The following is a 60,948-nucleotide window of genomic DNA, read 5'->3' on the forward strand; positions in this document are numbered from 1 at the left end:
AACGTGTGAGCCTACATGTCGATCATTTTGACCTTGCAGGATGGATTTCCTTTGCTGTTTATCCAAAGCCCAAACTGAGCAACAGGGTGAAGATTAGAAAGATAGCAGTCCTGTTCTGGACTTATAAGTCGGCTGAAAAGCTGAAACGGCTGATTTATTGTGAGAGAAAAATACTGTTCGATGGCCGATAAGTCGGTTGATAAGCTGAAGCGAACGGGCTGAGCAACGAGGAGCCATTGGTGGCATATTTTTTTGTTGCCTTGTTGGCCTATATCCGTATCAGCGGCAAACTACTGCAGCAGATGCGCTGCGCTGAGCTCAAACAAATATCACCACCTGTCGCCTTCACCTCTTCGATTTTCTTAAACGCCGTTCCATCAACTCCATATATCGCTTTCTTTTTCTTACATATAATCGCAGGCTGTTCCGTTTTCTTCTCCAGGAGAACCGTCCTAAAGAGAATATACCTTTTCCTTTTACCACTTCGCAGTTTACACTTTACAGTAAAGAATTCTGCCGTTGACATGTAGGGCAGCCTGCCTGTGGTCCCACATGTCATTGAAGTCCCACCAGTACGCAGTATGCACACTTCATTGCGCTTTGACGGTTTGCGTTGCATCTAGACAGTGCCACAGGAGGAGACTACTGACGCTTCATCCGATTGGTGTGTCCATTTATCTTCCACTCTTTCCCCACGAGCTGTCCAGTCTCCACTAGCTTTCCCCTTCTCTGCGGTTGGGGAAGCACACGGCGGAAGCAAGGTACGGGCCGTGCCCTAGGTAGCTGCTTCTTCACTTTCCTCAGCCTGCTGTTCTGATATTTTAGTTGCCATCCGTTCCGGTGTTCGCAATCAAGTTCCTGTTACGGATTAGTAGGCACCCACTGTATATTCTCTGTTGCGATTTCTTCCTCCTTTTCCTGTTTGGTGCCTTTCTTGATGTACTGGGATACTGCTCTGCTAACGATCCTTGCAACTTCGATTTCATGATCCCGTAGTTACCAGATAACAGAATAACAGGATTCATGTGATTATGTGAACCGGTAGTTATGTTTTCCCCGGATTTCGACAGAGCGTTCTAGGTTCTTTTTGGAACCAAAGGAATTGCATAGTTCTTTTTCAGGATTTGAAGAAAACCGTGCAGTTCTCGCATGAGTAGAAAAGAAAGGGGGTTAACCGGTTAATAGCTTAAGTATGTTCGATTTCATTTTCCTGTCATAATCTAGTCAATCTTTTGATTTTTAAATTTAAACAGTATTATTTCCACAAATCACAACTCCAACTTTCAGCCCCACTCACCCCCACAAAAGGACCTACTACATGGAACAAATTGGTATTAGATCCATACCAATCATTTTGCTGATTGGAGCTAATTTTCTCAGGGAGTTCAGGGACCATGGGGCAGAAGCATCTTGTGTTGCTCACTTGTTTTTGGATCCTGTCATGTGCCTTGCTGCTTCATGCTTCCTCCGATGGACTGCTAAGAATCAACATCAATAAGAAGAGTCTGGACAAGGAAGCTTTGACTGCTGCTAAATTGGCTAGGCAGGAGAGTCACCTTCGAAGGTTCGGTGGCTCTCGCCAATCTCTCGGTTCCTCAAACGATGATATAGTTCCCTTGGACAACTACCTGGACACTCAGTACTTTGGAGAGATCGGCATCGGCACGCCACCACAGAACTTCACGGTGATATTTGACACTGGAAGCTCCAACTTGTGGGTTCCCTCGTCGAGGTGCTATTTTTCAGTACGTTCACCGTCTGAGATTTTGGTGTATGTTTTAACGCAAAGTGTGATGCAGTAAATTTGATATTTATGTGTCCACGTTCCAGATAGCATGCTACTTACACCACAGATACAGATCAGCCAAGTCAAGGACTTACAAAAGGAATGGTATGAAAGAATCTGTTGCTTCTGTAATTGATTTTCCTTTCGTGAGTTAGAAAGGCTGGTAATTTGGTAAACACTCACATATCATTCAAACTATACAGGGGAAACTTGCACAATAACATATGGTTCTGGGCAAATTGCTGGCTTCTTCAGTGAAGACAATGTGTTAGTCGGCAACCTCGTTGTCAAAAATCAGGTGAAATGTAAAGCAGTAAAAGTTATGCCTCCACAGAAAGTTCATGCATAATTACTAATAGTATAGTACCATTATACTTTCAGAAGTTCATTGAGACGACCCGTGAAACCAGCCCTACTTTTATCATTGGAAAGTTTGATGGAATTCTTGGCCTTGGATTTCCTGAAATTTCTGTGGGAGGAGCCCCTCCGATTTGGTACCTATTCAATCCATTCTTAAATCAAGTCACACAACTCGAAACCTGTTTAACAATTTCTCTGCTGTATGCAACAAACAGGCAGAGCATGAAAGAGCAAAAGCTGATCGCAAAGGATGTTTTCTCGTTCTGGCTTAACCGTGATCCTGATGCATCTGTGGGAGGTGAACTTGTCTTTGGCGGTTTTGACCCAAAGCACTACAAGGGAAGGCACACATATGTCCCTGTTACTCGCAAAGGCTACTGGCAGTTTGACATGGGGGATCTTCTGATTGGTGGCCACTCGACAGGTTACTGTGCTGGTGGTTGTGCTGCTATTGTTGACTCAGGGACTTCACTGCTTGCTGGTCCAACTGTATGTGTTCTTGAATCCCTTAATGTAAGATGCACATTTAAAATGTTTTGGAATAGTGGTGTTACTTTGCCTTTTGTTCTGCTTCCAGACCATAGTGGCTCAAATCAATCATGCAATTGGGGCTGAGGGGATCATCAGCACAGAATGCAAAGAAGTGGTGAGAGAGTATGGAGAGATGATCCTTGAGTTGCTCATAGCGCAGGTTTAGTGGTTGCTGCTTTCCCCTCTGCTATATGAAGTTTCATTGTGATGCATGTTTTTTGTACATTGATCTTGCAACTTGCATTGTCTGATTACAAAACATTTTGTGATTGAACAGACTAGTCCACAAAAGGTGTGCACTCAGATCGGTCTCTGTGTGTTCGATGGTACCCATTCTGTCAGGTCAGCTGAGCTATATATCCTTAAATTGTAATTCCGGCTGTAGTATCTATGCATCGTTTTTGTTTTCATAACAGGCTTGTTGTTTTCATGAATCATTGCACAGCAACCCAATTGAATCAGTTGTCGAGAAACAAAAGAGTTCTGATCTTTTCTGTACTGCTTGTGAGATGGCTGTTATCTGGATACAGAATCAACTCCGAGAAAACAAAACTAAAGAGCTCATTTTGAACTATGCTAATCAGGTTAGGCTACTAACTTCATCAGGTTACATCAACACCCTTTTGTGATTGAAAAGTGGTGCAAGAAAACGTGACAACTTTTCCAATTCCAATGTGCATTGCAGCTCTGTGAGCGCCTCCCTAGCCCCAATGGTGAATCAACAGTCGACTGCCATCAGATCTCAAAGATGCCAAATCTTGCATTCACCATAGCGAACAAGACTTTCACCTTAACACCAGAGCAGGTAGCTTCCTAGTTACATTTTCTTCAGGCTTGGAATTAACAGCGGAACTTTAGTTGGGGAAAATGCAGTAATCTGATTCCCATAGTTTAAGTTCTGAAGCCTACTTCCATTAGCAAATTTTGTTTGGGGGCCTTTTTTGCAATGCTTTATTTCCAATAATTGGGCAAATTTGATTCCAATAAAGTCAAACAATCATAGGATACCTTCAGTTGGGTAGTATTGAGGAACCAAGTAGCCAACCATATGGCAGTGCAGTTCACTCCATCCTAGAGCTTTGGAGGTTTAGCATGATTGTCATTCATTTTTTTTTATATAAAAAAAGTCTCACCAGATATCAACTTCAAGCAAGTAGTCATTGTTGCCTTTTTCATATGCCTTGTTACCATACGAGTGCTACCTATAACCTTACCACGACTGTGCTGCAGTACATTGTGAAGCTGGAGCAAGCAGGCCAAACCATCTGTATCAGTGGGTTCATGGCATTCGACATACCGCCTCCTCGTGGCCCGCTCTGGTACGCTGGTTGCTGAACAATAGTATTTGCATAACTGGCACCGATCCACATTCTTCAGTAACTGCATTGCCCTAGATAGCAGCAAACCTGCAAATCTAACATTGCCTCATAAAACATTCAGGATACTTGGGGACGTGTTCATGGGCGCGTACCACACCGTTTTCGACTTCGGCGAGAACAGGATCGGGTTCGCCAAGTCTGCCTGAGGGCTGGAGTCCAGTTTACTATTCCAGTATTGTACATATGTTGCAGACCGGTATAAGCTGCAAAGCTTAGTAGTATGCGTGCGCGCGGAGACCTGTAGGGGATATCCGATACGTGTTTGCGAATGGAGCTACGCTAGTTATGAAGCTCCGGTACATGGAATTCGATGTAATGAGCACGGGAGCACGATGAAGATTGGGGCTTTTCACCTGATCTCATCATGTGTACTGGCCTAGACTAGTCACTGGGCTCATATCGACACTAGCCATTTCGGACTCGTTAAATAATGCATCTTTGTATGATCGTTATGACGTTATGGCAATGTAATAATCTAGTGCTTTTCTAGGATAATCCAGCCCGGTATTGACTCTGATGTAGATGATGTGACGATGTTGAAATTTCTTGCCAACAGCACTTGCCCACCTACCTTGCTCAGTCGGTAGTCGGTATAGGGGACGCCATCGCCGGAACAAGCTTGCCAACCGCGCGAGGAAGAGCCCGCCCGTTCGCTGGCCATGGCCCATGGCCCATGGAGACGTCAGCTCGATCAGGCGCGTGGGCCGGCGGGTGGAGGAGGGTCGTCGGGAAGCAGCTGATGCCACGTAGCTTAAGTCTCCTTGGAACTTCATCAATACAAGCGAGAGCACGAATTCTCTAGCGCTTTACAAGGATGGTCACATGTACTACCATAAATCTCGAACAATGGAGATGACGTCAACTGAAATAGCCTATATAAAGTGAAATGAGCTTGAAGCTTGGAATCTCTGGTGCGTATCGGATTTCCATCGGTGTAACTATAATTCAACACATCCAAGACTTGACCATAATCGCATGAAAGCTCATCGCCACCAAGGTTTGACTAAAGACATCCTAAAAAAAGAGTAACGTGATGAAATTTAAAAGATGTAATATAATTAAAGATAAAAGAATGATTAGATATGTTCCATACCATGTCACGTCGATTCAGCTAACAAAGTCTCTCAGTAGTCCTAGTCATATTGCTTTCTCCCTCCTCGAGCGCCTTTATTTAAAAATATGAGAAATCTGGCACAAAGTACCCATGATCCTTAAGCTGTTATAGGTAGACCTCCACGGCGGTGCTTTCAAAATTTACCTTACTTAGTGCTAATTGACCCCATACGACAATTGAAACTATCGAGATGGGTTGTCCTGGTACTCTCATCCAATCGACACGTGTTCTCGAATAGGTACTTGAAAAGAGATTTTTACTCTTTCAAAATTTCATGGACCAACTATCTTGGATTACACTAAAGGAGAAGTACCACCTAGAGCTTCGACACATATTTCAACCATCTAATATTGTCGAAAAATAAATTTAGGAATTATTCATGTGTAGAAAAAAAACCAATTATAAGAAGGAAAGAATATTACTATGTTAGGAATTGTTCCTTTGCTTCGATTGACTTTTGGCAAGTCAATGACGCGATTAGGGAAGTGAATTCCTGGAGGACGAGCCAACGGTGGCTCCTCGAAAATGTAGTATCCACGGCCGCCACCACCATGACGGACACCTCCACGGCCGCCACCACCATGGCGAGAAGAACTTTCACTTGCCATAGTTAGCCCAAACCGTCCAAGTAAAATTGTGGTAAGATAATTTACCACCTTTTTCTTAACTAGTCAATTTTGCCACCAATAATACATTTTCATATACGCACATTATATATATTGAAATAAATCTAGACCATCATTTCATAACCATCCATAATTCTATCACAATGCTACCCGTGAATATCTACATGTCCTCTAAAAGATATAGCCTTATACCATAATTGTATCACAAAAAATAATTACTTAGCATCCAATACAAATTGGTATCCAAATCAAGCAAAATCATAGCCATTTTAATCCAATACGGGTAGTAAAATCATTTTAATGCATCAAAATCAAAATTAGAATAAAAAAAGAAAACCTAATCGGGGAGGGTGCGGGGAAGGAAGATGTGCGGCAATGAGGACGGTGGCGGGGGATGGGGTGGTAGTAGTCGGGGACGGGGCGATGGTGATGGGTGACGGAGCTGGGGATGGGGCGACGGGTGATGGCAATAGTGATGGAGATGGGGACAGGACGGGGCGACAACAATGGAGACAGGGATGGGGACAGGACTGGCATGGTGGTGGTGGGCGACGGCGATGGCGACAGCGACGGGAACGGGTTGGCGGCGGTGGGCGAGGGTGACGGGGATGGGGCCGACGCGGCGCAGAGGGAGGAACTGCTAATTTTTGAAAACTTCTAAGTGTTTGGAGAAGACGAAGTATTTGTAGGTGGGATACTTTAGAACCGGTGCTAGCCTTTGCCCGGTACTAGATTCCTCCATTTAGTACCGGGCAGGGCTCCCAACTGGTACTGAAGTTGCTAAATGATGGGATCTGAAATTAGGAGCATTTAGTATAGGTTTCGGCCTTTGCCTGGTACTAAATTCCTCCATTTAGTTCCAGGCATGCTTCCGACCGGTACTAAAGTTGCCAAATTGGCGGGAGCTGAAACTATCCGCCTCCAACAGTTTTCTTTCCCGCGCACACTATTTTAGTTCTAATAAAATGTTTCAATCATTACAACAAGGTTGTCACATGTATATATGTATATATATGAAATAGTAGAGATAAAAATTCATCACAAATATTAACTAGAGTACATTACATATAAAATTCACCGTACATATTAAATCTTACATAAATGAGATACTTGGAACCTAGGGTCATCCACATCGTGACCGTTAATCACCGGAACATAGAAACTACAATTTATATCGATAATGTCGATTCCTAAGAACCTATCAACATAATCTAGCACATTTATTAAGTCTTACATAAATGAGATGTTTAGAACATAAGATCGTCCACATCACGACCATTAATTTGTGAGATAAAAAGATACACCAATCTAAAATAATGGTACAATGAGATCTACGAGTCCACCTACTCTGACTGAATATCATAAAGGAATTTTAAAATAATTGTCCAAACGTCTTTTGAAGCAAGTGCCGCATTTTCATAATAGAAGTATGGTGGTCCAATAGCCTGTCTAGGCAAAAGACCATTTTGGCAATTCAAAACCAACCATAAGTCGATGGGTCAGCCTGAACTGGCTATTGACCACCATACTTCTATTATGAAAATTTAGCTCCAAAAGGTGTTTGGAAAACTATTTCAAGATTCTTTTATGATGTTTAGCCAGAGTTTGTGGACTCGAAGTTGTTCTGTTCTATGGTATTGGAGGGCGGAGGTGTTACATCCATTGTTGGTCCATCTGCATCGTATTACGTGAAAAATGGACATAGAGCTTCGTCTTAGATAAAGAACTTGATCAATATTAGGTAGGAGAAAGATAGAGTAAATGTATTTATAATATTTAGTCCTCACTCTAAAAAACTCTCCATTTCCCCGTTCTAAAAGATCAACAAGTACTCGATTTGTAACATAAAACTCATTCTAAAAAACTCTCTATTCTCCTCACTCTAAAAAACTCTCCATTCTCCTTGTTCTAAAAGATCAACAAGCTAGTACTCCATTTGTAATATAAAACTTATTCCAGAAAATTCCCCATTCACCTCACTCTAAAAAACTCTCCATCCTCCTCGTTCTAAAAGATCAACAAGTACTCCATTTGTAACATAGAACTCATTCTAAAAACTCTCCATCCTCCTTGCTCTAATAAAGCAATAAGTACTCCATTTGTAACATAAAACTAGCTCATTAAAAAAACTAGAATACTATAACTAGAGGAGAGAGAATGAAGTTGCTAACCGGTCTAGTGAAGAAGCTAGTCGAGTGAAGAAAAACGAAACCCGAGCAAGCTTGCTTGAGGAGGAAGCTAAGAAAGCATCTCATTTATATATAGAGCAAATGGTTGACATTAGTACCGGCTGGTAGCTTCAACCAGTACTAAATGTTTGATTTAGTACCGGTTGAAACTACTAGCCGGTACTAAATGACATTCTCACCATTTAGTACCAGATGAAACCACCAGCCGATACTAAATGGTTTCCTGGGAAATCTAGTTATCGGTCACGTGGTCCATGTGCTACCATTTAGTACCAGTTGAGGTTCCAAACCGGTACTACAACGGCTCCGGTGGCCGGTGCATGACGTCCGGTACATGCTTAGTTTTCCGGTAGCACTAGGTTCCACCGCAGCTCTCTGTGCGTCCCCACCGCACTGTGCGCGCGGCCGCTTAGCGCCTCGTGCAGCTTCGATGAATGCCGAGGTCGCTTCTTGCACGGTTTCCTCTACGCAAGGGAGACTAGATCGACTTGATCTTTCCGGTACGAGATGGCGCGGCGGGGAAGGACACGGGAGCGTCTCGCCAGTCACCGAGCGTCGCCGGCGGCCAGGTTGGGCATGCGGCGCAGGGAAGCAGCAAGCTTCTGCCGTTTGAATTCAGGGCGCTCGGGTGTGCCTCGACGTTGCGTTCAAGTCCCAGATTTCGTGAAGTCGGCCCATGAAGAGGTGGGTGCTTAACTGCTGTCTCCAGATTTTCTTCGCAGGCTCTACAATGGTGCATCTTGCAAACACCAATAATAACTATGTTATTATTAATCACCAAAATCATGGCATAGCACTATTTTCCTTACATATGCTATACTCGATAATATGTGTGCGGCATTTCACATTCAACGTATCAGTTACATGAGAATATTCATACATGAATTACTATCCTTCTTAATCCTGTAGTGCTGTCAATTAGTCAAGATGAGATTCACATTCAAGGTCCGATTTAACAAACACAAATACCATACTTCTCATGTACATGTGACCACATGGTCTATATGAACCGTCCATCTTAAAATCAATGATGAGATGAATCATTGGTAGACGAAAGAATCATGAGTAGGTGAGAAATTCAATGGTTGGATGGATATTTTGTGAGAGAAATGAACGGCTGAGATAACTCATGCGACTACATGTACATGTGGAATTTACTTTTTCCTACCATACAAGACTAGAGTCGTTGTGACAAATTAGTCCAAATTCTACATTTAAAATAACCTTCTTTGAAAAATAGAATGAAAATATACAGGCTTCTTCTATAACACCGATGAGATTGCTTCTGGCTTAGTCTCTGAATGTGGGGTTGCCAAAGCCAGATCAGGCGTAATCAGTTTCTCTTGGCGCTGCTTCTCGGCCCTGGCCATTTTAGCAATATCGTCACTGGGTTCGGAACTATCTTCTGACTGGTGGTCTAGTTAATTTAGGTTCATGTTGTATGGCTGCTAGCTTTGACCTTGGGCATTTTTGAAAGGCAAAATAGTTAAGTTCGTCTCTAAATTTTTACTTTGGATCAATTTTGTCCCTCAACTTCTGCAAGGTTCAATTTAATCTCTAAACTTCATTTTTCGGTTCAAATCCCTCCCTCATCCCCGCTGGACAGCCACATAAGCCTTCCACGTCATCAACCCAGCCACATGTTCCACGTCACCCGGTATCAAATGTCAAGAATACCCTCGTTTGTTTTGGCCTTAAGCGCTCGCGAGGCCGAGCAGAGATGTGGTCGTCGCCGCCACTCCTGTACACGCGGTCGTGGCGGTGCTGACGGCGGCGTGCGCTGGCCGTCCTGGCCTTCTCCGAGTTCGGCCGCCGAGCCAGGAAGGGCGGCGCCGGCGCTGCGCTCCTCCTGCCGAGCTGCGTCGGGATGCTCGTCATCTACGCCCCAACGCTCGTCGAAGGCGCCCGCGCGCGGCTCCTCGCCGTCGCCGTCCACTGCTCGAGGTAGTGATCAAATCCACTCTCCTACTCTTAAAACACAAAACTACGCTAAACACTGGACAGTTAGGATAGATTTCACACAAAACGTAATATTTCTCGTAGAAATCTTATGAAATTCACACGAATAGTCATCTTTTATTTGCTCAACGTATATATGTTCTCTTTCAGGTTCTGTTCGTGCACCGGTACAGCGGGAGCATGCCACTGAGCACGACCCTGCTAATCCCCTCCTGCTACCTGTTCAACGGCGTGGCCATGATCTACGTGCAGCGCCAGCGCCTGAGCCGCGGCCTCTCGGAGCCCGCCGTCGACCTGCTCTACCCCGGCGCACTCGTCTTCGCCGTCGACACCGCCGGTAACTTCTACCACCACCACCTCCTCTCGAGGCTTCGAGCCGCCGGCGGCGGCGACAAGGGGTACAAGATCCCCCGGGGCGGCCTGTTCGAGCTCGTCGCCTGCCCGCAGTACCTCTTCGAGATCATCGGGTTCGCAATGATCTCGGCAGACGATGTATGCGCTCGTCGTGGCCGTCGGCACGGCGGCGTACCTCACGACGCGCGTACAGGAACGGCGACGACGGCCACATCTCTGCTCGGCTTCGCGAGCGCTCAAGGCCAAATCAAATGAGGGCATACTTGACATTTGATACCCGGTGATGTGGAACATGTGGCAGGGTTGATGATGTGGAAGGCATATGTGGCTGTCCAGCGGGGATAAGGGATGGATTTGAACCGAAAAATGAAGTTTAGGGGCTAAATTGGACCTCGCAGAAGTTAAGGGACGAAATTGACCCAGGGTAGAAGTTCGGGGATGAACTTGGCTATTTTGCCTTTCAAAACTCATGTACAGATCGAGCTTGCTTTGAAATAATAGAAAAGTTCTTAAATCAGTGCCGGAAAGTGCTTGATTATTTAAAAGCAAATATACATTGAGAAGATTGCTATGCTAATGGGAAGATCATATACGAAGGACCCTGCAAAGCTGATCAGGAGAAGAACTCTAAGAAAGAATAAAGAAAATCCTATCCAAGAAGTTCAACATGTCACATTTGATGGAAGAATACCAGTACATCAACAAAGGGTTCAACATGATTTATCAGCCATTGCCGATTTTAGGTACCAATTTGTGCTGTCTGATTGTAACATCAAATTTCTTCAGTCTTCAGGTGAAGTTAGCTAATACATGATGAAAATCATATTCCATACGGGTTAAAGGTCTACTGGTTTCTGGCAGCTCTAGTTTGGTTGTTTGTCGCCACAACAGATAATTGCACAGTTTCTATCCGTAATGATTATACTTGTAAGCATATCCAAAGATCTAGAGCTTCAGCAGCCTGCCTGTTATATCGCTTAATGTATCAGACACCTGCAAAGTCAATTTCAAGTGAGAACAGGATCATGGCATCCAAAAGGAAAGAACTATTAACTGTGGTTCCACTTAGCATGGCCATTGATGTTCTATTTTTCATTATCAGTAATATAATTAATTACCAAACAGAATGTAACTCTCCAGTACACGTTTCTATTAAGTAGCAAGGGACTGGGGGTCATCACAATTTGGCAAGGGAAAAACTAGTGCTAGTCATTGACTCTGATACTGACAAATGAAGTTTTAGACTATTTGCATTAGTTGTTTATTCGAGGCATTGTGTGCCCTAGAAAAGTATCCGATTTTCCTCATACCACCTATTGCTCTTGCTCATTCGCTTCTTGAACCCAAATATTTATGTTCAATAAAATGTAGCTAATCAGTATAATACTCCCTCCGTCCTAAATTACAATTCGTTTTTGCTTTTCTAGATGCACATCTTTTGATATGCACCTAGATACATACTTATGTCTAATACATACTTATGTCTAGATACATAAAAAAATAGTGTATCTAGAAAAGCCAAAACGAATAGTAATTTGAGACGGAGGAAGTATATGAGTGCAGTGCAGGGTAGTTGGGAGCATGTATAGCTTTCGTAGACAAGTTGCTAGTGAGAAAGCATGCTCTGCTCGTAGTAGGTGTAGGTAGCATGCATGCTGAGTGTCAATTTATTTATTTTGTTTGAACTCCTGCATCCCGGGAACTTTGTTACGTCTGTGTCAATTTATTTTTCTAAATAATTGAAGTAGCAGTGTGTTGAGTATTACCTGCAAGAGGCAACTAGGAACTGCAATACAGCTTTGAAAAATGATGTTGACCTTTTCCATGAGCTTGTGAGAAACTGGTGTGATCAAATGAATGCAGTCTTCTGAAATATGTACAGCTTTGATAAAACCTGAACACCAACTCAACATAAGAAAAGTAACAAGAAATTAATCTCTGTTCATCAAAACGCCACCAAAGATAAACAGCTAAATTAAACTAAAACTATACACAATAGCTGGAGCAGCCACAGGCCCTCGCGTCGCTCTCAGGAGCGGCTCGGGGGCAATACACCCAGCCCTCCGCCACACCCTCCTAACCCTAGGCTGGCGGCCGCCGCCGCCGCCGACAGCTGGCTAGCTGGCCAGCGCGGCCCGAAGCTGGTGCCGCTTGCCTTCCCTCTTCCCTTCTTTCCCTCCCTCCCTCTCTCCTCTCGCAACCACACACCCAGGTCGCCCCCCTCTCCTCCATCACCGGCAGGGCTGCTCCGACCCTCCGATCACCGGATCCGCACCTCCCGGTGCCTAATCCATCCTCTTTGGGCCCGGATCTGAGGTCTCCTGGGTCGGAGCAGCCAGTCGCCGGTGCGTCTGCAGGGAAGGGGAAGGAGGCGGCAGCTCGAGGTTCTGCAGCCTTCTAGGTCGTCTCCCGCGGCAAGGCCTTGGCGGCCGGTGGTGCGCCTCTCGTTAGCAGGGCATAGCGGCTGGCGGTGCGGCGAATCACAGCGGGGGCCTGGCGGCCAGCAGCTCGATGCCCGGCACGCCTCTCCGTGGCGGAGCACGTAGCTGGCGGCGCGGCACCCCACCGCCGCAAGATCCTACCTTTCGCACTCCCGGCGGCTCCAGATCTGCGTGCTCCTAGGCGCTGGCACCAGGCTTCGCTGGGCCATCACCGCGGGGTGCGCTCGGGGGCTCTTGCTCTGGTGTTGCCGCCACCGCCACCTGCCTCCCGTGGTCCCTGGTCGCTCGGGGGCTGGGGCCGGCTCGGAGGCTTCCGCCCCGTGTCGATGTGGATCCGCCCCCCAACGGCACGGATCCGCCCTTCCTAGTACATCTGCTCCTGCTGTTCGTGGCGGTCTTCGTTCGCTGGTGAAGGTGTGGGTCGGCCGACGCTGAACCCACCCTCCCCCGACCCCGGCCCTGGCCCAGATTCGCGCGCGCCATTGCTGATCATCATCGTCGAGCCTGGGAGCCCGTCATCGTCACCGCCATCGCCACTTGTTGCGCTACCCATGTAGGCGCTGGGTGCCCTTGAGCCTCCTGTTTCATCGACTATCCTTGGTTGTGTAGGTGCTCGTTTTTGAGCCTTTGGTCATGGGGCCTTGTCCCCTTTTGGGAGTTCTAGGGCATGTGCTGCCGCTCGTATCTACTGGCGCGCCTCTCCTGTGATACTGCACTAGCTATTTTGGTCGTCAGGCAGCAGTGGCATGCTCCTTCATTTCTCGTCGGCGCGTTTTTGATCGTCTTTGGGCCGTCACGGTCGCCTCTTGGTCGCCCATGGTCGTTTGGGGCCTTCCTTCTTCTCAATGGTGCCTGCAGATGTTCCTCATTGTTGTCGCCTTGGATTACTTGCTGCTATCCCATCACATTGGCTCTCATCCAGGACTCGACGGTCCTCTGTTGCGTGGAGTTGGTTTTGGGGGGGCCTTTGGCGAAAGCTTTGCCTGGCATTCGCCGGTGCCGAAAACGGTTGCGTCCTTTAACGTAGCTTACCTCGTTGGGGGCGTTGTTATGGCCACCAAACCCATTTGGTTTCGCCAGGTGAAGACTTGGACTGCTCCTCTGTGGACAGTTGGATGATGACGGTGTTGGTGTCGCTTCCTCCAATCCTCCCTGGAGGCATCGTCTTGCATGACCTTCTCGCTCTGCCTCCGCTAGCTTCAGATTGTTAGGCAATCGGTGATGTGCGTGTGTTCTTGGTGCCCTTCTATCCTGCAGGTATCGGTCGTCTTAGGTCGTGTTTGGTGCGGTGGTGTTGCAAGTTTCTTTTATTTTCTATTGTGTTTGTTGCTTGTCGCTATTATAACTCTGCGCTTTGAGGTCTCTCCTGAAGTGGCTTCATTGTAACTCTCTTCTTCTTAATGAAACACATGCTATGCATGTCTTAAAAAAAAACTAAAACTATACATACCCAGTCCAATGCAGCAAGGAGTGGAACACTCGATTGACAAAAGAGGAGAGGCACTTGTTGCCATACCAATAATTGTACCACTCAAGAAGCGATGTGCATCAGTACCAGAAACCTGAAGAACATCCATGGACTTAATCAACAACTAAATATAGAATCCTAAAATTAGGAGTTTCCTAGAGAGATGGTCCATATCAGGACATCTGTATGTCAGCAGGACACCAGAGATATAACCATGTTTTCTATACTTTTGATATTTTCCAATGCTGTAAGTACATTTGGCATACACTTACATTTGACAGGTTACAGAATTTTATGATACTGGACTTAGCATGTTTTAGGCTCTAGATCTTTAAAATTGTATTGTTTTTAGCTACCATACTCTTGATGGCATACGATTTATTATTGCAGAATAAATTTAAATTATATTATCCAAAATCAAAAGGATCGCATAATATGTTCTCTCTGTCCATGACATTTGATGCCACGCAGTTCATGTCTGTACCTAGCTCTTTAGAATTCTTGTGCGTGTGGCACTAATGAAAAAACAAGAATGAGGTCAGCTTTGCCAAATGTTCTACATATTGTCGGTACGTGATACAGTAAAGTGCCGAATCTAGCTAGCAGAGGGTTAGCTTATGAATCACTACATCATACAGAACCAAAGCTTGACAATAATCTGAATGGAGGTAGAAAGGTAGAAAATGTCACCTGGCGGTGTAGATCAATAACATGTATTTTTGACAGACGAAGCTGAAATGGATGTATGGAAACAAAGCCTCGAATTAAATCATCAAAACAGGATATATTAAAGTCTCTTGGTAAGCACTGCCTGAAGTAAGCCATCAGCCTGAGGTCGCGAGTAATCTTTGCCTCTTTCTTTACTAATAAACTGTGTTTAGAAGCTACCATTAGTAGAATAAAAAAAGTCAAAGAACATATTGATTATATTACTGAAGACTTACTGACGAGGAGAATTATGTGCTGCACCAATTTCAACTAAATTAATTGGTGGATCTGCATCATATTGGTTCATCCAAAACGTTCCACCTGGTAAATTTTTATGCTCTACTGTGGTAGATACCCGAATAACGTGAGTTGGGGATACATATTTCAACATCTCTGTTAGCACATAAAACCCAGTACCTAAACAGTACATAGATAGGGTCAATGAGTTTAGAAGAACAAACTAGAGATTCAATAATAATATCTAATCATTAAGCAACATTACACGCTGGTATCAACAACAAGAAGGATGTAAGGAAGGTGTAGTGAAACCTCACCTTTTACCCATCCTGAAGTATTGATAACAAGTGGAATGGCTGATTTCTCAGGATTATCAACCTCACGAAAGCAGTAAAACTCTTTAAGGAAATAGTCATAGAGGTCAAATATGTAGGTCAAGAGAAGTTTTGGGTTTCTTTTTGCACAGACATCGCCGAAAAAGAAGCACCTAGAATATTTGCAACATGTTTAATTATACAGCTTCCAGAAGAACACTGATTCACTTGCTGCTACATGATAGAAAAGGGCACTATTGTGCAGGCACAAAAATATGATGAAGTATTTAGAGTGTGTAAAACCTTAATCCCTGGATAAGAAGGAAATCTGCACTTCTGCAGTACCATTGCTCACCTTAAGACTCTGAACAGGTTCATGTTCAATATGTGAAATTAGCAGCAAACAGGAGCTCTTATATTTTCAGTATCCACAATTTTTTCAGAAATAGAAAATGAACGATTGAATTGTAGGATGGTGAAGAAGTAATTCTAAAAATGAATGCAGGAATTATTTCAACAAATGAATTAACTTAATCACATGTGAGAATCCATCTTCAGTTAACTATAGATAGCATCAAATAGCACAGATTGAGAAATCATAATAATGATCATGTCATAAACCTTACCTCTTTGGATTGCGCAAATACAGAATTGTCAAATCTGCAACAATAAAAAAAGTAACAATATGTCTAATCAATTGCAACAAATCAAGAGGGGAACATTGTAGGGGGTAAGTTTGAATATGACCTTTAGCTTGTTCCTCAAGTACGTGGAGTGACACAAACCCTGGAGGGGTGAACTCAGGCTGACCAACATCAATATCCAGGTATCCAACCTTTCTGTACCTGGATATGTGGAGTAATCACAAGAATGGAAATTAAGAATCTAGTAATAAATTAAATAACGTACATGCCATATTCTTGAGTGGCATTAACTAGTTTAACAATCTGACAATTGACGGTGAAAGCAGATTACCATCATGTTACTAATTTACTACTAGTAAACTGAGCAAATGACAAAAGGGAAAAAACATTCACTCCTTGGAAGTATAAATAGACCAACCTAGTTATGGCCATAAAAAACACTTCGCTCAGGCCAACTTAAACAAACATCACAACAAAAAGACTGAAATCAAACAACACCCAAGTTGCGATAGACTTTCCGGAAACCAACAACAAAACAACATCGCCTTAGAACCCTTGGATATTCATGAGATATAACCAAAACTGAAGTAAACCAAACAAATAACACTGTCATGATTTTTGTAGTGGAAAGCAGCACTAAACAATTAAAAAGTTACATGAGCACTTTATGACAAGTCTAATAGATCAGGTTTGGGATTCAGAGCCATCTCAAAATTTCTGCTGTATTGCTGTTTTCCAACTCACATTCTTTTTTCAAGATTAGTATAATCAATGAATATCACCTAAACTGCATTTGGAACATGTACTTCAGTAGGACAAATCATATCTAAGAAATTTCTGGCATAAGAACTAACTAAAGTCAATGTGATTCTGCCTTCAGCTATAATAGCATCCCAACTAAATTATGCTAACATTTCATTCAGCTGCACACACCAATGTTTCTAGTTTGTTTTCCTTCAGAGAAGGATGTTTCAGATAAGTAAGCATGCAGCAGGGGCGGAGCTGCAGCACCCCCTCAGCCCATGTTTGTCCATGTAAATTTAGTCTTCTAGCTCTCAAGTTCACCTATAAAACATGCAAGGTAGCTTAGCTACAAGAGGCTCAGCACCCCCTCTCATCTAATTCTACATCCGCCCCTGAGTATGCTTACATTTTTCCTCCTATCATTTTTTCTGAAAAGATAGCGTAAAGATTAAGAACTAAATTGAAAAATTTGCATTCAAAACATATAATATATTAGTGTAATGAGTAAAATCAAAAGGAAACTAACTCAACGAAATACTAAGTATTTATTTTATTTTTCAGTGCTTTTAATATGAACACGGAGGTTGTGTGTTCAAGAATATGAGGCCGAACATTCAGGAGGTCCTTAGTTCTGTGAACACGGAGGGTGGCCTGGCCTCTGGTGCATGGCTGGGGCTTCCAAGCTTTTACAGCTTCTGTAGATTGCTACCCTCTAGAGCTTAAACTCTGGTGTCTGTTGGCCGTTTATTTTTTTAGTCTATGGCGCAAGTGTAAGCTGTTTCGTGTATCGTGAGTGTGGTGTCCTGGTGCTGGGTTGGTCTTTGACTCGTGTACTTTTTATTCTACCCTAATGAAATGACGTGCAGTTCTCTTGCGTGGGTCGAGAAAAAAAGTCCTTTTATACAATATATAAACACTGTTCTCAATTTTATTTGGTCAATTTTCTAAATGTAGGTTCAATTAATCAGCATCCGAGCTAGGTTATGACAAAAAAGTATTCTATTCGACCACCATATATAGTACGGAATATGATTTTGACCTAGAAGATATATATTGTAGCAGATAGTAAAACTTGAAATTTGAACGCAGAGGCCGCACACTAATCGTACGTATCTTATTGGTCCTAAATTAACCGAGCTTTGATACAAGGACACGTGTACACAACAGTCTCGTTCTCAGTTCATCAATTTGCTAATAACCCGAAAGCAGATGGACTTTTAAAACTCAAGCAGAGCAGTTGCAAAGAAGAGGATATCATTGTTCACTATTCAGTAGCAGTACATCTCCAGCAGAGGAAATTCAGAAAAGAACGTGCAGATGCGCTAGTGAAGAACCTTGCAAGTAAGATAATGATGGCACGAAACATAAATTCATACAAGGAACATCAGAGATCATTCGTAACATCTCAGAAGTTGGACGGGAGCACGAAGCAGCACCCACCCGGTTCCGAACAAAACTAACTGCAACGCGTTCTTACCACAGGGGAGCAGAGCAGGGGCGCTTAGCTTACCTTGCGATGAGGGTGTTGAGCAGGAGGCGGCAGAAGGCGGACTTGCCGCTGTTCCCCGGGCCGCACACCGCGACGACTGGCGGCGGCCAGGTGCAGGAGTCGTACGCCACCGCCTCGACCACCTCCTCCCACTCCCGCTCCCTCCGCGCCGCTTCCTCCTCCAGTCCCCCGCCGCCGCTGCAGTCGCCTCCCGTATCCATCTATCTCACCCTCTTCCACTCACACACGCGACGCTCGCTGGGGACAAGAGGAGTTCTGAAAAAGCCAAGGGTCATGCGGGCTGCGACGGGGCGGTGCTGAAGTTTTGGTCGGCAAGTACGGCGGGGGCGGGATGGTACGAGGAGACGGCGAGGTACGCGTGTTGTTTCAGGGAGACCGGCGGGACCCACGACTGAGTAAAGAGATGTTACTGTGCTGCCACGTAGGACGGGGTGAGGGATTGAATGTTCCGGATCTCTCTACTTAACCATCGGCAGTGATAACCCAAGTGCAGTGTGTTTATGGTGGGTGCGGGATGAATGTTCCAGATTGGAGATCTCCTATTTAAATGTCGGTAGTCATGACCCAATTACAGTGTGTTTATGATACTTCAGTCCTTTTGTTCATTAAGATTGTCCTAATTTTGTTGAGAAAACTTATTGTATTCTTCTATACTATCCAAATTTAGGCAATCCCTTATGTGGTATTGGAAATTTAATTCCATTCCTTACCTGTCATTACCGTCATTTTTGCAAGCGAAAAAGTCCCGACACGTTAGATCGTGTTCATCGTTCATCGATTTTCTAATTTTACCCCTCTTATGAACACCGTCGGCCACAATCTCCTCTCCTCTTCCCTCAAATCGGCAGGTTCCCAACCGACGAAACCTAAATCGGCCACCATTGTGAGCTCACGGTCCAGCCAGATTGCAACGCCAAGGATGTGTGAGGGATGGTAACATAGGGCAACGCCTGACACCTCGCTTCCTGCATGGTAAATTGTACATCTTCTTTGTCGTGCCCTATTGTTCTTAATTGCAACTAGGAATGATTAGTTTTGATAGTCCGTTCATGCACAGGATGGATCCTAATTAAGTCGAGTTACTTATAGGAGATCAGACTCTTTGGCAATCATACAAGAGTCAAGAGAAAAGCATTTGTAAGAATTTTTACGCTTTAACTTCAGCAAAGTTATAGATTCTGATCTATGCAATTTCAAGGATATTGTTGGAGAAATTGTGGGTCAGTACCCTCATGGATATAATGCAACAGTGCGTATATTTTACTATGATGATGTGTAGAAAAAGGCAAAATTTGCTACTTGAAATGCAAAGAGATGTCGATTTGCTGATGGACATTGAAAAAATTACAATTGGCTGATGGACACTCTATGTGGCGGAACCGTCCAAATTAACCTGACTAAAATGCATTGAAGTCGCCTGACACGCGATTATGCACTTTAAGCAAGTCAACTTGGTCGACCGTCGGATTTCATCCGATTAACCACATAAACAGGATCGAGAAGCATCGCTCACGCGAAGGTGAGTAGCACAGAGGTTACAACATTCCATCATGACAACAATTCAACATTTTATTTCATCAGAGTTTTCGAAATTCAGACCGAAATTGCAAGGTTGTAAGCAATAAGAGTAAAACAAGCGGAAGCTAAACGTCGATTCATGACATCACAACGGAGCCGGTCATGACATCAAAAATCCCTTCCTTCGCCGCCCGAGGAGGGATCCCACTCGGCTGTCCAGCTCAGAGGGAGCTGGGTAGGCCAAGTGGTACCAGCAACCAAACTATTAGTAGCACCTGAAAAAGATTAGCCACAACAAGGCTGAGCAACTAGTACTCAGCAAGACTGACCCGCCGGGTGGTAACTACTCCACCCTACTCCTAGACATGCAAGGCTTTCTGGCTCTGGGGTTTCCTTTGCCAACAGCGTCTAAAGTCGGTCCTTACTTTCAACATTTTAGCTCATGTTCTACGTTCTTTATCCAGTCTAGATTAGCAACTTATACTAGACAAGCATGATTTCCAAGCAAATACTTAACAAGCATCAACTTAATCTCATAATCATGTTCCATCTTTACTCAGTGCAGAATAGCGATCAAGCAGTCCCAAACTGTGAGAGGCAGACGAATCGATTCAAATTTATTAACCATGCATGGCAAACCTAATCTCACGACATCCGCGCACCACGAAGGGTCGCTTCATTTGTCAGCCGTCCCCATCGATCCCTTAGGCACGTGTCAGGGCCAACTGTCTTTGGCGTGCAATGCTCCACAGTCCCGGCCTATTGCTGCACTATGACCGCACTTGCACCCACATGATGCACCATGGGAACGACGTTCCAAGGATAGCCGGAGGGTATGCCACGCCCCAGTTCAATCAGGTACTAGGCTTCCCCATCCCATACTAGGTATGAGATTAGTACTTTCAAACACTTGATCACGAACGCCGACATGTTTCGACCTTATTCCATTTCCATTTAGACAGACGGGAAAAACCACCAAGTATTGAACATAAGCCTGACCCCGTCCGTCGTCCTTATAGTTGCAACATAAATGAAGCATGCAACTCCTATAACTCGCGAGTGACAGGAAATCACTCGACTTTTACCGAAGCCTATTAAGCATGGCAACTACTCGACTTTAGCAACTAGTATTCAAAATTCAAGGTACTAAGTTCATGCATCTACGGTTCCAATCAACTCCTACCAACGTAAATGCACAATTATAAGCATCAATAAGTGGCATAAAAGTAAAACAGGGAAAACATGCACCGGGGCTTGCCTTCAGGAAAGGTTAGTGGGTCCTCGGGGTCTTGCTCTGGTTCGGGCTCTCCTTCGCAGGGGTGAAGCTCCTCAGCGGGGTCTTCTTCCGGTGCCGGGTGAAGCTCGTACGTTCCGTCGGCGAGATTTAACTCTACACGGAAATGCAATGCAGGGGTTAAACATTTTAGATGGTTATTTCAACACACTCATGTTTTAACTCGAACACTTGTAGCAAAGCTACAGGAAGGTGGGGGGAGTTCAACTTCTGTTGGTGGAGAACAGGATGAGAGGGTCGGGTTGGGAGAAACTTAGGGTCTGACCTTTAGATTTAAGGAAAAACCGTACCAAGGTCCTCAGACTCAACACAGAGAAATCCCCGAAAAATATTTCACCGATACCCTCGGGTCAAGGAAAAAGATACAGCCGAACCCTCGGGCGAGGCGGAGAAGGGTCGGCGAAACTTGGCAGGGTCGGGCGAGACGAAAGGAAAAAGGGGGTCGGGCGAACCGAACAAAAAGGGGTCGGACGAGACGAGACACAAGGGGTCGGTCGAGACGAAACAAAAGGGGGTCGGACGAACCGAACGGAAAGGGGTCGGATGAGACGAGACACAAGGGGTCGGTCGAGACGAAACAAAAGGGGGGTCGGACGAATCGAACGGAAAGGGGTCGGGCGAACCGAAACAAAAGGTTAAGCAGCTTACCTCCAGGTCTACCGGTAAAGCCTTGGGGTCGAAGGGAGTAGACTTGGGCGGAAGGTTGTACGCACTATGGCTTGGGCGGCGGCGAGACTCGACGGTGCTCCTGTGGTGGCGGTGCTTCTGGTGGACAACTAGCAAGCTCTAGTGCCGCGCGGAGGAACAGGCAGCTGGTGGGTTGGGAGAAGCGGCTTGAGCGGAGAGAGGAAATTTCTCAAGAGTGTGGCGGCGAAGTCGCCGGAGTGTGGGGTGGTGCAAAGGGGTGAGCTCCACGGAAACTCAGCGGCGGCGCAGAGGAGAAAGCGGTGGCGCAGGTGCGGGCGGTGGCAAAGGGGTGGCGTTGCCGGTGAGGGGGTCTCCTTTTATAGGGCCGTAGTGGGGCGGAGGGTCGAGGCGGGGCTCCGGTGGGGAAAGGATAAGGCCGGGAGCGGCGAGTGCGCGGGCAAGGTGGCCATTGGCCAGCGGTGCCATTGGGCAGTGTAGGTGGAGCTCCGAGTGGTCTTCGGCGGCGATTGGCCTTGGGCGGCGCACGTCTGGGGCTTCCGGTTTGTCGGGCGGGCGAGGCGGAGAGCTACCGTGGGGGTTGGGTGAGCGGGCGGAGGCGCGGGACGCAGTGGTCGTGGCAGCTTTCCCGGTGAACGAGCGAAACGGGGTTGGCGGAGCGGAGCCGTGGCAGGCGGAAGGCCACCTGCACGCGGCCGGTGGTTGGCTAGCACGACGTTCGCTCCGTCCTGTCGCGGGCGCGGGTTGGGCGCCGTGGCTCTCGTCCTGTCGCTATCGCGCTGGTGATAGGGCGCCGGCGAGCTGCCGGTGGCTGGTGGCCACGCGGCGCGCGGCGCGCGGCGCGCGAGCGAACGTGCTCTGGCGCGCGGGCGTCGAGGCCCCCTTTCGGGCAGTAAGTCCGGCCAGCTTTGGAGCGATCCTCCTCCGAATCTTTCAACACAACTTCCGAAACTCCCTTAAACAAATTTGCTCAACTCTGATCGTTCTTCAAACTTTGTTTAAGGTGTTGGTTTAGATTGTGAAAGGATTCAAAGATATATCATGCCAAAGTTAGCCAAAAATCTGGAATTCCAGACTTAGGATTTAAGGTATCCGGGGTGAGTTGACTGGTTTACCTCACTTTGACCGGGATTTTGAACAAGTTCGGGTCCGATTTGGATCTGGGTCAGAGTAACAAAGTTGGAACACACTCGAGGTACTACAACTTTCATTAAGGCTCTGACTCGAGTTTAGATAGGGCAACGGGAGATGAAAGCTCATAAGATGAAGGAAAACTCGAATTCCAGGACTTAATAGATTTTCAGGATCCTTTAGAAAAACCGGCTTTGGTTGCTGTTTTTGACTTCCTTCCTCTCCGAATTAGTCAAAGTGTCTTTAACAAAAGTTGGTTGAATTAAAAAGTTTTACAACTCTTATTTAGGCAGAAACTTAAGTTTGTATATAAAATTTCAAGCTTCATTTCGAACTCCAAAAAGAGCTTCTTAGGGTTATAAAGGTCATTTGACTTCTTTACTTAGGGATTTATCACTGGTTTATAGTTAAAAGCACTTAATTTAGGGAGAGTCGTTACACTCTAGTCTTGTGATAAATTGCTGGAAGACACCACATTGATTAAAGTAATATTTGGACTGAACAAGAGAGAAGTAGAGTGTATGGTCATTTTTGCCTGAGGCCCCACCGGTTAGCCCCTTCTTCTTCCTTCCTCTCCATTCCTCACCCCCTTCTGCAATCTCATGCACCTAGGTCCGATCGATCGAACCACCTTGGCCTCCTGCGCCGTACCACCCCAATGCACCTAGCGCCACCAGTAGCGCCGCCCATGGCCATCTCCTCTTGGCGCGTTGTGCCGCTAGCTGCTGACCCCTGATCGTGCCCCTCCCTCCCACGTCGTGTAAGCTTTTCCCACCGTATGACTCAGCAAGACCTTAAATACACTCAAAACTTTCAGAGTCAATTTTGAACCGATCGCGAGCCGGGCCAATCACACCGACTAGTTTTGTGACTTTGCCGATGGTCGCCGTATGAATCGAGGATTGCGTTGGTGCACATTTCCAGCAGGATTCACTTCAAGTCTTTGCGCATCTTCGTCCTGACTTCATTACCATCATTTGGATGCCATAGAATTCTTCTAAGTCTTTCTTTTCCTTGGGATCTATAAAACACATACAGTGGTACATCTTGCAAACATGTTAGTCCCAATGACTACGTTGTCATTAATCACCAAAATCATTATGGCCTATGGCCATTTTCCTTGCACATATGCTATACTCAATAATATGTGTGTGGCATTTCACATTCAACATGTCAGTTACATGACAATATTCATACATGAATTACTATCCTTCTTAATCATGTAGTGTTGTCAATTAGTCAAGATGAGATTCACATCCAAGGTCTGATTCACAAACACAAATGCCATACAAGACTAGAATCGTTGTGGCAAATTTGTCCAAATTCTACATTTAAAATAACCTTCTTTAAAAAACAGAATGAAAATTATACAGGCTTGTTCTATAACACTGATGAGATTGCTTCTGGCCTAGTCTCTGAATGTGGGGTTGCCAAAGCCAGGTCACGCGTAATCAGTTTCTCTTGGCGCTGCTTGTCGGCCCTGACCGTTTTAGCAATATCGTGACTGGGTTCGGAACTATCTTCTGACTGGAGGGCTAGTTAATTAAGGTTCATGTTGTATGGCTGCTAGCTTTGACCTTGGGCATTTTGGAAACTCATGTGCAGATCGAGCTTGCTTTGATATAGTAGAAAAGTTCTTAAATCAGTGCCAGAAAAAGCTTGCTTCTTTAAAAGCAAATACTCAACAAGGAGATTGCTGTGCTAATGGGCAGATCATATACGAAGGACCCGGCAAAGGTTAAGCTGATCAGGAGAAGAACTTTAAGAAAGAATAAAGAAAATCGTATCCAAGAAGTTCAACATGTCACATTTGATAGCAGAATGCCAGTGCATCAACAAAGGGTTCAGCACGATTTATCAGCCATTGCCGACAATTTTAGGTACCAATTTGTGCTGTCTGATTGTAACATCAAATTTCTTCAGTCTTGAGGTGAAGTTAGCTAATACATGATGAAACTCATATTCCATACGGGTTAAAGGTCTACTGGTTTCTGGCAGCTCTAGTTTGGTTGTTTGTCGCTACAACAGATAATTGTACAGTTTCTATCCGTAATGATTATACTTGTAAGCATATCCAAAGATCTAGAGCTTCAGCAGCCTGTCTGTTATATCGCTTAATGTATCAGACACCTGCAAAGTCAAGTTCAAGTGAGAACATGATCATAGCATCCAAAAGGAAAAACTATTAACTGTAGTTCCACTTAGCATGACCATTGATGTATTCGTCTATTTTTCATTATCAGTAATATAATTAATTACCAAACAGCATGTAACTCTCCAGTGCACGTTTCTATTAAGTAATAAGGGACTGGAGGTCCTCACAATTTGGCAAGGGAAAAATTAGTGCTAGTCATTGACTATGATACTGACAAAGGAAGTTTTAGACTAATTGCATTAGTTGTTTATTCGAGGCATTGTGTGCCCTAGAAAAGTATCTGATTTTCCTCATACCGCCAATTGCTCATTTGCTCTTGCTCATTCGCTTCTTGAACCCAAATATATGTTCAATAAAATGTAGGTAGTCAGTATAATATATGAGTGCAGTGCAGGGTAGTTGGGAGCATGCAAGTGGAGAGTTTAGCTTTCATAAACAAATTGCTAGTGAGAAAGCATGTTCTGCTCGTAGTAGGTGTAGGCAGCATGCATGCTGAGTCCAATTCTTTGCTTGTGTCTAACCACTTAGCATGTAATGTGAGCACTAGCGACTGTTGAGCATATTTCAGTCACTTCTCACTTATTGTAGTTTTCTTTATTATTTTATTAATTTCTGGATCATTACATAGTATCACACTATTTGTATCTTAGTATCTTCTATCATCTCCTTTTCATTTTTTTTCTATCACAGAACTTATTCATTGGAGAAATTCTTTAGTGGTTCCGCACACCCCTCTTAACTTTACGGATTTGAGGTGGTAGCAGAAAAATAATGAATTGATGCATTATGCATATTGGCAATCAGATACAACAAGGCATATGCATGCTGCATCAATAGTACTGATGCACCCGTTTAGATCTCTAGACCCATGTACATGAGCACGTGGTTATGTGTTTCAGACTTTCAGTGTACAGTGCAGTTTAATACTAGTATCCAATGCTCAATGCATCAGGATGAAAGGCGTGCGCAAATGCGCAACAGTGTATGGTACATGTGCATGAATGAAACATATTTAGTCCAAGTGCAACGGATAATGGTGATCATGGTTAAACAACTCTAGGAAACAATGTACTTTCTCTGTCCCAGAATATAGCTACATTTAGACTTTTTCATAGTCAAATATTTTTTCAACTTTGACTGTGAATAGAGAAATAATCATCATAGAGACTAATGATATAAAAATAATATTAATAGATTTATCATGAAACCAACTATTATAATATGTAACCTTTTCTATTTGAAATAAATTATTTTTAAAGATATTGTTGGTCAAAGTTAAAAAGATTTGACTTCTGAAAAAGCTAGATGTAGCTATATTTTGGGAGGGAGGGAGTAGCACTTAATAAAAATTACAACACCTGCATCCTGGGAACTTCGTTACATCCGTGTCAATTTATTTTTCTTCTTAATTTGATGGTTTTGGAATTCATCATTGGAACCTATAAAATACGTGCAAAGGGACATCTTGCATGCAAACACATTAGTTCCAATGACAATATTATTATTAATCAGTAAAGTCATTATGGCGTTGGGCTTTTTTCTTACAGCCTTCCATGTAGATAATGCAACATAGCAATAAATTCAATCTCAAGGGATGAACGCAAAAGGATCCCTCACAGAAAAATCAGATCCAATTCTGAAGTCCTCGAACCACTTATCTTCTTCTTCTTCCCGTGCACTCTCGATGAGCAGAAATGCAGAATTGTTAACAGGTTTGACTGGCTATTTTTGCAGAGAGCAGAGGTTGCACTTTGGAATTCGCCTCGGTCATTGATGCGAATCTTCCTTTGCCAAACACAATTACTAGCTTCTTGAGCACCCGGGTACTCTCCAGGAGGCAAGCTCGCTCCGCTCCCCTCGGAAGTCACGGAAGATCATCAGCTTGTGTGACTGGACGCATTCAACGGCACTGACCCCCTGCCAGAACTTCATGTTGAACTTGCCAGTGGGTTCATCAGTTTTTTGGGATTGTAATTTAATTGTTCAAATCAGTGCAAAACGTCAGCTTCAGATTGATATAGAACCAACATTTATTAGATGATACCAATTTGGGCCAAAATAAGAAGGGGGTTTACCTCAGCATGCAACCTCTCAACGTTGGGAAAGCGTATGAGGGAGCTGGGCAGCATCTTGGCATCGTTGCGGACTCCAAAGCACACCCTTAAGCCGAAGATCTTGACGCTTGAGACCATGGTGCATGGACTCGCCATTGTTCCTGCTTGCACCCAAATTTGGTGAGACAAGTTCACAAAGGGTCTATTTGTTTGAGATTCCTAGTAGCTTCTCAACGTGAAAAGCCAGCAACTCAAACAAATAGCGAACTTCTCGTACAACTTTTAGAAAGCTGGAAGCCTAAAAGAGCTGAGTTTATATAGAAAGCTGGAAAGCTGAATTTTGTGAGCTTTTCGTAGCTTTTTAAGTTCAAAAAGCTAAACACATCTTAAAAAACTTAAAACTTGTGTTGGCGTTTCAAAAAAAAAAACCAACATCATCTTTTCAGAAAAGCTCAAAAGCTACCGCTGAAACAAACAAACCAAATTGACATTGAATTTAACAAATGGGGACACTTGAGAGCGCGGGATGCACCTTGATGATGGTGTTGCCGACCTGTAGCACATGCCATTTCGGCTCCAAATAGCCAAGTATGGTTAGTGCCGGGGCATGGCCGATCTTGACCCTCCTGGGCAAGAAGTCGCGGGCTGATGATGACCACACATAAGCCTCTCGAGCGGTGGGGCGTCCTCCACAGCGATTTCCAGTTCGATGCCTTCGATGATCTGCACACAACGGAGGCTGCGGCGCCTCAACAGAATGTTTGCTTAGATGTATAGGGACCTCAGCACAGGGCTCTTGGCGAGGACGAAGTCCATGTCCCAGTTCTCAATGCCCATGCAGGAGAGCCCGAGCTCTTTGAGGTGTGGGAACGCCACGGTGCGCTGGAGCGCGGCAGTGTCAGGTTAGTGCCAGAGGCCGAGGAACAGGCTGGTGAGGGTTGCCATGCCGAAGAACGTGGCGGGGAGGTCCACGTTGAGCGGCCACGGGCGGTTGACAAGGACTAGGTGCCGGACGCCCTTGACGCTTAACGGTGAGGTTCTGGAGCCACCGTGCGAGCAGGCTAGGGAACGCCTCCACGTGGCTGCTGGTGAGGTGGACGCCGACGAGGATGAGCGGCGTCGAGTGCTAGACCCCGCGCCAGCGCCAGGACAGCGCGGCGGTGCACGCGGCGTCGTTGACGGGGAGCCGGGAGACAATGTTGCGGAGGAGCGCGTCGGGGAGAGCGCTGATGTGGTCGGCGCCGTCAAGGGCGGGAAGCACGGAAAGGGCGGCGTGGTGGGAGACGGGCTGGTCAGGTGGGCGAAGTGGACGAGGGAGAGCGCGCTGCGCGTGTCGTCTTCCAAAAGTTGCAGGTCCATGCCCCGGTCTCGCCACAGTTCCAACGTGGGGCGGTCCATGGGACAGGTGGGACCCGGATTTCCATGGCCGCCGGCGGCGTGTGGGAAGGGGATGAGTCGGTGAGGTTGCCTGGCGGAGAAAGCCGCGAGGGGTACCGAATGCTAGGCGTGAGCACAGCTCGGTTGGGCTGGGCCAAATGTCAACAAGAGGTGCACAGGCCTAGCTTTTCCCTCAGGGGTGAAAAAAAGAATCTTATTTTCCTTCTCCAATATCGCCGTCGATTTCCCACGGCTAATTGCATTTCAAAACAGTAAAATAGATTTGGAGGCATCAGCTGCCATTTGTATGATCGGTTTAAGATTTACATATTCTTTTGCGTCAAAATCCCTTACATACAGGTGACGCCAGCAAGTATTTAATTTATTCTCCACCTACCATTAAGACAGGAATCTTGCATGTGTTTAACGCGGGTGGGTAATTTTGCACGCGTAGGCACCTTTTTACTCTGCACTGCTGCTCTGCTATCCTCTTCGAGCGCAAGATGGAAATTGTCAACTTCAGCTATGGGTAATCGCACCCGTCCGCCCCCTTCTAACGGTCCGGAGGTTCCTAATTTCAGCGGAAATTCGCCGAAACTTCAGAAATTTCGGTAATTTCGATAGTGATCAAAAGAAAATTTCGAAATTTACTAGTACTTTATTGTAAATCTAATACTCTAGATTCATATTTTTCATTGTTTGTGTTGCATATTCTTCAACTAATAGTTGTACAACCATAAATCAAACTAATCATCTGTTTAGATCTATTTTTTTATAAAAAAATCATATTATTTGGTGAAGATTTAAAAAAATTGGTGAAATTTCGTGAATTCCGGTTTCAGTGGTGATCGAGAAAAACCGAAATTGAAATTGTTAACCCTGGTGCTACCACGCACACCATCGGGGAAACATAACCTGATCCAAATCCTAGAACCGATCTTTTTTAACCTAAAGGGGCCTCACTTATTGGAAGTCAAGTTTGTTCAACTTTGACTAACTTTATAGAAAAACATAACAACAATTGTACTACCAAATATATGTACAATAAAAATATATTTTATGACGGATATAATGAAGCGAGTTTGGTATTGTAGATGTTGTTGTATCTTTCTATAAATTTGATTAAAGTTGAAATTTTTTGACTTATGACAAAATAAATATATGATATGTAAAAAGTAGAGGGAGTAAAAAAAAGGAAGGTACCTTACTTGCGATATGTATATCAATTAAATGATCTCTCTTTTGTCAGACAACTGAAGTCCTAGGAGTAGTGCAAAAGTAAATTAAACGAGCGGATTACAGACACATAGTAGGTTCCAGGCAAGCCAGGGCGAGAATAACGAGGACCGTAGACTGTAGTGACCGTGCAAGGTGAAGAACAGACGACCCAGACTCGTTTACTTGGGACCACAACGTGAACGGCGGGCGGCGTCAATATGTGGCCGGCGTCGGCCAACGTCCCAACCGTGTTCCGGTTCAAAGGGGGCTTCTATGCATCTACCGGGAGGTGGATAAGCATTTGTCCTTTAAAGCCCTACAGGACCCTTCTGTTATCTTCAACCTCAAGCTGGCTTCATCCTGCTGCTGCCGCGCACCGCTCCCCCACCCCAACGGCCACCGGTTCCTACCTTTTTTTGGGTGCTGCTCCCCCACCCCGCTCCATCTCCGGCAGCAGCCGCCGTCGGATTCGCCTCCGCCACCCCTGCTACCACTAATCGAGCTGAACCCGCCACCACTGATGCCCTCGCGTGTCCTCCACTATCCTCGCCTGACGATGCCGCGCCGCCCGTATGCCCACCTCACCACCTCCTCTCCAGCATTGCTCCGCCTGTTAGCCTGCTCCGCCCCCACCGCCGACCATGCCCACCGAGTATTCAGCTACGCCTAGCAGACGGTGCTCCCACATCACCTCACCGCCGCCGCCGCCAGACCTACCGCCGTGCACGACCTTCTCCTCTATGTCCGATGGACATTGGAGTCCCGCTCCTCAGAAACCCGAAACCCTAATTACCGTCGCCTTAACCACCACCCACAGCCGGCTGCGACTTCGCCACCGAGCCGTCCCGCCCATCCCCACCCCGCCGGCCAGCTTTCCTACTGTCGACCCTCGGCGGCGGTGGCGATATGCTAGGGTTGGAGCTCATGTGAGAGAAGGAGAAAGAAGATCTGTACGGTTTGCATGAATCTTAAAGTGGAAGAATCTTAAAGCGGAAGGCGGAAGATAGATAGGATTTCCGGGTTCAAGTCAGGCGCTGCCCCAGCCGTCGTTGCATAGCCCTCGACCGTCTCTGGATCATTCAGCGTCAGCGACAGCGAGTGACACCAAATGGGCCCGGCCGCATCCACTCCACACCGTCCCCGTTGTCGATCGAGGCTTTGCTTGCCTGACCGGTCGTTTCGTGTTGGTCGGTCATCGCCCTTCGTGGACCGGAACTTCGGACCCGTTACTGGGTCGGTCCAGTCCAGTTGGAACTTGGACGTAGAATTTGTTCCAATTCCAACAAAATTGACCATTCCTTTTTCTGTTCGTCTCTGGCTCTCTGCACTATTCTTTCCCTCGAAGACAAAATTGTATAGTATGCGCGTATTTCATCTAAAAGTACTGTATATTCCAAATTTTCATCTGTACATAGTACAACAAGTATCGTATATATCTCATGTGCGTGTGTGCATAAATACACTCAATCATACAAATACTCCTAGTGCAGCTCGCGATGATCTCTCCGTCGGTCAGACTCCCCGCACTCTCATGGAATTTCTCAAGTCGTCGACGTTGTGCAGGACTGCGTCGCTAACCGAGGCGACCCGCCGGACGCTGCATGTGCTCCGGCTGCCGTTGTCGTCGGAGCTGCTGGGGCGGCACCGGCGGCACTGCCGTCGGCCTCCCCGGCGATGCCGGTAGTATTGCTTCCACGGGGAGTAGGCTGAGCCTGATGATGCGCTCCTCCGGCTCCAGCCATGACCGACGAGATGGCCGCCGCCAGCGCCGTGGTGAAGTTGGGATCAGTCGCGATCGCCGCGGTCACGGTCTCCATCACAGACTGCTGCTGCTGCTGCCGCGCGACGAGCCCGGCCGGCGCCGCCGCCGCCGTGGGCGGCGCCCGCTGCGGGAGGAACATCGCCAGCGGCGACGGCACCGGGAACGGCATCGCCGGGGCCACCGCGGGGTGGATCATCCCGACCGGCGGGCGTTGCAGGCCGTGACCCAGCAGGCCGCCGACGCCGCCGCCGCTCCCGGGAGCCTGGGTGAGGTCGAGGGTGATGGTGGGGAACGGCGCGGAGGCGGAGAGCGTGGCCATGGTGGACGCGTAGGGGATGCTGGCGTGGTGGTGGAACAGCGCCGCCGGGTGGCCCAGGAGCGCGGCCGCGCCGTCGCGGCTGGTGGCCGGGCCGGAGAGCAGCATGGAAGCCGCCGCGGACGTCGTGTTCGCCATGGTGGTCGCCGCCGGCGGCAGCGGGTGGTTGTGGTGGCCCTCGTACGTCGTTACCAGGATGGTCTTGTCCTCGGCGCACCGTTGCACCTGCAAGCATGAGCGTACAAACATGACTACTCATGGATACCACCAGCTGTTGCAGTTATTAGCTTTGCTGCATGCCTTCAGTAAGCAAGCATACATGCAGGCACATGTGAAGCATGAACATGAACTTGGCTTTAGAATAATGTCGCAGCGACTGTTTGGTGAGCTATCAGCGTCTCTGCACTGACAACATCAGAAACGTGTTGGCTTGTAACTAGCTAGCGACTGGTCCAATGGGCCATTTTATACAGTTCGTAGACGTGTGTGTATGGCCTGCCTCTCGATATACAGCTAGATGTAGATGGAGGAAGATAAGTGGTGATAAAATATGCTTTGAAATGGAATGGAGGTAAGTGATAGCGCGTGTGCAAGGGTGCAGCTTAGCATGCACTATGTTCACATTAGCATTGGGTGTTTTCATGATATGTGCATCAGTGCTTGTGTCATCTACCGAGTATAGAATTATAGACTAGCTAGAAGCGCTATCTGTAAGTCAACTGTATGTATGCAGGCCTGAAGTGTGATCTTGTTTAGTCAATTCACATATCAAGTGCAAAAGGAAAAAAAAGCACATTTTGTCGGAGATTAGGTACTTTGCATATGCAAGATAGAAGACTACATTCGACATTTATTTTTGAAGCACACAACAAATAATAATGGATTCTTCCTGTGTACCTACTAGTTTATACTTGGATTAATTTTCCCCTTGCACATGTCCATGTGGAGTGTAACGAAACAACATGAGAAAAAAAAGCTGACTCTACTAACAATGTTTAAGTACAATGTAGCTTACTCAGTAACCAATGTTTTACTGTGGAGATTACTTCAGCTTCGATTTTTATCTAAAATGCACTCGACTTTTTTCTTGCAAGGAGCTCCATTTTAGCCTTCATTTTCATGCAGAAGTCATAAGCACCGTAGTTATTTAGCAAACCAAACAAGTTATCTTATAGGTTGAACCTACTTATATATGATTCTTTGAGTTTCTACTAGCTACGACCTTTTTCTTCAGCTGTGAAAGAATAGGGGTTTAAACGGCGGCTATAGTCAAGGGAATGCTGTTATTCTTTTCGATTCAAGTAATACAGTGAGATACCCTTCCTTCTATGGAAGGAAAAACATGAAATACCACTGCTAATATTAACACCAGATGTCCAGGCTCAAGAGAATTAATTATCTAGAGCTAGAGCTAGAGGTTGAAGAGCACAATCATGCAATGGGTAATTTGCAGGCACATGGAGTTTCTGCTTCGGCATTAGGTTAGAGATTCTGCCTGGGGCAGTCAACAACTGACCTCCCAAAGTCTATGGAAATGATGTAACGGAGGTAATTTTTCAACAGGAGATGACTATGATAGGCCGTGCATGTATTATATTTACCTGCTTCCTCACGGGGCATGCCACAGCCATTGTGCACCGGTAGTATGCTCTCGGACATGGATTACCCTTGGCCATCTTCTGCCCGTACTTCCTCCACTGACACCCATCGCTGATCTACAGTTGGAAAAAAAAATCCAAGAAAAACAAATGTTATATTCGAGAGACGTGGTACCAAATTCACATAAGTGCAAACATGAAAACTTTAAGTAGGTTGGATGGAATGACTAGGATGAGGAGTCCTGTGTCAGATGTATCCCTTCTTCAAAATTATCCAAAATAGAAGATTTGAGAAAGAATAAAGTTTCATCATTTGAGTATGTATTAGGTCAGTCTGAAACCTAATTGTTGAAAAATAGCATTCAATGTTCAGACGACAAATGAAAGAAGTAGCTAAAACTTTTTCAGGCTTCCTCTATGAAGGTACGTGGTTGTTACACGTACGGTACTCTAGTATACTGTGTTCTCAGTTTTCTAAGTACTTGTTTTTGGCTAATAATAATCAATTTAGAAGGAATTACCATTGGTGCCTCAGATCGTGCGCGAACAGACACCCTCGCCTTCCGGCCCGGCAGCTCTGCTGACGAGGCCTGCTCGCCATTCTCCCTCGACGGCGCTGTCCCATCCTGAGACAACTTCCTCTTGCCGTCGGAGTCGTTGTTTCCAGCATTATTGCTCAGCGAAGGTGAGGCCTCGCCGGCTCCGTCGCTGGCCTCATCCTCCACTCCGGCGTCCGGCTGCGTCTGCGCCGTGGAGGAAGCCCGCGCCTCCAGCAGCTGCCGGGTCGACGTGTTGGGCGCGCCCATGGTGTTCAGGTGGGTCTGCATCGAGATTTGGTGGCAAACGTTCGTTTAGTCAGAGAGGAAAGCGAAGGAAGTAATTGAAAGTGTTCATGCATGAGATGACTAGCTAGATGAGCACACGCTAACTACTGCTACAGCGATCAAGATGTGCAGTAGTAGCTGTGTGTTAGTAATTAGCGTGTCACTGTAAGCAAACAAAACTGAAAATAAACTGGAGGTTCAACCTTTGTGTAATTCACCAATGGAGATGTTTGCAAATAAAATAAACTCGAGGTGATGAAAATGCAAATTAAGTTACCACAGTTTGGAGGAAATTTCTGTAAGATCACTGCAGAAGTTTTGGAAGAAATAATGTAGTGATCTAGTTAGTGCCATCCTCTGGCCCCATGCTCCTATGGTTCTATTACATTAGTATTTGATTATATTATCTGCCTTATTTTTATATGATTAGTCAATCAAGTAAGTAAATCGAGGCATTCATAAGCTCATGTGGCAGGATTTGATGAGGATCTTACATGAACGTGCGTGCATGCACGCAAATTTAGCTATGACCTGTACATTATATTGCGCGAATCTTGATCGTGAAGAATCTTTCTGCCCAGCACATATATTTCTCTAGCATAGGTCTAACTTTCAAAGGAGAAATGAATCTTAAAATGTGTAATTGACCCGGGCTCGAATGGATCAGCAAAGATCGACGAGGCGTGGTAATAATTCCAAAGGTTAAAACTACCAAGCCTCTTCTTAGGTTTGATTCTCAAAGAAGAAAGAATCAAAGAAGCTGCAAACTCATTGCTCGAATGAGGATACATATCTCCAAAAACTTGACATCAAGTCTAGCTAACAAGGTTTAGAAGAGTAAGATCCTGATTTAAACCCAAGAGTTTCACAGAAGGCAATTGATGTCTGTTGCAAAAAGTAAGTTTTAGAAAAAGACCCTTGGAAATAAAAGGAACGAAAACTAATTAAGCAAAAAGATTGAAAATCGATAGCGTATTCCAGAAGATGGGAGATCATGATGGATGCTAGTATTACAGTACAATAATTTGATGAAGTGGCACTTACATGAGGTAGTGACGATCGGTTGTTCATGAGATCAGGATGCTGATGCTGATGTGGGTGGTGCTGCGTGACCTGGAGAAGCTGCTGGTACAGCGTGCCATAGCTCCGGGTGAGCTCCTCCAGCATGCCCCGCAGCCGCCGGTTCTCGTCCACCACCCGCCTGAGCTCCGCTTCCACCGCTGACGCCTCCATCTACGCATAGTATAGCAGCAGCAAAAGAGGAAAAATGACCTTCAGAGACCAATGGATGTAACCAAAAAAATGAACCGACCTTGTGATTCTTCGCCGCCGTCACTTCCTCCCCGGCGCTCGCCGTGGCGGCGGTGGCCGTGGTCAGCAGGTCTAGCCCGATCTGCACGGCAAGAACTACACCCGATCAATTCACACGGTGGGCAAAAGGGCAATCGACACAAGCCGTGCAATATGGAGTATAGAAGAAGATGATGATCGAGATCGAGGCGACTCACGTTGAGGTCGTCCCGGCCGCCTCCGGTCACCCTGCGCCCGCCGCCGCCATCGTCCTGCTGCCGGGCGCCGGAGTCCCGCGAGAAGAAGTCCACCTCCCTGATCTCGCCCCGGCGGCCGGCGGCGGCCTCCTCGTGGTGCCGCTGACCAAACAAGGTGGCTCCACGGTGCAGCGAGAGAGCGCCATGCTCCATGGCGGGGGCGTCTTCCCCCTCCTGGGATTCTTCCTCGTCGTGGACGTGGTCGTGGCAGTGGCGCTCCGGCTTCTTCGTCTCCATGGAAAGGACGGAGAAGGTCTGGGCTTTATGGTTACTTGTGTCAATTAGGGTCAAGGATACACACAAAAGAAGCCAAAGCTGATGGACTTGGACTTTGGACTGCACAAAAACATTAATAAATAAATAAGGAAAAAGGAAAAGAAATATGGGAGGTGGGTGTGGACCAATGGGAAGGCGGGAAGGGCCGCATGGGGAGGGTGGGCCAGCAGCGTCAGGCGCCGCGTTGCATGACGTGGGGGAAGGGATGGAGGGGGCAGATCGGTAATTGTGCATGGGCGTCCACGTGAGAGGGGAGGGTCATTAGGAAAGGCATTAAGGTCAAGGAAGTCAATTTGGGTTGGAGGACCAAGTGGCGCCGGAGGACGACACGACGACGACTAATGATCTCGTCTTCCGGTTTTGGCGTTTCTTTTTTACAACCGGTCAAAAATATCACGCCGTTGCGAAGTCTAGACGTAAGTGTATGCGTTATTGCCTTTGATATGTCGTTAGAAGGTCCTGTGCCCATGTAATCAGTGAGATATCTAAGTGTGAATGCAAAAGTAATATAGTGCGTGTATGCAATAAACTAGTAATTATGAGAAGGATCTATAATTTGCTCAAACCTTTTGTTTTACCCAAGTTTGTAGGGCTTGACAACCGTAGGAATCCCAATTTATTTTTTTATTTTTTATTCCACACCAGTTTAGTTCGCTTGCACGAAGAGTTTAATAAGCGTAAATCACTGAGATACCTAGTGTGAATACAAATGTAACAGAGCGTGTGCATCTATAATTTTGATCTAACCTAATTATTATCAGAAAGTGTCGATTCGATCACTGCCAATAAGCCTACTGTCCTACGTAGTACTACACAGGAGTCTACACGCCAAACCGTTGTTATCGAACGTACTTCTCGAGCAATTTACACAGTACACGGCACAAAGACATTCAAATGATTCTTCAATTCTTCTTCAACTACTGTGATCACTGATGCAACACACTAACTAAGCTGGACCACATGGTTAATTATGGCACGCCATTTTCCTAGCAGAGAGATGGGTCGCGTGTTGTTATCCCTGCTAGAGGTGAGGCGTGTCTCCATCTCTTGAATGACTTGTTTCTTCGAGAAGGTACGCTTAGTCTTCACCTACTATGCGGTTTGCAGACCGGGTGTGGCATGTCCATTTCTTTTTTGCTTCAGCACGGTCCGGTTGCGTGTTGGCTCTCCCATTGTGTCCACATCTCACGTGGAAATCTAAAGATATTCCATTTCACCAGTTCAACGGAGTGGGAAAAGGGTATGGGAAGTACAACGTACACGGCAGAAAATAAAGGAGAAAATGAATCCATGGAAATTCTGCAGCATAATATTTTGAAGTGAAAGGACACAAACGACTACTATTCGACACATGATTGTTTCCTAAAAGCATTCGGGATGTGGAGTACTAATTTGTAAGTTAAAAGACAGCTTAATGAACAAAAAGGGTGTGGAAGTTTGAGTATAGCTAGCGCATGGTTGAGCTGATTTGATGCGTGCATGCATGGCCCATAGGGTCAATATGGTGTGTCAAAGTAAAGTAGAAGGTCTCTAGTTGGATCTTTGGTTGGGGCGATTTAATAAAACATGTCAGCCGTAACACACTAATAGCATGCAATATGCATAGGAACACCGGTAGATCTGGAGCCCACACAGCCTATTTCACTCATCTCACCAATTCACTTTATCCGCTTAACCCCAGAACAAAATTTAGACTCACTTTACTCCCCAAACACTGGCGGAAAACTCACCTTTAGTCCCAGTTGGTAAGCGACATAGATCCCGAAAAAACAACCGGGACTAAAAAGGTTCGAAAAAAAAAGAGGCCACGCGCTGCCCGTGCCAGCCTGCCCGCTCGCGCCGCCCGCCGCTCGCCCACCCGTCAGAGGCCCGCCCGCACCGCTTGTGCCCCCCGCCGCTCCGATCCGCCTGGAAGAAAGGGCCTGGACGAGATAAGGGAGGGGAGAGGAGGAGACAAGATAGGGGAGGGGAGAGCAGGAGATAACGTGGAGAGAGGGGGGAGACTAAAGGCTCCGGGGAGGCGTTTAGTCCCTATTGAAAACACAACCGGGACTAAAGATGCCCCCTTTAGTCCCGGTTGGAATTACCAACCGGGACTAAACTAAAGGGGCGCCTTTAGTCCCGGTTGGTATTTTCAACCAGGATAAAAATCCCCCTCGTCCCACTAGCCGTTACAACTGGGACTAAAGCCCCCGTCGATGGTTCATGTTTGACCCGGAACTAAAGGCCCTTTAGTTCCGGGTACAAAGATAACCGGGACAAAAAAAAACGTTGGAGGGAAGGTGAGTTTTCTACTAGTGCAACTATTTCAATTGATCCAATTTATCCCTAATAAGAATTCTCCTTTTTTTTCTTCCATACAAGTTGAGTTTTAGGGTCTGATTGGTTGCCAGGCTAGTGTATGCAAACCCACTATGTTTGGTTTGTTGTATCTATTGAGCTTGGTTGAGAAGAGATGTTGTTTGGTTGCCCGCACAAAGACATGTTGCACAAGATTAAAATTATTAAATAATCATCATCTTGATACTTTTTTTTGTCATGATTGTGCTCAAATAATCCTTAATTTATCTTATTATAGTTTAATATTCTTTAATATATACTAATATCACTTAATATATACTAATTATATGTTAATTGCATCATTAACCATACAAAAACACTGCACCGTGCGAGCCTAGCCCGCGGGGAACAGTTCTGGCAAGCCAGGCTCCGGCCTTCTTTTTGCATGCAAAGAGCCTGGCTCCGATGGGGACTCAGGCAACCAAACTAACTTGACCTGCATGGCAGCCCGAACCCAACCAATCAGCCCCTTAATTTTAATTTTATTAGTTGATGTATAACATAGTACTCTACATTAGAAACATTACAAATTTTTCATAATTATTTTTATACAGTTTTGTATATCAAAAATTAATTTCATATTAAATGTTTTTAACATATAAAAATAATCAGAAAGTTTCTTAGTATAATTTTTTAACGTAAGTCATCATGTTCTTTTTATACAGTTTTGTATATCAAAAATTAATTTCATATTAAATGTTTCTAACCTATGAAAATAATTATGAAAAATTCTTAGTATAATTTTTTAACATAAGTCATCATGTTCTATAGCTGCTCACGAAATTTGAACTTAAAATTCAACCAATATACGAAGAAACAAAAAAAACTCATTAGGGTGTAGATTAGGCCAACTGAAATAGTTCGGGGAGTAACTCAAGTTTAAATTTTGCTTAGGGGTTAAGCTGACGAAGTGAATAGGTGAGGAGAGTAAAATAATATTTTTTCTTTTTTTTTCTCTCTCTACGCCGCTAGTAGTAGAGGCCCAACATCTCTAGTAGCTGCCTGAGGTACTACCGATGAACTTTTTTGGTTGCTGTTTCGCCTGTTCTGCGTATACCCCACCAGTATAGCGGCGTGTACCACGCTAGTCTCAAGTTTTTCCGCCTTCTAGTCACCATTCCTGTCTTTTTCAGAACATGAAAACAAAAGCAGTGGATATATATAAATGAATATAATGCCTCGCTCTCTTTTACTTGCATTGTCATACTAGAAGTTTGACAATTGATGCGCATAAAAGTATATATTTACATATTTGCGAGGTAAAAATAATGATAACAGTAAACTTTACTGCCGACATGTATTTTAACATTTTGAGACTAACGTATGTACTTGCCATGTTATATCATTATACTTTTCATAAAGTGTTCAAACATATAATTGGAAAATTTTACTGCTCTCACCTACATGGTTTATTGGTTTTAAACATTTTGAGACGAATGGATTCTAAAATATTACTTATTTGCGAGAGTAGTACCAGATTAATTAGGTGAGGTCAAACTCATGGTGGTGAGCGAAGACAATATCTTAAAGGGTAACATGTCGACAGTCTCGGCAAAGGCGATAACTAGACAGAGAGTATCTCATATCAGTCATCACAGGACTCAAAACAGCCGTACTCGGCAAGTACTAACAGTGTAAACATGGTCAGCTTTCCCATCCACGGCACAATTTGACGTTTCCCAACACCCGAGGGCGCACGTTGCATGGTACGACAAATATGGGAACCATCCATGCCCCATCGGTCCATAAAATCAAAGTATGAAACCCATGTACGTACTTCACCGGCCACACGTTGCTTAATCTACATTATCCACCCGCAGTTGATGTGGAAAGGTGTGGAAATCAGGGAGACGAAGAAGCTAGAAAGGAAGGGAAAAAGGGCATGGAGCAAGGTTTGGGATCAGAGGAGACAAGCAAGAGGATACCTTGTCTGCAGCTGGCCACTAATAGTCAGCATCCTACCAACAGATGAACGAAGCAAAGGCTACCAAATCGTAATTATATTAATGTAATAAGACTTTGGTATGTAGTATGGTCCATGTGAAGCTTGCTTCTACAAGAAAGATGCCGTCGTTATTGTCATGTGATACAAGAGATTGAGCGGCAGCAACTTGTTGCCATCGGTGTCCTTTCTTGTTTTTGTTTATTGGTGGACTCTTTTGTCGCTCCATTCGGGTAACATTGACACTTTGGCGTTGGTGGTGTTTCTTTCTGGGGTTTTCCCCTTGTCCGTTACAATTTGTCAAGGCACATTGATATGAGGTTAGGTTGCACAACCCTTTCTCCTTTACTCTTTTTTCGTTCCTTTGGGTCCATATATAGTGTGTAGAGTATGAGTCACTCGATCTTTAGTACAGGTAGCCTTACCAACATATACACAATAATACAAGGACTTAGTAGATCCAGATAGACGTCCACCAATCATCATCACACGCACACAGTTCTCATCTCTTGACAAACTTCTCTCTTCGAAGTCGGAGACATGGAAACATAAACCTAGGCTAGGACCAAATGAGTAGTATTATTAGGCAAAGATGATGCACACACCTACATATCTATCTCTTTCTGCCAAGACAAAAACCTTCAAAGTACTCTGCAATAATCCTCGCTCCAAGACCAAGATGCAATACAGACGAGGATCCAAAGGAAGACCAAAGGAGGAGCAAGTACATACTATCGCAGGGTTGCTAAATTGTCTTGTACATCTGAAGTCATGGCATTAGCTGTATTCAAAGTGGACGAGGTCACACGCAAATCAACCAGCAGATAGATATCGTAGCTCGTAGCGAGGCAACCGGGCCGTGTACGTGTGTATGACGTGCAATACAGAGTAGAGAAGTCAAATCAAGCGAGCACCTACATGGAAAAGTTATACGTAGACCAAGTGTTGATTAGTCCTGCAGAGTCTAATTAATAAATTTTGTGATTATGTTCTAATGAGCGGGCATGTCGAGGAAGATGAATCACAAAGTAATTGAAGATCTTTTGACCCTGATGGAAATAGACTTCCTAGTTTCTAATCTTTAATAGACGCATACATACTAGGTAGAGGGTTGGAAACCATCACGGAAGTGCCTAAAACCGCCACGAAAATAAATATTTTATATATGATGGCTAACTATTAACCCTCCTAAATCTGACGTCATATGGAAATTCATTATGCACAATGGTGTGTTTTTCTTAAAGTTTTAACTGCAACTATAGAACTAGATTCCAAGAAAAAACAACATGATGGTATATGAATCCATGTAAGGGGTGATTTAGTTGTGAAGAAAGTGGTACAGAGTAATGAGCATCACTTAGGATTTTTTTTATTGCAAAGGTAATTCATTCAAAAGTTAACAGCAAGGCCTTTGATACTGTCCATCACTACCGGTTGATCAAACATAAGCTGGAAGTGATGGGGCATCATTGCTGGTTCAACGTTCAAAGACCTTATTATCAATCATTGGAGCGGCATACATAGAACTAGTAGTGATGCTCGGAATCACTACCGATTACTGGTGGTGGTTTGAGGAGGGGACAACACCGGTTCATTACTCAAACTAGCCAGTAGTTAATTTCTTTTCCAAACGACACCACTACGTACTGGTTGGTGTCACAAACCTATAGTTCTTTCTCCTTGGGCCATCACTTATGGTTGGAGCCATAAACATGTTGTGCACTAAGAATCACTACTGGTTGATGGATCCAATTTTTTTTTTTGGGGGGGGGGACACCAATTAGATAAATAGTCAACATGATAATAGTAGTATATTTACTATGATTAAGCGTGTTCATTTTGAAACAAAGAGAATTAGTGTCGATTTGCATGGGATATTCAGAAATTCATAAAGTACTCATACAAGTGCAAACCAACTAAAAATTATGTGTAAGTTGTAGCTGTCAGTAGAGATCTACAAATTTGTAATTGAAATTTTGTATAATTTGAAGCCATTTGGATACCAAAATATTCGACCAAAGTTTTGACAAAGAAATAATGGTACTAGGAAAAACATATCCTCCATTTTTATTAGAAGTGAGTGATAGGTAACATGGTTGGGAAACTATGCCAAGGAGGGTGTGGGTTTTAGTATAGTTCCACAAAATGCATCCCACCCTGGGTGCTAGCCCACTATCCCTGAAAGCCATAGATAGTGAACCAATTGGTGAACCGCAAGTGCATGGATCAGTTGTAGCTTTTTTCTTAGAGTATTCTCCCAAGATTTATCAATCCGTGGAACAAGTGAATTGTTGGCTCTCACTTTATACTAATCTTACTAACGAAATCAGGCAATATGGGTTGTGTAGAGAGATAAACTAATCTAAACTAACAAAGAGCAAAGGGTGATACAAGATAGAAAACAAAGATAGATACGCATTCTCTCCCTAGGATCTAGGTTCACATGAATATGCATCTACTACACAAAAGGGGTGGTGCCTTCACTAGCTTCATAGAGGTTATGTGCTCGCTCCACTCTTTCCCTCCTACATACTGTCACTACACAGGGGTACTCAACAACCTCGCTCACACATCTATATCAAAGCGTCCGTAGAGTTAAGCTAATCACCACGATTACCACAAACTCTACTAAGAATATATGTTGATTAGAACACATATGAATAAAGCATTGCAATGACATAGACCATGAAGAATTGATAGGCATAAAGTACATGTAGCAGTTACATATCAAGGATCCAAACAATCCTAGGGATGAATAGAGGCTTTACCCCATCATCTTACAAAGATTGATGCAAAAAGGGGTGAAGGGGACTCTGGAGAACGTCGTCACTAAATATGGTGGCGAGGAGGTGCAGGAACACCCTAGGCCGATCGGCCTAGGGCTCCTCAGGCCGATCGGCCTGAGGGCTTCCTTGCGCCTCCTAAATCCCGCCGACGTTGGTCGTCGTGGTGATTTGATCTAATCTCTGTTTTTCATCTTGTGACGGCGGCTAGTTCTAAACTCCTCGGGATTCCCCTTCTTGTTGAATGTCTTGGGTATTTATAGTTGGCGGCGTCGGTTAGGTGCCTTTGAAGCCAAGTTTCTGAAAAATAACCCTAGGAACATCGTGGGCAACCTCCTGGTGAAAGGGCGCGACGATCAGAGCTGAAAACAGGCAAGACCGATTGGCCTCAACCCTTGTAGTCCGATCGGCCTGCCTTGTTTTGGCTTCCAATACCCGAGTGCTTCAAACGACAGTTGTAGATCTTGTTGAGCCATGCAATTTTTCATGTAAATGCGCCCCAATCGGAGTTCAGATGAGAAAGATATGATCCGTGCAAGTTTTAGTTCTTCCTGCAGGCCTACAATTCAATGTATGCGTTTGAGCTTTCCAATATCCAAAGTCTGGGCCCAAATCTAACTTGTAGAAAAAACCTTCATTTATGTCGTATTTCCTATGATTTTACAATATGATCCAAAACACAACACATATGCGAATATGGTATTATTCCAGGTGCCAAGTGGTGGGTTAGTATAAGAATATGCCTGAAAACACTAGTTCAATGACACTAAAAGTGTGTCAATAACAAGCGTCAACGTTAAGCTACCTCCATTGTCAACTATAAAGACGTAGATCATATGGATCAGGAGCTACAATATTTGTTTTAAAAGTTGACTCACTCCGAATCAGTATAAAAAGGGTATGAATTTTCAAAAATAATGTTGCTACATATTACCAGTCACGATTCATGACTAGAGCTGGTACGGTAGAAATGATCCTTAGCTTAATCACTGTTCAGCTCTAGTAGCCGCACGAACCAACGATAGATATTGCCATCTATAACAATGAATTCGTGGCTAGAAATGATGTAGAAATCGTCTCTATTTAGGGGGTGTTTGGCTTCAAGAGGGCTAAAGTTTAGCCCTGTCACATCGGATGTTTAGATACAAATTAGGAGTATTAAACATAGTCTAATTACAAAATTAATTATAAAGATTGAGTCTAATTCGTGAGATGAATCTATTAAGCCTAATTAGTCCATGATTTGACAATGTGGTGCTACAGTAACCATTTGCTAATGATAATTAATTAGGCTTAATAGATTCGTCTCGCGAATTAGTCTAGGGGTTCTGCAATTAGTTTTATTGTTAGTTCATATTTAGTCCTCCTAATTAGCATCCGAACATCCGATGTGATAGGACTAAACTTTAACTCCTGGTATCAAACACGCATGTACCGTTCGTTGGCTAGAGCTAACCTTTAGTTCGTTTGTAACTCTACCGCCTAGCCCTACTGTAACGCACGTGGTCCTGGTACTGCCATGGCGGCTTGGGTCGATTGCCATGGCACACAAAGCTGGCAGCGACAGTGCAACAAACGATGGAGAAACCACGGAGCTACGGCGTGATGTCGTCCACTGCAGGTGCAGGGACACAAGGTAGCTAGCTAGAAAATCACCACACAAGCTCAGAGCTAATAAATCGTCAATCGCGACGCGTGACAGCGCAGGGCCCCGGGCCCGGCCTGTTCGATCACGTAAACAGTAGACCGACCTTATTGCGTTCTCCACAAGCGTTTGAAAGAGTGGCGACTCGATGGATCTCCGAGAGAGTCCTATCGAGCAAGTTATTAGACCATCACTTATTCCACATCGATGGGCCGAACGACATGGATCGTGTCGCCTTCCACACGCAGAATTGAATCCCCGTCTCCGTCTCCGTGACTGACTAGCTTCTCCGCTCGTCCTCCCCTTGTCTGGACCGGCGCCAAAAGTTTCCAAGAGCGCGACGAGAGAGAGAGAGAGAGAGAGAGAGAGAGAGAGAGAGAGAGAGAGAGAGAGAGAGAGAGAGAGAGAGAGAGCGTCTGAGTCTCTTGGATCGTTTTCCAGCGGGGTCGTCTGTGTCTGAACCACGACCTTGGACCTACCTTTGCTAGCAACGGCGCGCGGGCCATGCATCGTCGTCTATCCATCGTCCACGCCTGCGCAGCTCAGCGGGGCCCGCGCCCGGCGACTAGCCGGCACGCGGCCCTGGTCCGAGACGCCGACGGATGCGTGGCCCCCCGCGTCAACGTATCTACGTCGCCGTCGACCGCCGAGTCCCCGCCATGCATGCCACCTGCATACTGCACGCAGCTCCTGCCCGACCGGCCGGCCGGGCCCCGATCAAGCATAGCATATCCATCCACATCGTCCGGCCGCGCGTGCAGTGAGCGAGCGTCCGGGAGAAGTCTCTCGCCAAGACTAATCAAATCAAGTCTTGTGATTTGAGTAGTCATTAGTCCCTCCTCTTGACTTGCTACCCGTGTCGATCTGCCGGCATCTCGATGTATGTAGTAGGTGTGGTATTGCGATGGTCTTGGTTGGTTACTTGGTTTGAGCTCGTCACGACCGCACGTACGCACGATAGCTGGACGAAAGCTTTTGTGGTCTCGAACAACGATACAGAACCATATGGGTAGATTTAATTTGGAACAATTAAATTTAGGGAGCTGAGACGATCTATTTTACACGCAACTTAGCTTGCAGTACGTTCTAGCAAATAAAGCGGAACGTAACTCCCTCCCATGATCAATCGGTTCAGGTTATAATCTCGTCTATCGATGGCTTTCCCCGGCATCAAACAACGTAAGTTTCATTCGGATGATGTGTACGTCTATCCACATGGAACATAAACAGGGAGAACCGCAACATATAAGTGGTTCGCAATGCAAACTACTCCCAAGTATGCACAAGCTGCTAAGCACCAAAAATCACTCCGGGGTTAGATGGTTCACGTGCGGCCTACGTCAGAGGGCATAGGTTTATCCTTCTTCTTTTTTTTTTTGCTTCATCTATCTATGGTAGAGGAGAAGTACTGGAAAGTGGCCCATCATCCCGCATTGGACTAGCTCAAGAAAAGTATGCTCGACAAGGCGATAATTGGCCTGTCGCCGCCGATGTATTTCTGTCCACATGGAAATATATGCACATGCTACGAGTAACGACTAAACGCTTCCAAGGTGAGTTAAACTTTTGCTGAATTCACTTGTTGCAAAGTTGGCTTCTCGAACCAAAGAGATCCTTTAGCTATCGCCGGTGTCATATGTCAGAGAAAGTAGCTAGCAACGCATGCTATCATCACTCAACTTTTAATCCGGTGGTACGGAGTTAACTCGAGGATAATAAGCATATTCCATCAAATTAAACTAAGCATATATACATTTCATAACCAATAAAAAAGTCACGCAAATATTTGGTTTTCATACATAGGAGTTGGTTAGGTTTCTTACCGTGAAATCTACCAATAATCCGACTTCTTTGAATCCTACCCTTAGTAAGGGTGTTCATATTTTCCTTGATTATTTCAAGAATTTACTGCGCTATTCTTTCAATGGAGGTGATAAGCGACATGCCTGTTGACAGCAAGTGCATATGGTGACTTCGTCGATCTCAAAATCTGTTGATCTGGTGTCTCAGAGGTGTTCATAGGGGTAGTGTGTATATGCATGCATTCATAGAGTTAAGAGTGTGTGCGTGTCTATGCCCATACTATTTTTTTTAAAAAAAAGGAAGATGTATTCTATTTGACCTGGTCTTTAAAGTTAGATTCTGATCATTGTTTCCTCACAAGCTAGATATGGATCCACTTGGTAGTAATAGTATACAAACTTTAAAGATTTCAAAATAAATAAATCTTGTAATCATTACCAGTGACATGGAGGTTGAAAAGGTGGGTGTTGAACAAGGTAAACTGAAGTTTTACTTAAGGTCATGCCACAGTCGAGTGCTAAGCTTCGGTTTATTGCAAGGTTTGTGAAAGTGATGAACATGTCAAGCAAAAGTGCCCTGCTCCAAAGAATATAATACAATGGGTTTGCCACGCTCTGTATGGTAATGGTTTTTTCCTTCCATATTCCACAAGCATCAATCAAGAGTGTCATATACAATAGAACAGCCAAGGTAACTGTGGAAGGTGGTCAACTAAATATGGATTAGCTTATCGTGGAACTTCAAAGTCATATTCCTAGTCATAGCAACTGGACATGGGATGTTTGGAAGGAGGAGAATGCTTTCTTTGTGATACTTCCTAATGAAGACGATCTGCAACATGCCATTTCATTTGGTGAAATGATGTTAAAAGAGAAGAAAATCCACCTGAACTTTGAGGACTGGGTTGAAGAAGAGGAGTGCTCTTAAAAATTGAGCTTGGATTAATATCTTCAAAATCTCGAATAAATTGAGGGAACTACCTACTTTGGATTCTCGGATCGATGATTGGCGCTCCACAAATGGTCGACACCGTGAACAAACAAAAGTTCTTTTTGGTAGGGTTATTGTTTCGGTGATTGATTCCAAAGCTTTTCCAAAAAAAAAAACTGTCTGATGTCATTGGTGATCGCCAGTGTTGAATCATATATGGAGACATCTACTGCCTCCAGCCGCAATCTACTGGCCTCCAAAAAAGAAAAAAGAAAACTAAACCTACAGGCACATCTAATCCCTGAATCGTGAACACTGGTCCTCCCCTGGAAGTCAGCCATGAAGTGCAAGAAGCTCAAAATTCAGTTCCTAATGTTTAGGACGTGTAGAAGGACTAACGATACCAAGGACAGCTTTATGAATTCGGATTTACTAGCCATGTCATCACACTGATAAGGCAGTGACGGAGAGCTAGAAGGGGATCTGCGAGTTTGATTTTTAATTTGGCGTGAGGGCTTCAAAAGTCACTTTCCACTGCTTGCTTAGTTTGATAGAATGGCACAATGAAGGGTGGTTTCAGTAAATAGCAGTTGCCAATCATAATTCGGTAGCACTTCCAGAATGCCGTTTCCCCAGCCTACGCAAAATGCCTATTCTCTTGAAATGATAGCATTCCAAACCAAACAACTATCTGCAAATTGCACAAACGCACGACAGGCATTCCGAAATGACGTCCCTGTAAGATAACATCTATGAAATGGCGCACACAATACCTGATGCTAGTTGGCTTTCCACTTTTCCCCCTTGATCAAACCTCATCCAAAAGTTACATGGACCAAAACTTGGGGCAGGATTACAGAAACATTTAGCAGCGACTACAACAGTATCAACACGCTGCTTCCAAAACTGGACAGACCTATGTTGTACAACTCTTTTTGTACCACAAACCTATAGAGGGCAGTACAGAGGGGAACACCAGAACGGTGTACACAGTCAGATTAGTTGAGCAGGCTACAACAGCAAAATTCCCATATGTTCTATTGACTACCGATGGCTAGTAACATGATAACCCCCACATACAGTAATTCATACAATAAGGAACCGCCCCGCTATGATACTGGAATTTAAGCGGGATTTTGGTTTTGGTCCACCAGCTGTTTCTTCACCTGAAATATCGTTAACATAAAGAGTGTCAGTTTGAACTCAAACAATAGTCAGTAAATAAACAAGCAATGTACTTAAACTGGTAACATCAGTATAGCATCTGGAAGGCATCTATCTGCTACACAACCATGCTGTTCAGCAGCAAGAACCTCATGTAGTTACTTCAAACAGTTGAAAGTATTAGCATGTCAAATCACTGAATCAGATGGTGATTCCAACCCACAACTGCATAGCCCATATTTACTATTTTGTCAAGACCCAGCCCTGTTGACAAGTGCATTCAGAGATCCATAAATACTATGTTGTAAGGATCAAGCACAGTGTTACCCGGACACCTGTCCTATTTTTTTTACTGAGTCAGACACCCTATGCCCGTGTTTGTGGTATCAGTATTTGGCGTGTCCCACAAAAACAATCTGCTGAAACAGATACTCGAACCCAAGTCCCGACACCCGCTCTGGGTCCATGTTACATTAATCAAGCACTGTACAGATTAATATGTAGACAGGTCAAAAACACATGTGAGTTCTATGTCCTAATCTGTAGTTACTATGTGCCCTAAGATTTCTTTTTTGAACAGAAAAAGTGTATTTTCCATCCCTAAAGTATTGCAAAAGTGAGACATTCATCCCTCATGTTTCATTTGATGCAAATCAACCCCTAAACTTACTAAACCGGTGCATTTATGATCCCCACCTTAGTTTAATCATGGTTTAGTATCATATAACAGCTGTTTTGGTCATGTAATCATCTTGCTAATCACTGCTTAGCCATAACAGTTCGGTGTGAATCAGTTCCGTTAATTTTTCCTAAAAGAATTATGGGTAGCCATTTTGGATGATTTACTGATTTTTTATGGGTTTCATATTTTTGACTCATTATATCACTAACAGTGTTATGTGGCATAAACCACCATTAGATGGCAAAGACCATTGTTACGTCAAGGTGGGGATGATTAGTGCACCGACATAATTAGTTAAGGGATCGAATTGCACCAATTAAAACATGAAGGATGAATGTCACACTTTCAAAATACCTAAGGGATGAAAAATACACTTTTTCCTTTTTGAACAGATTCATGGCATTCATTCATAATCTTTGTCTCTCACCAAATTTTATAGATTTTTCAGGCACAAAAAATAGGCCACACTGCATGTTTTTATTGTATAGAATGAGTAATAAAATAAATACAATCCACCAGCTTGTAGGATTGGAAATTACCATGTTTACAAACCTCAGCTGCTTCTGAACTTCACTGGTCTTCAATTCCTACACCGGAATATAAAATTCATGAAACAAATAGCGTTGATGAAAAAAAAATTGACAGTAACAATAGACCAACCAGAGGTTTCTTATACCACTAGAGGGTACGATACCAAAAGGATTCTGAGGACAACTACAACCACTAGGGCAGACTACCACTGATCAATCGTTTCTGATGGTACATTAAAAAAAAAGATCTAAATGTTATTGGTTGAAGCAGAATCCTCACTACAGAAAACCCTCTTATTAGCAAGGTTAGAAAAGGCGCTAGGCGCTCTCTAGGCGGTGACCCACCGCCTAGAGCCTAGGCGTGCCTAGGCAGGACTAGGCGTTTCAAGGCGTTTTTCTAGGCAGTGCCATATACATACATATACCTTGCCATACACATCATATACCTCTAAAAGAAAAGAAAAACAGGGGACCAGTTGGCCTTGAGTCAAAAAGAAAGCACATCAAAGCAGCCCAACTATCCAACAGCCCACCTCCGCCCCTGCCTCCTCTGCGCCTGCCCCCGCCTCCTCTACCGCCACCCTTCCTCCTCCGCGCCTGCCCCCGCCTCCTCTACCGCCACCCTTCCTCCTCCGCGCCTGCCCCTGCCTCCTCTACCGCCGCCCTGCCTCTTCCTCCTCCACGCACCCGCCCCTACCTCCTCCTCCACCCGGCCCCTGCCTCCTCCCTCCGCACACCCGCCGCTGCCTCCTCCTCCTCTGCCACCACGAGCCGCCTAGGGGACCGCCTACCCCCTAGGCGCCGCGGTACCTCGCCGCCCAGCACATAAGGCGCTTAGGCGACCGCGGAATTCCGCCCTTTCGAACATTGCTTATTAGTTCCACCCAGTCTCAACCAGAGAAAGAATTGCTCAAATATCTAAATTCCAGATATCCACTTAAGGAAAAAAAGTATTCCAATGACAAAAGGATGCATAGATTGTAGGTGTACACAAAATCATGCGGGCACACACTCATACACATATAATCACAAGAGTGTGTCGAATGAATCCATTATTTGAAGAAAATACTGTACCCATGGTTAAATAATTATTAAGTGGTAACAAAATCAGTTCTGGCTGTAGTTTCTTTTGCTACAGCTCTTCAATGTCCAACATATTTCAGCCATATTTAGGAAGGGATAAGGCACCCTGCTAGTCTGCTCGAACATCCTTTGTTTAAAGAAATAGAGTACCCTTTTAAAATTGTTTACAATTATACAAGCATACAGGTAACTTCCATGGGTTGAACAATAGTATGCAATACCATAAATCTGGCAATTGTATATAACTTAGAAGCCTCATATCAGTCATTCAAATCTTTATGCATTTTATCATTTTCTTTGTGGAACTCTATGTATAACTGATTTCATTGATAGGCCTTCAGAATAATAGAAATGTAAAATTGACAAAGAAAATTATTTTGGGTTCAAAAGTGATATAGTAAAATTTAAGGAACTAAAGACTATTGTGAACTAGCTGGATATAAGAAACAAATTAAAAAAACTCGGAAAAATTGTCATAAAAGCATTATGACATGCTAGTCATGGTATCAAGGAAACAAGGTGCAAGAATTGTCATCAAGTGTATGGTTCAAATTAGGTTACATTACCACCCTGCAAATGCAGTTATTTAACTGAGGTAAAATGATTTACACTATTTTAGCAATTGTAACAAAATAAGTACAATATTACCTGCGGAACAGCACAATCAGCATGTGCTGGATCCCAAAGAAGACAACAAAAACATTCCCAATCATCTGTCTGTACAACATATAGGGGTGCCCTGCAGGATATTCCATGAGACAAAATATTTATGGTGTACCTTTATAAATGCATAAGATACAAGGGAAAGTAGAATTTATGTTGGCATAAAACTTCCATATGTTTCAGTCAACAATAACAAAATTTTAGTTTCCAGCAAGTTGGGAAATAGAACTAATGCTTTATTTTGAAACCCAACAAGAGCCACCAACAAAAAGGGAAATGAAAGAGAAAAGAAAAATAAATATAAATAAGGTATTAATAATAGTGATATAGTAAAAATAAAGGAAAAAAAGGAACTCCCTCTGTCAAGGTGGATAAAGAGGAAAACACAGCAAAAAGGGATGCTCTATACAGAAAAGCAAGATCATCATTTAATTTTTCAGTTACATCAATAGCTTCACAACCAATACAATCAGGGGGAAACGGTCAAACTGCACTATGTATGATAAATTTGTTACATTTTAAAGAAGTTAGATTGCCACTGGTTCTTTTAATTTTACACAGGTGACACATATAACAGTTCGGATGGGCATTTTTTTGAAATTTTCTAGAGGGAGGTTCACAGTAACAGTTCGAAGCACTACCTAATGTGCAATCCCACCAAAAAATCAATATTTCATAGAGATGTTATTTTTATATCCCACGTCTGGCCATTAATAGACCAAACTTAACCAGCTAAGAGCAACTCCAGCAAAGCCCCTACTCAGGCCTCTACTCAAAAAGTAGGGATTGAGGGCAAAAAAACCCACCCCAGTAGGGTCCCTACTCAGGCACCCAAATTCCCTCTTCCGGCCCCTTCTCCCACAGGTCCATAGGGAGGCCCCTACTCAGTGGTTTCGTTCGTTGACTATGAGCGTCTCCCCACTTCCACTTTGCCACACAGGCAGCCTCGCCACCACCGCCGGCTTCCTTGCCGAAAAACACCACATCCAGTGCTCCTCCGCCCTCCCCACTATCTGCAAGTGCGCGTACAAACGCCCACAGCCGCGCCGCTCGACCACATCACGCGCTGCCCATCCACCTACCCCTGCTAGGCGCCGCATAAGATCTAACCGGCGGCGGTGCAAATCGGCACGGGTGGACACCAAATCCGGCCGCAGCCAGTACAGATCGGCACGTGCGTGGTCAGCTCCAGCGAGTTTGTCGCCAGGCCTCCTCTCGTACGGCTACTCTTATTCGCACAGGCAGTCAATAGGGATTGGACAACAGTGTTGGGGCTCGCGAGGCAGCAGGTCAACGGCGCGAGGCTTGGCAAGCTGGCATTCACATAGCCTGGCAACAGCTGCGCTCGTGCAGACAAGCGGCACCAGGGGCGAGGCAAGTGCAACCTGCAGCCCACAAGCTTGCCGCCAGGCAGGGTGAGCACCTAGCCACCATTTCATCTACACAGCAGCAAGACGAATCAACAGTCCAATTCCAATTTGTTTGAGGTATACAAATGCAATTATCGATCTTCAATCTCTCTCGTATGTGCAGATTTTTAATTTGTTTAAGGTAATAAGCAATAGTGTTGGCCTGATGGGTAAGATCTGAGCATTCACAAGACAAGTTCTGGTAGTTCAGACTTGTATTGCGTCTTTACTTGTTGTGCTCTGAATTTCACTAGGGAATAACCTGTTACTCTAGATGGATATGCAATTTCAGAAGATAGCTGACCATTCCTGCAGAAAGAAGACTAAGAAGACTGAGAAACAATGTTTTCCTGTAATTTTTTAGAGAATTGTGAAGATGGTCTTCTCCGACGATGATGACCTCATAGCTCAATGGTGGGAGGATGATGATGGATGTGTCCGAGGCCAAATCCGACCATGATGAAAATTTTGCTGTAGTTTGATCCTAATTTGTCGTGCACCATGTTGTGACATGAACTATGTGGTGTGATGGACAATTTCTTTATACCTATGGTTTTATGTTCGAAAAAATTGAATTTGAATTTCAATTGTCATCTTTGAAATCACAAATTTAAATATGGTTTATTTGTATGCATTACAAATATTTTGTTTGAATTGTTGTTGTGTGAATTGAAGATTATACATAGAGCATGTATGAAAATAGAAAAGAAAAATGAGTAGGAGTCGAGAAGTAGGGGATATTGCTGGAGCTGTGTGCAAAAAGCAGGCCCCAGAAAAGTAAGGAGAGCCCCTCAGGAAGTAGGGGTCTTGAAGTAGGGGCTACTGCTGGAGTTGCTCTAACCATGTTTTGACCAGTTTCTGCCCAATCCCAGATGGGAACCACTACTAGCCACATTGTAACATGATGGGAAAGAAAAGTTTTAAAGCTTCCAACGAAATAGCTGACCAAAACATCACTCGGGGGAAGTGCTGTTGAAAGTGTAACTCAATTTTGCATTAAAATTAGCTTTCATTAAGTTGTGAAATTCTTTTCTAATGACAAAATAAATACTAACAAGACAAATATATACCTAGAAACTTTTTTTATCGAACACGCAGGAGAGCTGCGTATCTTTATATTAAGAGAGAAAGAAGGGGAAAGATCCCCGTACAAAACAGACTCATTTCCTCACAAAGGAGGAAATAAGGCTGCTGCAGCATCCCACAGACCTAAACTAAGAAACTCTCACTTGACCCTCCCCTTGACCCTGAAATAAATCCTGAATTTTTTTAGCACCGGCAAGGCCCCAAAGCCTCAACTCTTCTTTAAAGAAACTTAAAAACAGAAAATTGCATTACCTTCTCCATTTGCCACAGACAACTTGCTTGTCGGAGTCTCCTGGGTTCAAAGTCTCACGGCATTGTATCCAATTACCAATGGAAGATTGGCTTTGATTACTCGTTTTGCACAACTATGCAAAGAAAAAAAAACACGGTTAAGAAACTTTGTATAGGGAACACTACTAATACAAAGGTAGAAGCTTACATTAAAATTGGTTAGTTCAGCGGGGTCAAATTCAGAGGGCTCATCAAAATAACCATCACTGCTGCACAAAAAATTAAAAACATAATCATGAGTGTTGCAAATTTAAGAAATGGTCCAGGGCCAATTATTGTATGACAACAAAACAACATAACACATGATATCTAAATACAATTTATACATGTCATGGACGGCACGGGCCCATGCAGTGAGCAGGCCCAGACCACTGCTGTAAATAGTACCTTGCAGTTACTTTATAAGGACTTACGTGTTAAATGATCTGATCGATCAGTAATGATTAAACACCCACTACTGGCTACTAGTCAGAAATTCCACATACTTCGTAAATATGGAAAGGTAGAAAAGGCGCAGAAGAAGAGACAGCAGGTAAAGTTCCAATAATAAAACACTCATCATATCTTCTAAAATGGAAAGTAAGACTGTTCCTTTTGAGAGAATGGTCAATTAGCTATCAGATAGAATAGATAACTAAGGTGGTTTGGAAATACAAATAATTTAAAATAATAAATTGTAATTTATTTGATTTAGCTATGTACGTATCCAATGCGAAGACCAGGAAGAGCATATCAACAAAATCATACCTAAATTTCAAGATGATGTTTCTTGAACAAGAAATTAGATCATAGCAATCAAAAACAGTAAAAAAGGTGTAACAAATGTTTCTCCACGAAATTAGCAACCTTCGGAAACTGAAATTTGATATACCAAAAATTACATGACCTAATGCAATGATATGCAGTTCTCTTGCATATTCGAGAAAAAATTCATAATTAATGCAAATGTTGGAACTAATGCCTTGCATAAATAAGCACACCTCGAAGTTGAACCAGACCATTCTGGTACTTCTGCTTGAAAATCTCTACCAATTCGAACCCCAGTAACATATGGTTCAGCATCCTTCAGCATGTAATCTATATGACTCATGCCATGAGGCCTTTGGTTAGTATTCCTGGAAGGCAGGACCTTGCCCTCTGAGAGTTTGCCGTAAACACTCTTAGGTTTCTTACACAAGCATGGCGCACAGTACCATTCATCAGTTGGTAGTTCCTTAATAGGAGGGGCGCAACAAGACAGATGAAATGCTGCTTCACAAGAATCACATATCAGCATCTTTAATGAATGCTCCAAGCAGCCACAAGTATTGCATGCCAACATTGGGTTGGCATCACTATCAGTGAAATCATCTTTTATTCTTGCTCTTGATTCAGTTATAAGTCCATCTTTTTTCAGTATGGCAATGCAAAGATCCCTTGGTGACATATGCTCAGTAATTGGTTCTGTAGGGCTGATATTTGAGGACGAACATTCAGCAGCATCCTTTTTGTCTAGAACCATGGAAGATGGTGACATACTTGAAACCAAGCTTCTACCATTCGTAGCAGAATTTGGCTCCAATGAAACCTCGGTAGCCTCTTCACAATCTAGGATAGGACCTGTCGTGTTGGCTGTTGAATTGAAAGGCATTGCTTCTGAGGAGACAACCGGTAGCACTAATGACGAGTGGTCATCAGACGTTGCACAATTTTGAGTCATCGTTTCTTTAGCCTCTTCATATGTTGTAAGAGAATTTGAATCCTTGTCCATCTTCCGCCTTTTATAAACATTGCCATCCTTCTTCTGTGCAGATAGGGAGCACATTGTGTTGGCAGTTGGTAAATCAAAACAGCTTTTGGGCAAAGGGACTTTTTCTGTTAAGGTTGATTTGCACTCTCCATTTTCATGTGAAGATAGTTCTCTGTAGCTATTTGAAGAGCATTCGCTCCATTTTGGAGTCATCTGTTACAGCACATATGACAGCATGCAACAAACTGTTTAGAACCAAAACAAATCAATACTGGAATAAGAATGTAAACTCATACTGAACAACTCATCTACTCACGAGTTATAAGATCATACCTATCTGTTGCAGAATATTGCTTAATGAGATTCAAACATAATTAAGTAATCCAATCATCCAAATTCTATGAACAAGTTCCTGGAAGGTGGATAATGAATTAGAAAAATTAGAATTAGAAAAATTAAGATCTCGGTCTGCAAAAAAATAAAAAAACCAATATCACTAAAGAGCATGCTATAAGGTTTCTGTCATGCAACCTAATTCTTCACAGTTTTCAGAATTGTACCAATTTTCTGAAACAGTGCAATGAAACACAAACGAAACGATTATAATCCACAAGCTGACAGGCTTTTATCATTTAAGAGCTTTGCTGAAATTTCAAAACAATCCTATTATATAATAACACAAGCTGCACATTATCAAATGACAACCAAGAAGCCCGGGTACAGAATAAACAGATTTTTCCTGCGCATTTCGAGGAAAAAATGAATAAACACATTCATCCTCACAACAAATAACGAGTCTTAGTGTAAGACCAGGCAATGGGTCGTCACTGCAGGCAAGCAATACTGGAGAAAGATAGGAATTCCAACATTTCAACTCGAAATATCCAGGGGTTCAGTTCATCACCAGAAAATAATGAAATCAACTATATAGAACCAGGTTACACGACAAAGGAGGGATAGCAGTGCAAAACCACTTTTACCCTCAACCTCAACTCATAGATATATATATATATATTCCTCCTATCCTTCAGTTTTGATCCGAATTGCAGGCATCACCAGAGAAATAGCAATAGATCTGTCAAAAAGAGTGAACATTGCTGAGGCATAAATTGGTCCTAGGTTTAGAATTAAAATACGTATGACAAACAAATCTCAGATTCAATAAGTTTAGTAAAGCATATGCCTGTAATCGATCTATAATCAGAGAAGAGAGGAGGTAGTGCTAGAGGATCATGTATCATGTAGGGATAAGAGGAGGCAGGGACACAATGGGGTAAACAGGGGCTGGGAGGGTAGATTACGGATGGCGTAGGAGATGAGGGAAGAAGAGGATTGTGGCAAACTTATTAAGGAGGTAGGGGAGGTAAGGAGACCCTCCCCCCATACCACCTAGGCAATTATGGTGTGAGGTGAGGCGGCACCATACACAAATAAATTAAATTAGTATTTTAAAAGCAAAGATATAAATATCAGCCAGAAAAGGAGAAATAGCAATATAAATGGGCCATTACCAATCTGGCAATCAGTCAATTAGACAAGTAAAAGCTCAATCCCAGACTTAACATCCCATTAAGCACCCCTTCCCTTCCCATGCCCTAGTGAAAAAAACAGTCCCCTCTCCAATGCTGTTCTCATTCATGGCAGCCCATAACCACACTACGTCACCACCTCCCAGAGCCACCATCCAAAGAAGCTTACCCCCATACTGTTCCCTGCTTCCCCATCCATGTTGCAAGCCCTTCCACCTATACCAGCGATAATACCTACCTCTTTGACTGCCACCATTTCCTCTGCCTCTGTTGCCGCCCATCTCATCTATCTGCCAACCACATCCTCTACTGGAAGAGCTGTTCTTCCCTGAGCTACAATGTGATCTCTTCCTATTACCTGCCTGAGATGGTGGCAACCCCTTGAAAATCATGGCTGGGGTGTCTTGGATAAAAGGAAAATTTGGTTATGGACAGAGGCATTGGAACATGATGTGCCTAAGCTAACCGTGTATCTTTTTGTGGCCTATATTTTGGAACAGAAATCCACAATTGCAAATCGGAAACAAACTCATCATAGGTTCAAGAAACGCGGCCGGTGGGGGAAAGACTGCCCCCACGGTATTTCACTAAGAAGAGCTCAACCGGAGCCCAGCCAAGAAAGGTCGCGAAAGGTGCCCCCCCCCCCCCCCCAACATGCATGGAGATGCTGCCCCCTGTGGTTCGGGTCTTGACCCGTGCTTTGAGGCCCAAGCCATGACCAACCCCTTACATGAGGGCCCACCCACCACAGGTCAGTTCACCCATGCCGACCAGGGGAACCAACGAGTGACCTTTTTTGCCTAGCCTGAAATTTACTCCCATAGGGATTCAAACCCAGGACCTGGGGTGCTACTAAGGTCACTACAACCGCTAGGGTACAATAAAAGAAAAGGGTGTACCCAGTGCTGGAAGCTCCCACGCAACGTGGAGTCTAAAGAAGGGAATTCACAGACAACCTTACACTTACAAAATGCCTATAAAAATCTGCAGAGAGGCTGGTTCGAACCCAGGACCTACAGGCCACAAGTGGAGAGTCTCTACCACGGCACCAGGTCTGCCCTTCAAATAGTCCCAATAAATGTTAAGAAAAATTCCAACTAGTAGAGATATCACTACATTGTTTGCTATGACTGCATCTTTCACTTCTTATCCTATCCTAGATCCTTGAATTTCGGCTACCACATGGTGCCTCAAATTGTCCAAATACAGTTGATACCTTACAAAAGCACAGTTTAAATTTGCTGAAAATATCATGATAACTAAGCAGTTTAATTCGCTGAAGTTATCATGATAAAGTAAGGAATTGGCACAGCACATAATTGCCAAATCGCAGTGCTAAGGATCACCTAAAGACGGAATTTAGGAAACATAAGAGTTACGGGAACAACTAGTCGAACAGAAGCTTAACAGGAGATACAAACAGTTTGAGGCACCATGTCATGTCTGAATTCATGGATAAAAGGGTATCTATTTAGTTCAAGCCAAACTCCACCAACTAGTTTAGAGAACTCGAAATAAAGAATCGTCTGAAATGTGCATTACATCAAAATTATTCATGTTTTGCCTAAACGACCAACAGATTGACACTATTTTGCTGTCCTAAAAGCAAGTAATTAAATGCTCTGCATAACTGTTCTGGAAGCAACCAACTCAAAGGACGAGCATACGCATTCATAACATTGCATAAAAAACATTAAATCATTGCCGCCTCATCAGGCAACTAGTGTTAAAAAAAATGGCCTCCTTAGGAAGATCTTGGGCACTACAAGGTGCCCGGCAGCCCTTGGGGCAGCAAGGTGGACGCCTGGATAAGGTGTAGACCTTAGCTGCCGCTGAATCAACGTCCTTTGCTGTCATTCTCACCCCTTGCTCCATTTAGACCACATCCCCGCCACCACTAATCTCATCCACCTTCTCCTTCCTTCCGCCGACCCTTCCTCATCATCTTCCATGACCACTCCTTCCTCACCTCTCTCCTTCACCATCCATATGCCAGATCAAACAGCCGCCACCTAAGCGAGCTAGGAACTTGGCAACCCGACCGCCCGACTAGCGCAAAACGACAAGCCACCTAGGCAGGCTAGGAATTAGGCGCCCCAATCGCCCAACTAGCCCATATGACTCCAGCGTAACCCTAATCCTTTTTTTCGTTTTAAAAATTGCTCTCATGACATACCCAGCTCAGAAATACTCCACCCTCCCCTTCCTTCCACCTAGCGCCCGACTAGCGCAACCCAACCGCCCGACTAGCGCAAAACGACAAGCCACCTAGGCAAGCTAGGAATTAGGTGCCCCCACCGACCGGCTAGCTCATAACCCTAATCTTTTTTTTCGTTTTAAAAATTGCTCTCATGACATACCCAGCTCAGAAATACTTCACCCTCCCCTTCATTCCACCTCCTCACCCTCGTTCCCCCTATCCTCACCTCCCTCTCCTTCAGCCTCCACAGCCAGTAACCTACACGCCGCCTAGAGGCGGCTAGGCACTAGGCGTCAGGGTCGGATCCAGTAACTAGGATCCCGATAGTTTTTTGCGAAAAATCGAAGTTATTTGGTATAATACAGGTATATACTTGTACACGGGCAGATCCAAATACAAATAGCTTACACTAGGGTTTGGGGAGCTCAGTTTGGCACAGCCAGGGACGAACCCAGTATAGGACATGGGTGTACAAATCGAATCTCATCGGTAAAATACATGGTCAGATCCGAATCGAACACAAATGGCATGCATTTGGGGTTTGGGTGTTCCATTTCGCGCAGCAGGACGGGGAGGGAGGGGAATGGGCGGGCATACCCCTGTCGGATGCTCGTCGCCGGCGAAGCGCCCGTCGCCCGACGAAGAACTGGCGGGCGCAACTCGCCCTGTCGTCGCCGCTCGCCGGAAAGGAAGGCCGATAGTCCGAGACGGAGAGCGGGGGGAGGGGGGGAAGAACCGGACGGGCGGACGGCCGGACGGGAATATCAATGTTACGGCATCAAACAGGAGTATTATAAAAATATATCTCAAGATAAATTTAATGGTACTTATTTTATATTATAAATAAATTTAAAAAAATTAACTTAGAAGAACCCGACTTGTTTTTTTAGAAGGGAGTATTATCTTTAATATTTTTAACATATATCAATATTTATTGACATTTCTCAACATTTTTAAGAAAAAATTGGATTCATTGTTACCAATATTTTTTGACTTTGACTAACATTTTCTTAACTTTTTTACATTCACCAACATTATTGCTCAACAACTTTTTACATAC

General features: G+C 44.4%; 5 protein-coding genes and 1 pseudogene across 11 annotated transcripts; 2 read left to right on the forward strand and 4 right to left on the reverse strand.

The window, feature by feature from the left end:
- Window positions 1-601: 601 nt before the first annotated feature.
- On the forward strand, window positions 602-4,551 carry LOC117857921 (aspartic proteinase). Of its 2 annotated transcripts, none has more exons than XM_034740833.2 (12): window positions 602-761; window positions 1,381-1,745; window positions 1,831-1,891; window positions 1,990-2,084; window positions 2,168-2,280; window positions 2,362-2,635; window positions 2,724-2,837; window positions 2,955-3,019; window positions 3,123-3,261; window positions 3,363-3,482; window positions 3,908-3,996; window positions 4,118-4,551. In XM_034740833.2, the coding sequence occupies exons 2-12, from the start codon at window positions 1,395-1,397 to the stop codon at window positions 4,200-4,202; spliced, it is 1,506 nt and encodes a 501-aa protein (XP_034596724.1). In that variant the 5' UTR covers window positions 602-761; window positions 1,381-1,394; the 3' UTR covers window positions 4,203-4,551. The 2 variants fall into 2 exon arrangements, with proteins under 2 accessions (XP_034596724.1, XP_034596725.1); XM_034740834.2 differs by having other exon boundaries at window positions 623-779.
- A 5,301-nt stretch (window positions 4,552-9,852) lies between these two features.
- On the forward strand, window positions 9,853-10,605 carry LOC117854409 (uncharacterized). Its single transcript, XM_034736595.1, has 3 exons — window positions 9,853-9,915; window positions 10,095-10,436; window positions 10,600-10,605. Exons 1-3 carry the CDS (start codon window positions 9,853-9,855, stop codon window positions 10,603-10,605), a joined length of 411 nt encoding a protein of 136 aa, XP_034592486.1.
- Window positions 10,606-10,950: 345 nt separating this feature from the next.
- On the reverse strand, window positions 10,951-18,838 carry LOC117855035 (polynucleotide 5'-hydroxyl-kinase NOL9). 2 transcript variants are annotated; one of them, XR_004640411.2, is made up of 9 exons: window positions 18,365-18,838; window positions 16,214-16,311; window positions 16,093-16,126; window positions 15,470-15,639; window positions 15,152-15,332; window positions 14,898-15,078; window positions 14,190-14,301; window positions 12,065-12,203; window positions 10,951-11,291 (listed from the first exon to the last, which is right to left on the reverse strand). XR_004640411.2 is itself a non-coding variant. In XM_034737309.2 (9 exons), exons 1-9 carry the CDS (start codon window positions 18,562-18,564, stop codon window positions 11,244-11,246), a joined length of 1,152 nt encoding a protein of 383 aa, XP_034593200.1. In that variant the 5' UTR covers window positions 18,565-18,829; the 3' UTR covers window positions 10,951-11,243. The 2 variants fall into 2 exon arrangements, 1 of the variants encoding a protein (XP_034593200.1); XM_034737309.2 differs by having other exon boundaries at window positions 12,065-12,192; window positions 18,365-18,829.
- Window positions 18,839-26,812: 7,974 nt separating this feature from the next.
- Window positions 26,813-28,520, reverse strand: LOC117854414 (uncharacterized; annotated as a pseudogene).
- Window positions 28,521-31,125: 2,605 nt separating this feature from the next.
- LOC117854979 (probable WRKY transcription factor 47) lies at window positions 31,126-36,104 on the reverse strand. The gene is made up of 6 exons (XM_034737249.2): window positions 35,765-36,104; window positions 35,569-35,649; window positions 35,301-35,489; window positions 33,954-34,253; window positions 33,436-33,549; window positions 31,126-32,059 (listed from the first exon to the last, which is right to left on the reverse strand). The coding sequence occupies exons 1-6, from the start codon at window positions 36,038-36,040 to the stop codon at window positions 31,298-31,300; spliced, it is 1,722 nt and encodes a 573-aa protein (XP_034593140.1). The 5' UTR covers window positions 36,041-36,104; the 3' UTR covers window positions 31,126-31,297.
- Window positions 36,105-48,296: 12,192 nt separating this feature from the next.
- LOC117856803 (uncharacterized) lies at window positions 48,297-60,653 on the reverse strand. 5 transcript variants are annotated; one of them, XM_034739204.1, is made up of 9 exons: window positions 60,486-60,653; window positions 57,147-57,234; window positions 56,493-56,571; window positions 55,411-56,372; window positions 54,579-54,639; window positions 54,392-54,504; window positions 51,630-51,720; window positions 49,908-49,955; window positions 48,297-48,688 (listed from the first exon to the last, which is right to left on the reverse strand). In XM_034739204.1, the coding sequence occupies exons 4-9, from the start codon at window positions 56,370-56,372 to the stop codon at window positions 48,647-48,649; spliced, it is 1,317 nt and encodes a 438-aa protein (XP_034595095.1). In that variant the 5' UTR covers window positions 56,493-56,571; window positions 57,147-57,234; window positions 60,486-60,653; the 3' UTR covers window positions 48,297-48,646. The 5 variants fall into 5 exon arrangements, with proteins under 5 accessions (XP_034595095.1, XP_034595094.1, XP_034595096.1 ...); XM_034739203.1 differs by having other exon boundaries at window positions 57,140-57,234; XM_034739205.1 differs by lacking the exon at window positions 57,147-57,234.
- Window positions 60,654-60,948: the final 295 nt, after the last annotated feature.

The sequence above is a fragment of the Setaria viridis genome, chromosome 5 (genome assembly GCF_005286985.2).
Source record: "Setaria viridis chromosome 5, Setaria_viridis_v4.0, whole genome shotgun sequence".
Taxonomy (NCBI): Eukaryota; Viridiplantae; Streptophyta; class Magnoliopsida; order Poales; family Poaceae; genus Setaria; species Setaria viridis.

Coding starts and splice junctions, on each gene's coding strand:
- LOC117857921 (XM_034740833.2), top strand. CDS start 1,395: ATGGGGCAGAAGCATCTTGTGTTGCTCACTTGTTTTTGGATCCTGTCA. Junction 2,838..2,954: donor TTGAGTTGCTCATAGCGCAG/GTTTAGTGGTTG, acceptor GTGATTGAACAG/ACTAGTCCACAAAAGGTGTG. Junction 3,483..3,907: donor TCACCTTAACACCAGAGCAG/GTAGCTTCCTAG, acceptor ACTGTGCTGCAG/TACATTGTGAAGCTGGAGCA.
- LOC117854409 (XM_034736595.1), top strand. CDS start 9,853: ATGCTCGTCATCTACGCCCCAACGCTCGTCGAAGGCGCCCGCGCGCGG. Junction 9,916..10,094: donor CGCGGCTCCTCGCCGTCGCC/GTCCACTGCTCG, acceptor GTTCTCTTTCAG/GTTCTGTTCGTGCACCGGTA.
- LOC117855035 (XM_034737309.2), bottom strand. CDS start 18,564: ATGGATACGGGAGGCGACTGCAGCGGCGGCGGGGGACTGGAGGAGGAA. Junction 16,127..16,213: donor ACTTGAGGAACAAGCTAAAG/GTCATATTCAAA, acceptor TTATTGTTGCAG/ATTTGACAATTCTGTATTTG. Junction 15,079..15,151: donor GCACATAATTCTCCTCGTCA/GTAAGTCTTCAG, acceptor TTCTAAACACAG/TTTATTAGTAAAGAAAGAGG.
- LOC117854979 (XM_034737249.2), bottom strand. CDS start 36,040: ATGGAGACGAAGAAGCCGGAGCGCCACTGCCACGACCACGTCCACGAC. Junction 33,550..33,953: donor CACGATCTGAGGCACCAATG/GTAATTCCTTCT, acceptor TTCCAACTGTAG/ATCAGCGATGGGTGTCAGTG. Junction 32,060..33,435: donor CATGCCCCGTGAGGAAGCAG/GTAAATATAATA, acceptor TCATGCTTGCAG/GTGCAACGGTGCGCCGAGGA.
- LOC117856803 (XM_034739205.1), bottom strand. CDS start 56,372: ATGACTCCAAAATGGAGCGAATGCTCTTCAAATAGCTACAGAGAACTA. Junction 54,505..54,578: donor CTGAACTAACCAATTTTAAT/GTAAGCTTCTAC, acceptor TTCTTTGCATAG/TTGTGCAAAACGAGTAATCA. Junction 49,956..51,629: donor CTGATTGTGCTGTTCCGCAG/GTAATATTGTAC, acceptor ATTCCGGTGTAG/GAATTGAAGACCAGTGAAGT.